The sequence below is a fragment of the Diceros bicornis genome, chromosome 8 (genome assembly GCF_020826845.1).
Source record: "Diceros bicornis minor isolate mBicDic1 chromosome 8, mDicBic1.mat.cur, whole genome shotgun sequence".
NCBI classification, from domain to species: domain Eukaryota; kingdom Metazoa; phylum Chordata; class Mammalia; order Perissodactyla; family Rhinocerotidae; genus Diceros; species Diceros bicornis.
Window position 1 is genome coordinate 42,186,192 of NC_080747.1, and position 71,746 is coordinate 42,257,937.

The 71,746-nt window shown below is 44.8% G+C and overlaps 1 protein-coding gene across 2 annotated transcripts; it reads left to right on the top strand.

Annotated features, from left to right (window-relative positions):
* Positions 1-3,793: 3,793 nt before the first annotated feature.
* PDGFRA (platelet derived growth factor receptor alpha) lies at positions 3,794-46,739 on the top strand. 2 transcript variants are annotated; one of them, XM_058547053.1, is made up of 23 exons: positions 3,794-3,975; positions 13,410-13,470; positions 15,001-15,318; positions 18,419-18,679; positions 19,940-20,070; positions 22,120-22,291; positions 22,384-22,573; positions 25,521-25,636; positions 26,583-26,709; positions 27,814-28,007; positions 28,741-28,835; positions 29,035-29,167; positions 31,114-31,218; positions 31,610-31,720; positions 31,989-32,142; positions 33,342-33,508; positions 35,418-35,533; positions 35,893-36,015; positions 37,367-37,478; positions 38,661-38,760; positions 38,874-38,979; positions 40,261-40,502; positions 45,295-46,739. In XM_058547053.1, exons 2-23 carry the CDS (start codon positions 13,422-13,424, stop codon positions 45,440-45,442), a joined length of 3,270 nt encoding a protein of 1,089 aa, XP_058403036.1. In that variant the 5' UTR covers positions 3,794-3,975; positions 13,410-13,421; the 3' UTR covers positions 45,443-46,739. The 2 variants fall into 2 exon arrangements, with proteins under 2 accessions (XP_058403036.1, XP_058403037.1); XM_058547054.1 differs by lacking the exon at positions 3,794-3,975 and adding an exon at positions 6,676-6,815.
* The last annotated feature ends 25,007 nt before the right edge of the window (positions 46,740-71,746 follow it).

Genomic DNA, 71,746 nt, shown 5'->3' on the forward strand with positions numbered 1-71,746 from the left:
CAATCTCTGGTCCTCTGTTGGGTCAGGAAGCAGTCTGTGATGTTAGGAACCCTTGGAGAGGGTGCAGCTGGTCACCAGCCAGAGGGGACTGCTTTCTGCTTCTCTCGGGAGACACATCTCTGGAGAGGAAGCCCCAAGGAACCCAGAGGAGACGCTGCGCCCTTAGATCCATCCAGCAACGGGGAAGAAGGGGAGGTGTGCCAGGAGTCCTGGAGAGAGGAGAACTGTCACCCCAAGTTACAGGCCGGTCCCGACCCTTTTGGAGAACTCTTCCTCCTCCTTTTCCAAGACTTGGGACTCTCTGCATTCTCAGAGTGCAAAGAGGCTCCAGCAAGCTTGGAAGCCTCAGCTGGGGCAGACCAGAGGCAAGGGCGGGGTCCTCGCCGGTCTCCCCGCGGGGCCCCCACGTTTGTGTGCCACATCCACAAGCCTCCTCTGAGCCTTTCCGACGCAGGTCCCTTTGCGGGGCCCAGGGAGGCGGCTCCTCCAGGGGCGGTCAAGAACTGACAGGGGTGGGGGAGGGGGGTAGTAGCGACGTTTTCTTTTGCAAACCACCAAAGGGCCCTTCAAATCAGAAGCTAGAAATGTGCCCCCACCCCATGAACTTCATTTGGAAAAAAAAAAATCGCAAGTTTGTTTACATGGGATTTTCACAACTAACGGCTTTGATTACTGCTACAGCCATAAGTCTTCTAAAGCAAAAGACCTTGTGAATTTCCCGAAGAAAGTAGAATTGGGGGTTGGTGCTGGAGAGCAGGGGAGGAGTAGAGAAGAAACAAAAAGCCAGCTCAGCGGCAAACGCCCACCGAAGCCGAAGGTGTGATGCCCGGAGCAGCAGCAGCGGTTATGGAGGAGTGGGGGCCCAAAGAGCCAGCCCGCGAGACGGCGCGGGGGCAGATTTTGTTTGTTTCAGACCATGTTTATCTGGTCGTAACAAGTTCGCGGGGCCCTCTTTTTGATGGCTGGCTCTACTACATCCCTTTATACCCTTGGACCCAATTTCATGTCGCCTGTGGGCCCAGACAGGAGAGGCCACGCCAGAACCGCCGCTGTCCCCAGACGGCCCGGCCCAGCTCAACTCCGGAGTTGGGCCTCCTTCCCAGGGGGTCGCAGCCGCTCAGACTCCCAGTTTGGGGAGAAAAGCCTCATTCTTAACCCCATGATGATGCCTCAAGGAAAAAACACAAGAGGTTGACAATCAAAATCCGGGTGCGGGCTGGGATTCTCGCACCGCCTCCCAGGCCGGTGAAGGTCACTCCCCGGGGCGCACAGGGCGGCCTGGTCCCCCGCGGTGCCCCGGGCAGAAGCCGAGGAAGAGGGGAAAAGACCAGGCGGCTTGCCTGCTGCGTCTCTGGGACCACCCAGGACCCCGGGTGTCGGGGGAGCAATCTGGCAGGATCTTAGAACAACATGGGGAGAGCGCAGCTCCGCTCGGCCCACCTCCCCCCAACGCCCAGGCTGACCGACGCGCGCAGACCCGACTCCCTGGAAGCCTCGGACCGGCGGCGGAGGGCGGACAGCACGATTCAAACCCGCCTATGAGCAGTGGGAGGTGCGGGTGGGAGGGGGCGGCGGGGCTGGACTCGTTTTCAGGAACGAACCGCCTCTTTTCCAGGGCCTCCAGCCCTCGAGGTTGCTCCTGAACACTGGGTTTATTTTGCTTTTGCAGGCGAGGCAGATGTTGACCTCTCTCCATCTCAGATGGAGTCTGGGCCCCCACTGCCCAGACTCGGAGAAATCTTCCCCAACCATTTGCTTCCCTGTGCCACCCCCCACCGGTGCGCTATCCCGGGAGTCAGCTCCCCAGGCCTTTAAACCTTCTGGAATGTCACACATGGAAACCTTTAGCAAATGTTTGTTAATGATCATAACAAAGGCATCATTCAAATTAGGCAGGTAATTACTACCAGAAGGACAACTGGGTGCTCACTTGCTCATCCATTCCCTCTGCTTTAAACTCGCGAGGAGTTACGGCCCGAAGACACCCCCGCCCAGCCCGCTTTTCGGGCCCCTTTAAGCGTCTCTGAAATGGACTGTGAAGGTACCATTTGTGGGCGGGGAGCGCGGGGCCCTGCGTTCGGGAGACCCCGGCGCGACCCGGCTGGCATTTTCCGGCAGCAAAGCAGGCCTTTCCTGGGTAGGCTCCCTGCCTCGCCTCCTACCCTCTTGGGTACTTGGTATAAAAACTTAGATGTCACTTGTCTTTATTAATAGCATGAAAGCTAGCACCCGCTTTTTCCTATTATTCCGCACTGTTTTTTTGGGGGGTCTTTAGTTCGCGTCCATTATCTACAAACATTACGGTATCCTGTTAGCATTCCGAACAAGGGGCTGTTCATATATCTGCCTTCAATGATTTCCTGAAGGAACATGTGGAAGTAATAGTGAGGAGTGCAGTCACCCGAACTGAAGATGCACGAGAGGCGGGCGCGCAGAAGGGCTGGGGGAACGGGGCCCCTGGCCCAGCCGCAGGCGTCTTCCCGAGGCTGACACCCAAGGAGCCCGTCCCAGTTAAGTACAGCATCCCTCGGAGTACTTCTCTGTGACCCTCCCCTGCCGGCCGTCCCGTGTCCACCCTCCCGATGAGGGAGAAGGTGATGGCTGTCCGACGTTCAAGTCTCAACCTGGCCGCCCTGGCCATTCTGAGACTGTGGGGGGTGGGGGTAGGGATAGAGGACGCCTCTCTCCACCCCACGAGAGAATTCAAAATTAGAGAAGGCGGGGAAGGAGAACGCGCTCCCCTCCCCCGCCCTCGCTCAGAAGCCCCACTCCGCCCAGGTCTGGTTCCTGGAGCATCAGCGCCCCCTTTCCTTCGCGGGCAGGATCGTTCTCTCCCGGCGCTGTCGAGCGCCTCGCGCCTTGGACATAGGGTTTGGAACTCCGCTCTCAACCCCAGGGCACTGGTAGGGTCTGACCCACGGGGCGGGGAGGGTCGACATGCACCCTCCCCCGAACGCGGAGGTGGCAGCCTTGCTGTAGACGATTCCCCAAACGCTCAAGCCTGAGCCTTTTTGTGTGCGTGATAGAAGCCAGGCAACGTCGCCCAGATAACCCCGAAAACAAAGACACGACAAGATAAGTGGCTCCAAGGGAGTAAAGGTCGTTATGTCGGAGAATGTTCCAAAGCTACGCAGATCCTCGATTCTTTGTACTCTCTTTCAAATCCCCCTTTTAAAACAAAACAAAACAAAACACCCCATCATCTTCATATTGGACTCAACAGTTTGCCTAATCCCATTAAAGGATTAGCAACTACACGGCACTTTCCCTAAAAGACCTCAGGTTCAAAACGACGCAACCGCTTGGAGACCTCTCCGGAAGGCCCTGTTTCTAGTTAGGCTAGGCATTTCTACAGAAGGGACACTTTTCAATTCCATATTTATATTGTTTCTCGGCATTAACTGCAATTTTATGGGTTCTTTTTCTTCCTTTCAAAGAGAATGCAAAGCAATATAGCAGCGTAGGAAAAGATCCTTCAAATCAGGAGGCAAACTCATTCTGGAAATGATGGGCAGCTTGTATTTTCACGAACCTCTTTCCCGGCAGAGCATCAACACCTCCCCTTTCCACCACCCCCACCCCATCTGGTCTGCTTCTTCCCGCCCCCCAGTTGTTGTCGAAGTCTGGGGCTTGGGGCTGGACCCCCTGATTGCGTAAGAGCAAAAGCGAAGGCGCAATCTGGAGGCTGGGAGATTCAGAGCGCACGGAGTTCGAGGGAAACTTTTATTTTGAAGAGGCCAAGGGAGGGGGGGCTTCATTTCCTGACAGCTATTTACTTAGAGCAAATGATTAGTTTTAGAAGGATGGACTATAACATTGAATCAATTACAAAAAGCGGTTTTTGAGCCCATTACAGTTGGAGCTAGAGGGAGAGAAACAGAGGAGGGGACGACTACAGGAGAGGACTGGAGGCCGTGGATACACTTTTTACTCCATATGTAGGATTTTCATTGCGAATTGACAGAGGAGGAGAAGGTAAGGGAGGAGAAAAAATGATTTTTGCTTCTAAGAGAAGTCCCCGATCAGGCCCTTTGGGCTGAAAGTGAAGTAACTTCACTCAAACTTTGGGCGATGAGGAAAAAAAAGTGGAGTTGAATTCCAGTAGTGTGTCTAGAGAGTAATTTATTTTGAATAAACTTCACTTGGAGGGAAGATAACCATAGAGTTCGAAAGTCTAGGGATTTAAAAAAACACATTTTCCAGACCTATTTTTAAAAGCAGTGTTTTTCTAACAACTCTACGGCCTCCCCAAGAAATTGTTTAGGCTTACATTTTTGAGGTTTCTTTTAGGGTTGGGGGTGGTATTTGTATACTGGGACGAGGACCAAGAAATGCTGGGAGTGGGGGCAGAGGTGTTTGCCCTCTTCTTGGCAGTGGATCCTGGAAGGCGACAGGTTTTTAATGAGTATTTTCATTCCTGGCCCGCGGTTTGGTGGGACAGCGCTGCAGCCGGTGGCGTGGAGCGCGGCTGGAGGACCGGGGGAGGGGGGAGAGAAGAGCGCCGAGTGGGGCGCGGAAAGGGTTGCGGGGAAAGGAGGCGTGAAGGGCTCGGCTGGAGAGGGCTGGACCTTGGTACCCGCCGGGTTCACATGGCGCCGGCCGAGCGCGCGGAATTACTGGACGGCGCTGCGCCGGGTGCGAGCTGGGGCCAGACTCAGCACAACCGTGGCGGCTGCAAGATAAGCCGAGGGGGCGCGGACTTGGGGAGCTCCCCAGTGGTTTGTGGGATCAGTGAAGTGTGAGGGAGAGCGGGCGCCAGCCCCGCAGTGCGCTCGGGTTGCGCGTCCTAGCGCGGGGGCGACGGCGGCGCGGGCGGGCGGGCGGGCAGGCAGGCAGGCGGTCTGGAGTAATGACAAACACATTTGGCCCCGAGTAAAGAAGTCATCGTCGCCTCGCATTCCAGCAACTGGGATTTGAGGAATTTCGAACTGCGCTCCAAGGGGCCCTCATTGTGCGCTGTGGTCCCCACCCCCACCCGTCTCTGAGCGCCCCCTTTCTCGGTGGAATCGTTTCTGCAAAACCCGGGGTTCTGCTGCTGCCCAGTGCTGGCCTCAGGGAGGAAGGAAGGAAGGTCGCCAGAAAAGTGCCGAACTTCTTGTGGGGAAGTTAGGGACGACTCGAAACGGAGAAACTTGGTTCCCAGGTAAGACAGAAAGGTGGGAGGCGAACCGCCCACACTACCTCCCTCCGGGCACCGGAGCCCTGGATCCCCCTCGCGTGCCCCTTTCCGCGCGGGGATGCGTGGCCCTCGCCCCCTGCACTCGCCCTGCCTGCTTCATCCTCTCCAGTGCCCCCTCTCTCCATTCCACTCCCTGCGCCGGCCTCCCTGCCCACTTCCGAGTTGTCTCCTCGAGCCCCTCCTTCCTCAGCCGTCTATCCCCATGGAAATCGGCGTTTACACGTGAGATTAACTTCTCCCGGCAGCGCCAGGGGATGGGGCGGTGTCCACTTGGCTCGGAAACTACTGGGATCAGCGGTTCTGTTCGGAAAGGGTCGCGGCCAGCTTAAAGCGAGAGGGAGTGTGGCCCGACACGAGTACCGCTGCCCGAGGGGGCCAGGAGCCCTGGCCGCCTGGCCAGGTGTGCGGGAGCTGCCAGTGGCCTGGCCTCGCGTCTCTGCCGGGAAGGAAGTGCTGGGCTGTCTGTCCGCTGTGGGTCTCTCCCGAAACCAGAGCGCCGGTCCCGCCCTTTGCTCCACCAGCCCTGCTAAGACCTCAGGATGTGCAGACAGTGTGCCTGGAAGAACTTGCCACTCATTCCATCTCGGAGGGTGAGAGGCAGACCTGGGCTGGAGAAGTAGCGTGGATGGCCCTTTTCGGATCCGGGCTGCCCCGCGCCGGCCGAGCTGCCTGGAAAAGCCCGGGGCTGGGCGGTGTGGGAAATGGCTTTTTGGCTTCGCAGCCGAATTGCTCAACGTTTTGGACCGACTCGCCTCACTTCGGTCGCTCCGACCAGAACTAGGCAGCCTCTCAGAGCAGAGAGAGCCATCCAGAGCAAATGGGGCACGACGATCAGCCGCACAGGTCACCAGACTAACACCCTAGAGCCCAGCGGGACCCCGGGGAGCTGGAGGGGAGGAACCGGCGCCCCAGGCGTGCGCACCCCATCCGCTGCCGCACTGGCTCTGGTTTTTACGTCCTTCACGCCCCTCCAACGCCCATATGACCCACCTGGACCCTACGGTCCCTTTCCCCTTTTCCTTCACCCTCGGCTTCCTTCTTTCCACGATCCTCACGATACAAGAGGCCCTTCCTCTGTCCCCCGACAGGCGAGGGCCTGACAAGCCTCGCTTTGACGCCCTGGTCAGTCCCTGCTTCGGGGCTCTTGCACAGTCTTGCTTTTGGTTTGACCCAAGTGTGGCTGGGCTCCAGGACTGGAGTCCTGAAAGCGAAGGGGGAGGCAGAAAGAGGAGGTGGGGGGAGGCACAGGGAGGGAACCCGTAGCTGCCCCTCGGCCCTTGCACAGCCTTTAGATAGACCACGAGGGACCTGAAGCAGAGCCCTGGCTCCCTGGGGCCACTTTCCTCCCGGGGCGCGGCCTGGGGCGGGGTGGAGGGGGAGGGGCATCGGGCCGGGCTTTCCAGCTGCAAACGCGTCTGGCGCCGAGGCGGGCGGGTTTTGTGCCTCCTGGGGACCGGCCGTGGGCGGCGCGCAGCGCCGAGACGCGTTCTGGGGACGTGGTGGCCAGCGCCTTCCTGCAGATCCCAGCGGGTGGGACTCCCTCTGGCCTCCGGGGAGCTGCGACGGGTTTACATGTTGCTGATGGAAAAGTGGCAATTCTGGGGGAAAAGCTAAAAGCCTGCTCGGTAACCGAAAGGTGCGGCTCTCAGCCTCCCTCGCCTCTGGCCTCGCGAGGTCCGCGCGCAGCATCAGCCGTCGGGGTTCGAGTGGGGGGAGGTCTTGCGGGCTCGCCCCCCGCGTGGGATGCAGGGTTGGGGCAGATTGCTTTTCCACACCGCGCTCTAGTCCGGGCTCTGCCGGTGCTTGTCTTTTGCTGAAGTGGCTCGGCGGCATTTCCTTTTGTTTTAAACTGAACAGTGAGCCAGGGATCGGCTGAGAAAGTAGATTGGAGGGGATGAAGAGGACCTCGGACTTGGGGCGCTTCCTTCCCTGCCTATTGCAGCCTTCCGCATCCCCGTGACAGGGCAGCGAAGGGCGCAGGCGGGCGCGAGTGTGCGCTGATCAGCCGCGGCAGAGGCGAGCGCCGGGTGAGCGGGGGGCGCTAGGGGAAGCCCGGTTCTTAAAGCCGAGGGGGCGCAGTCTCGGCTCGCCCTGGCCTTCTCCGCGAGCAGCTGCCCCCGGCCGTGTCGCTTTCGGGCCCATAGGAGGCGCTGGCGCGCGACTGTAACCCTAAACCCCCCGGCCCCTCTCCCTCACCCTGCCCGGCCCCCTCCCTCCACCCCGTCCGGCCCCCTCTCAGGTCTCAGCTGAAAACAATGCAAACGCCGAGCGTCGCGCCTGGGGCGCAGCGGCCGCTGCAGCTCTGAGGCCAGGACCGCGGCGCGCAGGGGCGCGGAACCCGGGAGCGGGCGGTTGTCGCCACCAACCCAGAGGGGACCGAGCCGCCGAGGGCGTGGAGGCGGCCGGACGGGGAGCGGGCCGCGCCGTGTTCGTGGGGGTGTGGCGGGACGGGAGGCCGGACGGTGCCGGCGCGGACCCTCCCCGGCGAAGGTGGGCGAGCAGCGGTCCCGGCTGCGCTGTCGGGGACCCGGAGGCTGAGCGGCGGGCGGGCGAGCCGGCGAGCGAGCGGGGTAAGATTCGCGGGGCTGCCGCGCCCCCTAGCGGGCGCCCGGAGCGCGGCCCCCTCTCCGCCAGCCTCGGGCGGTCGGCGCGCCCAGGAGCGCAGCGCTGAGCCCAGGGGCCCCAGAGCCACTAACCTGGGTCACCTTGCCCGCTTCGGGAGGCCCGGAATAGACGCCTCGCAGACACTGTGTGGGCCCGCGGGGCGCTGGGTGGGCGAGAGGGGGCGGAGGCCCCCGGGTTTGGGATGAGGGAGTGGGCGTCATAACAATTAAATGCGGGAGAAGCGGAGGAAGGCGGCGGTTGGAGGGTCCCGGGCGCTCTCGGAGCAGCCGTGGCCGACTTTTGTTTTCAAGCCCCTCGCACGTTCTCCTGCCGCGCAGACGGCCTCTTGCTGTTTGTTTGTTTACGACTCTGCGTTATTGTGCAACGGGAACAGTCGTTTCCAATCAGCCCGCGGTTCCCGGGCTGCGCAGCCGTCGCGGCCCCCGCCGGGCGGGTTGAGGAGGGGTGACAATGGCCTGCGAACAGATTGGGCAGCGCGGCCCGGGCAACGGCGTCGCGGCCCCACCCCGCGCGGCCCAGGTGGTCCCCCTCCCCCGAGTGGGCGGAAGCTCCGAGGTGGGGAGACCATTGGCTAAACAGAACCCTGAGCCCCCCGACCTCCTCTCGAGTGGCTTTTCCTGCTGAACTTCTGCGGCCTGGGGTGGCAGCGTCGCTTTCCTGGCTCCCGAGGCCCCGCTTCCCCGGGCGGACCCGTTCCCAGTGAAAATGGTGATGGTGATGCTGCCTGTCCGTCACCGCATTCTCCTGGGGCCCGGGGACAGAGTTAAGCATTTTCCCTATTCCTGCTTCCATTCTGCGGGCTTTGAACTGAGGTCACCACGAAACCTAAAAGTACAATCCAAGAAAGGAAGAGTTTAGAAGTTAAGATTTGGGACATTTTAGCACAGAGCTTGCTGCGACGTCTGTGTCCCCACAAACCCTGGGACCCGGGTCCTTGGACCAACACTGCCATCTGCTGGTCACACTGGAGAACTGCAACGACCCTCTGCGAGGAATGGGCTTCGCGGAGATTCTAAAAAGTCTGGCTTCCGGAAGATGCATTTGTCGCCGGGTAGGACCAAGTGAAAGAAGATGACTAGTTTTCTTTTCCCACGAAGCTGCAAGCATCGTTGGGCTGACAACATTTATTTTGTAGACCTTTGTGTAGTTTTTCGCCTCAGTTGTTAATCCTTTGCCCTTATGTAATAAGCAGGGCGCTGACATCTGGTTATTTCTGAAGGTGCTTGCATTTCCCTTTATGAGTGAAGTCCCAGTGTCGGGGGTTTGGTGATCTCGAACTTGAGTGTACTACAAGCTGCTACACCTAAGGTTGTCCCATTAGGAGTCACACCAGTTTGGTGACAATCAAAAGGAAGTGTCGTTTTAGTCTCCTGTTAAATCTGGTGCAGGGAGAACAGAAAGGTTTATGAGCTCAGATCGCCCCATAAAATGCTCCCGTAAAAATACTCCAGCCCCCACCCATCACTGGAACGTCTAATGGAGCTCAGGGAGATCAAAACAACAAAACAGGCTCTGGTGGGCTGCAGATCCTGGTAAACACAGCCTCTGTGAGGTTGCCACCAGTGTAGACCAGCATTTGGATTGCCTGGGCTGAAGTTACAAGCCTGAGTAGAACATTTGTCACAGGGAAAAAACAGGATATGTAATTTTCACAGTTAGAATTAACTTAGGAGAGCTGAAATTAACTGAACCTCGGAAATCTGAATCTTGAAGTCGGCAGTGGCTTTGGGAGGGTGAGAGAGTCTCCTGTGGCCTTTAATCAGGCCAGGGTGGGGTGAAATTCAATCTCCAGTGGCTGTGCATCAGGCTGCATTGTGCAGCTGGTGATCCGGACGCTAGCTCTCTGGCTCGATGAGAAGCATGCCGTGCTCTTATGTCTGGAAATTGCTCCGGCATTGCTGGCTCTCTGGTGACTCTCCGGTTTAGCACGTTGTCATTGGTTATAGAGTCTCGCTTAATGGCTCTTCACTTGTTTGCAAGGACAGAGATGGCAACCTGTTAGTGGCTGCAAACAGATTTGTTTCTCTGTTGATGTGACTGTATCTATTGGTTCAACTTAAAATAGTCTTGATAGCTACACCAGGCCATCACTGGATCTGAGCTCATATCTGCTTCCGTACTACACAGGTGACACAGGGCAAGTCGAACGGCTTCTGGGGCCTGACTTTCTCAGCAGGTAGAAGTTGAAGTAGCCACTCTGAGGTCCCTCTCATCTAAAACATCTGAGGAGTCTGCAGAAAAAGAGTCAGTATGAAAACCAGTAGCTGCAGTTTCTGAAGCAATTTCAGTTAAGCTCTGTAATTTAGTCTTTACAATATTGCAGTGAGGCGGGCCATGAAGTCAGGTATTATTGGTCCCGGTTTACAGAAGAAGAGACTGAGGTTCAGAGCGATGAACTTGTCAGATATGGGATCAGAGCCTAATCCGTTGTGATTTCCATCATATCTTTTGAAAGAAGGAATGAGAAGGACAAGAGAATAGTGGGACAGAACCACAAGTCATTTGCCTGAGAATGGACGTGGCAGAGGTCTCTTCCCCATCTGTTTCTCTAACTTGTGGCAATGCTTTTTGAGTTGTGATTATAGGGTATTGAGACTGAAGTCCAACATATAGTTGGCATGAGAAAAATGATGACGGTTTTTTAAAAAAAGCTTTGGATGAAGTCCATTGTTCCCCTTTGCAAAGTGGTTTGTTCTTGTTGACTCATGACATGCCATGTTTCTCTGAATTTGTAACCTCGATTATTTATATTTGCGCATCTGACTTTTGGATAAGCTCCAGGATTCGGGTGACTGATTAAGGATGAGCGTTTACTCCCAGAGTAGAAAAGAGTGGGCAATAGCAAGATGGACTGCTAAGAGGCTCACTACAGGGCCAGGAGGCAGAGAAGCCCCCATGCTCTCCCGTTGTTTTCCATCACGTCTCTGTAGGACAGACGCTGCGATTATTCAAGAGTAAATTGTCTGAGTTACAGATGAGTAATGACATGAAACTTCACAAATGTGCCTGGATTTCTAGCCAGGGAACCACTCTTATCAGAGAAGGGAGTTTGAAATCTTAAGCAAACACATGTTGATACTCAGGGTTCGCATCATTATCGCTCGCTCTGAGGCCCTGTTTTCATTGCCCACTTTGAATGTCAGTAAATAATCCTCCCTGGCAGCGGGTCCACCCTATCTGGATGCACAGAAGGAAATCTGGTGGGGCCTGGCCAGAGCAGAACGCTCCTCAGAGCCTGCCCTCGAAGAGCAGCGAACCCCTCTCTCAAGCTTGAGAACGCTTTAAAGATGCATCGTTGGCAAGCCCTGCTGGAGAAATAAGGGATATAAATGTGATAAAACCCAAGACATCAAGCTGGCTCTGGAGGGCTCCTTTGAAGTTTGCTAAGTGGATTATCGGTGGGAGGCTGATATTTATATGTACAAACACACAGGCTGTTACCGCTAATTGTGGTAAATCAGCCTGGCCAGCCTGGCTCTGGGGCCCGCTGTGCCCGTCACCACAGCAGTGGGGAAACCTTGCATCCCGGGCACATGCCAGGACCCGCAGACCCTGTCAGCCAGCCCTCATTGTGCAAATTGCATTTGAGTTCACAGCACTGCAATTGTGCTTCTCACTATGGTGAGCAGAGAAGGAAGGCAGGGCCCCAATTTGCATTAGGAAATAGTTCTGGGTGGGGGAGAGGGGGACACACACACAAGGCTGAAACACCAACCTTCCCTTGAGAGAGACCATATGGTGGATTGGAGAGAGCCTGGCTTTTGCATCACACAGACTTCGTGTTAGAATCCTGTCTTAACCACCAGCTGTGTGACTTCGGATTGTTTGCTAAACCTTTCTGAGCCTCAACCGGCATGTCTTAAAATCAAATATGTCACAGGTTTATCATGAACAAACACGGCATACCCATGAAAACTTTGGCTTAGTAAATATTGCTTTCTCATTCCTGCCTTGGAGAAAACAAAATTCTCCTTTTGTCCTGTCCAACCCATCCCGCTCCCTGTTACCAGCACTCCCGTCTTTCACTCCACCTTTCTTCCTCCTCCATTTCCTGGTAGAATTCAATGAAGCAGAAATCTGATTTCCACAAGTAAGCCACCTTGCTGCCTTAAAGCAAAATTACATGATTAGGCTCCACCAAAACTAGGAGGCTACTATCTACTGGATCTTCTCCAACCAAAAAAAAAAAAGGGAAAAAAACGAGGGTTAAACGCAGGCATACATTGAATTTCTCCTTTTTTGTTTTGTTTTTTAGACAGTTTACTCAAGAGTCATGTACACACATCTTAGTTTCCAAAGTCAGAGGTGGAACAAATTAAGACATTAGCTCACTCCGTTGCATGAGTTGGGCTTTTGAACAATGCAGTTCATCTAGGCTGACGCCTAGGTGACTTTTTATGGGTTATCTTAAAAGCTTGCGTCCCTGCCAGGCCCCTCAGTGGGGCCTCTTCTATTGAAACTTAGCGCTCAGTGGCCCCAACACCCGCATTTACAGTTCCTTTTCATTGACTTCAGTGAGATGACCTTATCAGTGACCTCATGTGAGCCTGTCGAGGGTTGACCAGAATGGACTCTTCAGTGGTTTTTCTGCAGGGCAAGATGGGCCCCTCTTTAGTTTTTCCCTCCTTTAATTTTCCTTATCCTCCCTTCCCTTCTTCTTGCCCTCTGTGTTCCCTGTTTGTGTCTTATAGACATTCATTTTCAATCTCTCTCTCTACTTCTCTTCCATTCCTCAGATTTTGTTGCAGGAAATCAGAGTCGAGCACGTGGTTTCTGCAGTACCGTTAACCTTAACGTGAAAACGAGTCGTCAGTCTCCATCACGTTGTATCCTGTGGTCTACTGTGTCCCTTGAGACACAGGAATGTAGCCACACTTTCCTCTCCCATTTCGCCTCCCTTCACTTTCTCTGCTGCCCCTCCTTCCAGGCCTGTGCCCTGGGCTTTCCAGCCTCCTTTAGCGTGACTGTGAGTGCAGCAGGTCCTAGGAGAACATGGGCTGGGAGCCCAGGCCTGAGACTGAGACGGGCCTGTGTATCACGGAGTGACATCCTTTAAGTGACATTTGTCAGTGGGACTTTCACAAACTCCAGATTAAAATGACTCTTAAATATTAAGATATTTGTTGGAGCCAAGTATCTTTTCCAAAGGTTGTAGAAGATGTGACCTTCATGTACTTTCTGTAGTGAAACACGAAGCAAATGACAACCCATTTTGAGCAAAAACAGCTCAAAGTTTGAAAGTTGAGTGAATACGTATGTTTATTTGTTTTTCACATTCTTAATTTAAATGGTTTAAAAGGAACAGTCCTTCTGTACTCTTGGACACATTCCAAGACAGTAAAGTGAGACTTTTTGGAATTTGAAAGCTGCATGCAATCAAAAAGGGTTTCAGCTTCAGATGGCTCCTGTCATGATCTTGGGGTCCATCCAGGCCATCTGATTCTTTCTTCTTAGGCATCTTACTGTTTTAACCATGAATCTTAAACTGGATGTTTTTGACTACAGTGATGCTATTAACATTTCCATAGCGCAAGCACACAGAGAACTAGGCTCATGGTTGTTTTACTGGCTAACACTATTTCTGTTTGACTTTTTACTTTTCCAGTTTTCCAGAACTATGGGGACTTCCCATTGGGCCCTCCTGGTCTTAGGCTGTCTCCTCACAGGTATGGATCCCAGTCCTCTCTGAGTTCATTGTCCTGGGGGAAGCCTGGTTTTCTAAGTTCTGTGTTCTGGGGGTGTATTTCCTGTACTCTGCACACACCTTCCAAAAGAGTGAAAAGAAGTAGAAAATTATAGGATGTTATCCAGTGGGACCACAAACCTTCAGTTCCCTTTGCACTAATTCCATTTCAAAAAGAATGCTCTCCAGTGGCAATGTTGGAATGTATATAATCCTGACATTAGAATGTTGTTAGGAATAATAGTCTAAATTCGCCCTCTACCCTCTTCTACTTCCAGGGATGTAGATTTCCAGTAGAGGTGGATCAGAGAAATTCAAGAATGTCCAAAGGAAATAAATAATGGAAAATTCTTTTCTTGGAAATCATACCTGTCTTAAGTCATACCTGTCTTAAGTGGAAGATGCTTAAATTGCTGGAAAATCTTAGAGCCACCTTTTCCCTTGGAATCTGATTGATAGAATATTTGACTCTTGAAGAATCTTACTCTCGTCCACCAGGAGGATGCTGCTGGGGCCATTTGTGGAAATATTTATTGGACTGGCTTAGTTTTCCTCTAGATATTTATGCATTGCAGATGTTCACCATGAAACCAATGTTTTTCTAGTCTGAGGAGTTAACTTAAACCTATTAGCGACTTTAGTCTTATCTCCATGGATATGGTAGAATTGAGCAAGGTCAATGATTTAGTAGTTTTAAACCCCTCTAAATATACCCCATCTACAGCATGATAGTGGTGCAGATACATTCGAAGCTTCTCTCTTAACAAGCTGCAGGAAGCATAGCAAGCACATATTGGAGTTGGGTGGGATTCCCAAATCGGGCTCCGGGGGAGATAAGAGACCATGAATTAATAATTAACTAAGTTCTAATATCTGTTCTATCAGTTTTATAGACAGGGGAAGCTAGACTGAAATTTTAGGTTCTAAGATGAAGTTAGAGTTTTCACTCTAGGGCTTGACTTATTCTTATTTTTGAATGAAAATCCACATCGTCCTGCCTTGGTTTCTGGAAGTCACTAGAGAGGATGCATGCCAGGATGTTGTAAGAAAGGGAAGACGCGTAATTCTTGAGCACAAATCTGCTTTGTACTCTGTTCGGTCCGTCTCCCTTCCCCTGCTCTCATCCCGTTCTTACTGAGAGAAACCTCTGCAGGGAATGTGGACGATAAAGAACCCATATGTATCAGAGCCTATGCCATCTTGGGATAGTTTATGGTCACACATAAGAGTCTAAAATATGGAATTGGAATCAGACGTCCTCTATCCATCTGAGTGTTTGGAGGAGTGACTCTGGGGGGACTAAGGGGGCTATTCAGGCTCTTGGAGCATTTGCTGCTCTCAGCAGATGCGGTGGCTGTTATAATGGGGGGCCTTTCATGGGCTTCTAGGCTAACGGATTTTTGCGTAGAAATGGCCGTTGTTCATATAAGCTGCTACTGTCGCTTCTCTCAGTTCTCTGGGTGAGACCGTCCCTTCTGGTGGCATCCTATTCAGAGCATGTTTCCTTTTACAGGGCCGAGCCTGAGCCTCTGCCAGCTTTCATTACCCTCTATCCTCCCCAATGAAAATGAAAAGGTTGTGCAGCTGAACGCATCCTTTTCTCTGAGATGCTTCGGGGAGAGTGAAGTGAGCTGGCAGTACCCCATGTCTGAAGAAGAGAACCCTAACGTGGAAATCAGAAATGAGGAAAACAACAGTGGCCTTTTTGTGACGGTCCTGGAAGTGGTCAGCGCCTCAGCGGCCCACACAGGATTGTACACTTGCTATTACAACCACACGCAGACAGAAGAAAGCGAGATTGAAGGCAGACGTATTTACATCTATGTGCCAGGTGAGCTGGAGGGGTCCCCTGGACCACGCTCGTCGTCGTCCTCTGTCTCCCGTTAATTTTATTAAAGCTTTTTTAAAATATAAAAATAATAAGTATTTATTGGAGAAAAACCTGAAAAATTCAGAAGATACAAAATTAAATCAAGATTATTTGTAATGTCATTATCAAGAAATGTTCACTGTTAACATTTTGGAACTGTATTAAGTTTTGAAAATCATTTTTATTATGGCGTGTCTTTTATTGGCATTGTGCGAAAAATCTGAAATGTACTCATTTGTATTCAGTTCAATCAAGTTCAGCAAATATTTACTGTGCATTGACTGTGTGTCAGGCACAGTGCTAAGTGTTGGGGACACAAAAGTTAATTAGGTAGGCCCTATCTTGGAGTTGCTTATAGTTCATTATAATAGCTTCTCAAGAACCATGCTGTTTTTCAGATTTCAATAAAACATATATTTACTCTTGATGAATTGGAAGGGATTTTTTTCTTTTTAATTAAAAGTTCAGGGCAAATCCTGTACTAATGATGTTGTCTCCTTTCCTCTGAGAAGCAGATGCCAAGATAGGAGTAAGATGGGATTAGCTGTGCAAGGGTTTTATTAGGGGACAGGCCTATGAGAGAAAATGGGGAGGGATCCAGCAGAGGCTGGGAGAGCCATCTGAGTGTTTGGTGAGTGTAATCCTGAGTGAAGGAGAGAGGGAAGGAAGGTGGGTTGATAAGGCCTAGACCTCTGTGTAAAGAAGGTCTGGGAATCCTCCAGCCTAAGGAACCCCAGTTCCACACTGTCATTGGCTGGAAGCATCCCTGGAGGGCGTGGCCTTGGGTTGTGATGGATTTCAGAGCCGCCCCTGTAGCTGGAGGAATGTGTGGTGCTTTCTCATAGCAGCCACCCTGATTGACTAGGCTTAGCCCTGAACTTGAGATGCATTTGGTCTACCACCCACCTAGCATTCCCTGTGCACTGCTTTGTAATGATCTGCGTCTATATCTGTACCTGTATCTATATCTGTATCTGTATATATTGGCTTCTACTGAGGGCAGTTGTTAAAAGGCCCATGATGTTGTTTAAACATTGCATAGCTGGTACATGATGGTAGGGAAGACTTGCATTTTAAAGGAAGCCCTGGCTGATGTGTTATATATATCAAACTGCATATTTTAACCTGAAATGAACTTGCAGCTTTATTTACTGGAAGCTTTGCTGACAGAGTTCAAGAATTTGGAACTTTAAACACAAATTCAAGTAATGACAATTTTATTATGCAGATGGAGCAATTGAAGCGAGCCACAGCTAGAGGACTTATGCAAACCATTCACAACTCTCGCCATCCTTGTTGTTTTGGCCGAGATAGAGTAAGGGGGTTTCTTAAGTATATCTTTCTGCCTTTCTGCCTTTTCTTTTTAAGTTTTTCTTTTTTGTGAGGAAGATCAGTCCTGAGCTAACATCCAAGCCAATCCTCCTCTTTTTTTTTTTTTTTTGCTGAGGGAGACTGGCCCTGAGCTAACATCCATTGCCAATCCTCCTCCTTTTTTTCCCTTTTTCTCTCCAAGCCCCAGTAGATAGTTGTATGTCATAGTTGCACATCCTTCTAGTTGCTGTCTGTGGGATGCCGCCTCAGCATGGCCAGATAAGCGATGCGTGGGTGCCCGCCTGGGATCTGAACCCGGGCCGCCAGTAGTGGAGTGCGAGCACTTAACCGCTAAGCCATGGGACCTGCCCCTTAAGGTTTTCTAATTGACTCCTTGTCCTGCCCTCTGTACCTATGGGTGTCCACGAATCTAGACCCTCCTCACTTCTTTCATGACACTCTGATCTGGATGAACCTTACTTCCTAACAATAAAACGTTTTGTTTCAAAAGGGTAGATATTTAAAATGTCACCTCCACTTCATTCACACATAAGTGCCCCCCTGCTGTGCAGAGAATGGTAGGAATGTAGGTTTGTTAAGGTACATGATTCCTGGAGTTTTGATCTGCCTGAGATTGTCCAAAAATTCTTGTTCCTCTGACCCCCAGCACAAACACCATCCAAGACAGGCCCTGTACGCTTGCCAGACAGTTAGTCTTTTTATTTGCAATAGTGGAGAGTAAGGGGCCCCTTCTGAAACCAATGCTTGAGACAATCAGTACTTCTTACCAGAGTAGCTTAAGTAGCCAGTTCTCTTTTGAAAAGGAAGTTCTCAGACTATAGAATTAAAAATTTTATTTATTACTTGAGAGATTATTCTTTAATAGGTTTCTGTACTACTTTTCAGTAATACTGACTGTAGGCCATAGGAATTTTTTTCTGTTTTTTTGTGAGGAAGATCAGCCCTGAGCTAACATCTGATGCCAATCCTCCTCTTTTTTTGCTGAGGAAGATTGGCCCCGGGCTAACATCCACAGCATGGCTCGAAAAGTGGTGCATTGGGATCCGAACTTGCGAACCCCAGGCCGCCAAAGTGGATCGTGCACACCCAACCGCTGCACCACCAGGGGCCATAGGAATTTTTAAAAGAAGCATTTCATAATTTAAAAATTATGAATTTTTCTCGTTTTGAACAGAGTTGATTATTTTATTGTCCATTTTTTGTTTTTAGTAGTTGTTTATTTATTTATTTTTTTGGTGAGCAAGATCAGCCCTGAGCTAACATCCATTGCCAATCCTCCTCTTTTTTGCCAAGGAAGATTGGCCCTGGGCTAACATCCGTGCCCAACTTCCTCTACTTTATATGGGATGCCACCACAGCATGGCTTGACAAGCGGTGCGTTGGTGCGAGATCCGGGCCTCTGAAGTGGAGCACGCGCACTTAACTGCTTGCGGCACCAGGCTGGCCCCTAGTAGTTGTTTAAATGTTGATTTCAATTCCTATATTCCCAATATAAATATTTATATTTATCATCAGTATTTTTTTTATTAGGGTGCAGGCAATTTGGTATTGTTCTTGCTTTAAAATTACCTTCTAGCTGTTATGATGACTAATGTCAATGGGGTGATGCTTCTGGATGTATGTGTGAAGGTAAAACTCACACCTGATGTCATCAGTGCCAATGGGATAATAATGTGTGTAAAGGTGAAATTAATGCCTAATACGTTTTTCTTTCTTTTTCAAACCACAGACCCAGATGTAGCCTTTGTACCTCTAGGAATGACAGATTATTTGGTCATCGTGGAGGACGATGATTCTGCCATCATACCCTGTCGCACCACTGATCCTGAGACTCCGGTGACCTTACTTAGCAGTGACGGGGTGGTCCTCGCCTCCTATGACAGCAGACAGGGCTTTAACGGAACCTTCAGCGTCGGGCCCTATATCTGCGAGGCTACCGTCAGAGGGAAGAAGTTCCAGACCATCCCATTCAACGTTTATGCTTTAAAAGGTACTTGTACTCTCCCCCTCCTTCCTTAAATGAGAGTCATAAGCAAAATATTCAGATGCGTGTAGGATGTTTTCTTTTATCAGAGTCCCTGGTGATGGAGACCCTGAATCTTTGGGGATTCAGGACTCCCCCTTTACCGTACAATGTTGGGCTGACCTCTGTGGCTGTAATCATATGAAGCTTAGCATTATGGAAGGCAAAAGCTTTCTCACCCCTGTAAGATTTCGTGTTTCACCAGTTAACTTCAAAATACTGTAAGGAATTCTTTTTTTGCATAAGCCTCTTATTGTTTTACTCACATTCCTGACTACAGAGGCCCTAAAAACAAAAACACACCTGTGGAGGTTGGATGCCTAGATTAACTTTATAACTTAAGAAAAGTGATTTCGATTTTAAGAAAAGCTTGTAGTTGTAGACTTCATCCCTTTGATGTGAGTGGCTAATGTGAATGGGAAAATATAATCCATGTTCAGGTCAACAGACTTATTGAACAGTTCCATGTAGGTGTGGCAGCAGCCATGTGTGCCATTAACTCTCATGAGGGGCTTATTTTATGCCAGGCACTGTGCTAGATTCTAGAAAGTACTGAGAATAAGTGGGGAGCAGAGTGGGAGAGAGGAGGAGAATAAGTGATGAGAGAGGAGCAAAGTACTTGGAGGAGAGCAGGTGAGGAAATGTTGGTTGATTGAATGAATAAATATGTCAGTAAAGGTGATTGCAGAAGAAGACAGCCACAATTAACCCAAGTGCTCAGGAATGTAGTGTTCTATTTTTTTTTTTTTATAATTTTTTATTTACTTATTTTTTTTCCCCCAAAGCCCCGGTAGACAGTTGTATGTCATAGCTGCACATGCTTCTAGTTGCTGTATGTGGGACGCGGCCTCAGCATGGCCGGAGAAGTGGTGCGTCGGTGTACGCCCGGGATCCGAACCCGGGCCGCCAGCAGCAGAGCGCGCGCACCCAACCGCTAAGCCAGCGGGCCAGCCCCTGTAGTATTCTATTTAATTGGAATTTATTTTTACTGTTGTTATTATTTTGTGTGTGTGTGTGTATGGTATTTTGTGTTATAACTACATGAAAAATTATGTATGCCAACACAAAATCAAGGCTTCTGAGATTTTCAAAATTTTATCTTGATCAAAGTGATTTGCCAATTATTTTTCAGGATTTTCTTAAAAAACAAAAACAAAAACCCAAACCTATAAGATCCTAACTCTACTATGGATATTTAGGTCCTTGTGCTTGTTCTTTTTTTAATAGCAACATCAGAACTTGATCTAGAAATGGACGCTCTTAAAACTGTATATAAGTCAGGGGAAACGATTGTGGTCACCTGCGCCGTCTTTAACAACGAGGTGGTTGACCTTCAGTGGACTTACCCCGGAGAAGTGGTAGGTACCCTTGAGGCTCTTGGTGGAGTAGAGTGGAGCACAGCAGGGCTCAAAAGACCTGCCACTGGTGGGGCATGTCACCAAGATTCCCATCTCTACAATGAGCACATTTGACTAGATGACTTTATGGCTCTTAAAGCAATGGGAGAGTTTGAGATGACCATAGCTGGACCAGGACCTTCAGAATGTGTAAACACTGTACACCGAGGCTTCTTTTTCATAAGTCACAAAGAAATAGGAAGGCTCTATGGCTACAAGATAACAACCCCAAAATTAGAAAAGCAAATAGCGAATGGACTTTAAAATTTGCTAATTGCTGAGAGAGTCAAAATTCTCATTTTCTTGGCTCCCATGCCTTTGGGTTTTGAGGCATTTGATAATGTGATTGCCTGCCCCCCATTCTGTTTCTGCTTTACTGCCACCCCGGACACCATTCTGCCTCCTCCCTGCCTGATCTTTCTTTGCATGGCTCACGTTCAGTGAACAGGCCTAACGTGAATCCTTCAGCAAAGACTGAGTGATGTTGCTAAATCCCAAGCACTCTGCTAGAAGCTGGCCCGTGCACAGAGGAGGGAGAAGGGAGGAGTGGAGATGGAACTGAGGAAAGGGGGCCACGTGCCGTCTCTGGTTGCTGGGGATTTACACACCAGGTCTCATTCATTCTAATGCATTATGGTGAGCGTGTAAGAGTACCGGGTGTGAAAGGCTGTGATGGTCCAATGCAGAAATGATTGACAGTGCTTAATACAGCGGCCTCAGGGAGAACAAAAACCATGTATATATTTTTCCCTTCACTCTTGATTTGCAAATTTCTGCTCCCTTCTCTTTCTGGCATTTGATGGCTTCTCTCCTTTTATGTGTTTCTCTCCAGCATACTTTCACAGCCGCTCTTCCTTTCTCTCTGGGAGCATCTAACTGCAAGTTGGGCATTTTCATATATTGCCTTATGAGCCTCATTCATAGTCTAATACATGTATGTTTCCCTGAAATATGAAGCTCTTTGATCTTTATGTTCCTACTCCACTGCTTTTAATCCTTAAAATATAAACATTTCATTTATTGAAGATCGATTTTTTTCCCCTCAAACTGGAGTACATGCTATTTGGCCCAAAAATATATAATCAAAGTATTGTTTTATAAAACACATTTTTTTGTCTGATAATAAAAGTAAAGGAGGTTTATTGTTGTAACTTTATAAAGTTTAGAGAAACAGAGGAAAAGCCATTTCCCAGAGCATCACTGTTAATATTTTAGGGAGATAAATCCTTTAAATACTTTGTATACATAGATAAATGTAATAATTAATAGGTATTATACTGTAAATAGTACTTTGTTATATCCTTTTTCCTTTGGCAGTATTGCACAAACCCCTTACTATGTCATTAAATATCCTTTTAAAACATTTTCTAAGGAGCTGGATTTTTTTTTTTTTATTGATATTTTAATGGTTTCTAACATTGTGAAATTTTGGGTTGTACATTTTTGTTTGTCCATCACCCCATATATGACTCCCTTCACCCCTTGTGCCCACCCCCCACCCCCACTTCCCAGGTAACCACAGTCCAGTTTTCTCTGTCCATGTGTTGGTTTATATTCCACATATGAGTGAGATCATACAGTGTTTGTCTTTCTCTTTCTGGCTTATTTCACTTAACATAATACACTCCAGGCCCATCCATGTTGTTGCAAATGGGACGATTTTGTCTTTTTTTATGGCTGAGTAGTATTCCATTGTATATATATACCACATTTTCTTAATCCAATTGCTAAGGAGCTGGATTTTTAAAAAATTTTCTTTTATTAGACTTGATTTTTTAGAGCAGTTTTAAGTTCATAGCAAAATTGAGGGGAAGGTACGGAGATTTCCCATGTAGCCCCTGCCCTCACGCATGCACAGCCTCTCTGTTATCAACATCCCCACAGGTGGTACGTTTGTTACAATGAGGAACCTACACTGGTGCATCATCATCACCCACAGTCTGTAGTTTACATGAGGGTCACTCCTAGGAGCCAGCTTTTTAAAGTCACTTTTCCTCCCTTCTGCCGTAGAAAGGCAAAGGCGTCACAATGCTGGAGGAAATCAAGGTCCCGTTCATCAAACTCGTGTACACCCTGACGGTCCCCGAGGCCACGGTGAAAGATAGTGGAGATTATGAATGTGCTGCCCGCCAGGCCACCAGGGAGGTCAAAGAAATGAAGAAAGTCACCATTTCTGTCCATGGTACATTCTACTTTCTAAAATATCCGTCGTCCACGCTGCTCGGGATCCACTGTGCGGTAATCACAATTTAATGGAAACTCTTCCCTGTACAGAGAAAGGGTTCATTGAAATCAAACCCAACTTCAGCCGGCTGGAAGCTGTTGACCTGCATGAAGTCAAACATTTTGTGGTGGATGTGCAGGCCTACCCACCTCCCAGGATATCCTGGCTGAAGGACAACCTGACTCTGATTGAAAATCTCACCGAGATCACCACCGACGTAGAAAAGATTCAGGAAATAAGGTAAAGAAACACCCTTCCCAAGTATGCCTTTTCTTTTTATCGTGTATCCCTAGATAGACTGAGGTTTGTGTGTGTCTTACAAGCCAACCCAAGAGTCAGTCTAGAAAACTGAGCATCTGAGATAGGAGGAGATACTTGAAATCAAGTACCTTTAACGATAACATTGCAATATGGTGATAGTATGTTGGTAAGTATTTAGTGATAAAATAAGAAAAAAGAAGTGAAAAGCTCTGCTCCCAATGAAAAACAGGTTCCTGGGGCCGGCCCTGTGGCTTAGTGGTTAAGTGCGTGCACTCCACTGCTGGCGGCCTGGGTTCGGATCCCCGGCGTGCACCGACGCACTGCTTCTCCGGCCATGCTGAGGCCGCGTCCCACGTACAGCAACTAGAAGGATGTGCAGCTATGACATACAACTATCTACTGGGGCTTTGGGGGAAAAAATAAATAAATAAAATTATAAAAAAAGGAAAAAAAAAGAAAGACAGGTTCCTGGATCCAGCCGGGGTGGAAGAAAGAAAGTAAAATTGGATCCACTTGGATTGAACATATTCCTTGATATCCATCCTCCATGTTGCAAGTAGACGTGTACGTGATTCCAGTTGCAAAGCATTTGTCATATAAACCTATAAGAAACAAAACTTCATTGGCTTTGAAACATTTGCCTCCACAAATGAGGCCTCCACAGGAAATGAGTAGTTTCTGATTAAATTTGGTTAGGAGAGAACCAGTGAATAGTTTGGATCCCTGCCCTCTGATGAGACGGTAGACTGCTCTCATCTCTTAACCAGCGGTAGAGTTTTGGGTAATTCACCCCTCAGCCTCAGTTTCCTCATGTATAATGTAGGATTCATAATACCTTATGTCCTTCAAGGCAAGGATTTGGGTCAAATGATATTTTAAGGACTCTTGCAGTTTTGAGCTCTGATTAGAATCCAAGAGCAGAAGGTACATTTTGAAGGGCTGAGCTAATCCAGCTCTGCGTCCTTGACAGACCAACCCAGAGAGACAAAAATCAGTCCTCCATTTCAAGCCTTCAGGGAAGAGGAGACAGAACCTCTCTCATCAGTTCACTTAACCTCAGGATTTGCTGTCTTCTTTCTGAACTAAATTCCTCGTGTAATTGAGAAGTGGTGTCTGAGAAAATGGCATTTTACGACTTCCGTAGAACAGTGACAGAAAAAGAAGTGGAATACTGAATCTGGAGGGCTCTCTGAGGACATGAAATGAAGGTGCACAAAGACGTGGGCAGTGCCGGGCCCTCCACCAGGCTGTGAGGCCAGAGAGGAGTGGGGTAATCCTGGCACAGCCCACCCTTCAAACACTTTGTGAGCACTATCTGCAAGCTGTAATCATTAGTCAGGACAAGACAAGGCTCCTCAAATGAGTGGTTAGGAAAGCCGCCTCTTACCGTGATTTGAGAGTTCCTCCTGCGTGTATTCTTCGAGTTCTCATTATGGCCAGGGAACATAAGAATGAACACGGTGGAAGGGGTATCTGGCTTCCTGGAGTTTAGAAGTAGTGGCTCCACCGGCTTTCTTGGCTGAACAGGTGTAGAAAATGAACCACAGAAGATCGTGTGGTAATCAGCACCAGGTGTGGGGCAGCTGCGGGAAACCAGCCCAGCGTGCTCTCAACCCACGTCCTAGTGCCTGACATCTGGGGCTAGAAGCCTACATCTGCAGGGTACTTCTGAGCCTACAAAATGCTTTCACATAGATAATTTCATTGAATTAATTCTCAGAATGACTCTATGCTCTACATACAGTTAGCCCATGCTACAAGTAAGGAAACTGAGGCATGGAGAATTTCAATGGTGCCCCAGGTCCTCTCTGCATGACCAGGGCTCCCTGTCTCCGCGCCAGTTGCTTTTCCACACTGTGATGTTTTATAAAGAAGGACAGTGGAATGGGCAAATCCTTTGTTGACGTGCGTACGCACACACAGACACACACACACACGTGCGTGGCCAAACGTCATTGTTAATGTGTGAGAAATCTTTTGGGGAAACTTCCCTTTAATAAAGTATGAAGAAATATATTTTTCTAATTTATTTTTTTCACTAGCTTATGGAATCCTGTGCTTTAAAAACATTCAAACATAGAGAAGGTGCATTGTAAGAAGCCTTACTCCACACCTGTCCCCATGTGCCCAGATCCCTCGTCCTCCCCACCCACAGGGAAATACTTTTATTACTTTCATTAGGTTCTTATGAAACCTTCCAGAGTTTCTTTAAGCAAATACAAGCAGATAGGAATGTTGTATCCTGGTGACCTCTCCGTATCAATACATAGTGTTCTCATTCTTTCTTCCAATGGTGTTCCATCGTTTGGCCGAACCATCTAAATGATGGATATTTAGGGGAAGGAAGTATTTTTTTAAAGGTAAAAATTAAAGGTTTAAAAAAAAAAAGGAAAGTTGGGATGTGTTTATTCCCATTCAGAAGTCAGGCCTGACCACAGCTGATTGTTCCTGTAGCCACATAAGTCATTGCTCATCTGAAAACGTCTGGTCTTCTGTTTAAGAATTAAGTGTCTACAACTCAGACCTTCAACATGTAGAAAGTGACATATTGAAAATCCCAGAAAAGTGATGATACCGACAAGAAAAAAAGATATTTTTACTTTTTACAAAAATATATATATTTTTTATAATTTTATTTATTTATTTATTTTCCCTCCAAAGCCCCAGTAGATAGTTGCATGTCATAGTTGCACATCCTTCTAGTTGCTGTATGTGGGACGTGGCCTCAGCATGGCCGGAGAAGCGGTGCATCGGTGCGCACCCGGGATCCGAACCTGGGCCGCCAGCAGCGGAGCGCGCGTACTCAACGGCTGAGCCAGGGGGCCGGCCCCTACAAAAATAAAGTTTAAATTGAGCATGGTAGTTGCTTAAACAATTGAAATTTATTTGGCTACTACTTACTGAAACAAAGTCCTTTTCTTTTCAGGTACCGAAGCAAATTAAAGCTGATCCGTGCAAAGGAAGAAGACAGTGGCCATTATACCATTGTAGTTCAAAATGAAGATGATGTGAAGAGCTATACTTTTGAACTCTTAACTCAAGGTATGTGAGGGCAGTATAAAGATCTGACTAGCTCAGTGAATGACTGTCTCCCAAGAAGAGCCTGGCACTTTTCTCCCAGGTCATTGGCGGGAAAAGCAATGCTTTTGGGGAGAAGCAGGGACTGGAGATGTCACATGTCAGGGATAGCTTTGTTGGACTTGTGAATTCACATAATTCTGGGAGGTTCCAGGCTACTCTAGAACAGTCTGGGACTTCCTAGGCTCCGACAGCTTCCTTACCATCTGTTTTCTCAATCTGGCACCTCTATTTCTGGGAAGAGTGGGATGGTACTTTGGTCCAGATGACCTTAGGTTGTTCCAGAGAGTTTTGGCCTTTTTGCTTAGTTTCCCTTGTAGACATTGCACAGTGGCCTTACCAGAAAGGAGTGCCCAAGTCTATTCACACTCGGAGTTGGCACCTATTCACTGAGTACTTATCACGTGCTAAGTACTGTCTCGGGGGGGGCCTCATTTGACCCTCACAGTAAATCTGTGATAAAGGTATTAGTATATTTCTAACTTATTTGATCATAGATTTAAAAAAATCTTTAAAACCTACTAATATCCCACAGAAGCACAGTGGTAAATGATGCGGTAGATTACACTTTAGCTGAATCCATTAGTTGAATCCCAAGCTATGATGTAATTGTGAGAGCCTCCTCGCCTTTCAAGCCAAATAACCACAGGGGCTTTTTGCTTTCCTACTCCAGATTTAAAACACCACAAATCTCAAAACACTGAAACTGAAAATGCTCTTAACCAAGTGGGTCTGTCCAAACTGGAGTGTGATTATGCGCACAACTGGTTTCAGCCCCCTCTCGGGTGGTTACTTGATCTGTGGGTTTGAATGCCACGTGGACCAGTTCTGAACTCATATTCCAGTTGGTAGTTCTGGGAAGTTCTGGGACAGGAACCCCTCAATTCTGAGTTCTTACTGCCTCTTGCAGTTCCCTCATCTATTCTGGACTTGGTTGACGACCACCATGGCTCTACTGGGGGACAGACTGTGAGATGCACAGCGGAAGGGACACCTCTCCCCGACATTGAGTGGATGATTTGCAAGGATATTAAGAAGTATGGAAACCAGATGTTCCTTTTTCATTTGTGGTCAGAATGTTTCTTCCTTGACGCAAAGCACTTCAAATGCATTTTATTTCTTTTGCTGGCCTTTTTTTTGTATTTGATTCTTGTTTGGCCTAAGTCTCATAAACTTATCAGAACAAGATAGGGTTCTGAACAGGGACCTTGTGTGTGTGTGTGCACGTGTGCGCGCATGTGTTCTTGTGTGTTCGTGTGTGGCTGTAAGGGGAAAGTCCCCGGCTTTCATCAGATTCTCAAAGTGTCTTTAATCCGAAAAGAAGATGAACCTAAAGAACTACTGCTATAAGAGGATTTTTATTACCCTGGCCCACATTTTCACCTCATGTTTCTTACATGGTGAACTGTATTTGGTGGCTAGACTGGCGTGTGAATATAAATGGAAACACTGCCCATGTGACTGCTCACTGCCTCATTTGCCTCCCTGTTTTTGGGTGAGAGTTAACTCACCAGTTCCTCCCTCATCCCCCATTCCTCAGCCTTCTCAAATGGGCACATGAGTGGCATGTTCGCACTTCCACCCATGGCGACTGGCTGTGTTCAGAAGCCTTGATTGTTTCTCCCAAAGCCTGACACTCCTAGACCTACCCCCTCCTAGGGCTAAGAGACTGGGACTGGATCTTGACTGGAGCTGAAATCTAGGTCTCATAACAGCCGGGGAATCTCTCCAACCCTAGTGACACCTTAGGGGCTCTTCACAGTGTGAGTGGAGAAGAAGCGGGGGGGCACCAAGCCTTTTTGAAGGGGTGGGAAATGGGGATAGTTAAATACTCTTGAAATTGAACTTTTCAGTTTGCTTATGGGTTCAAAGCTTGAGTTTGGCAGTTATTAGATTGAATGTGTTTATCTCTGTCTTGCCTTCAGAAACAGTTAATTTTCAATTATCCACATGTAGGTTGTTCTCTTGGGTGTGTGCAAACAAGTTTTAATGTTAATTTGCGCATAAAATAAGAAAATCAACCTGGAGCACCCCCAAGTGTAGGCAAGGTCAGAACTGCTCACCGTCGTAGATAATTCTCACTGCCCCACTCGCCTCCATTACTCCCGATAATTGGCTCTGTATGTCCTTTTTCTCTCCAGATGTAATAATGAAACTTCGTGGACGATTTTGGCCAACAACATCTCCAACATCGTCACGGAGGTCCACCCCCGAGACAGGAGTACCGTGGAGGGCCGAGTGACATTCGCCAAAGTGGAGGAGACCATTGCGGTTCGATGTCTGGCTAAGAATCTCCTTGGGGTTGAGAACCGAGAGCTGAAGCTGGTGGCTCCCAGTGAGTTGCTCTTCAGTCATCAGCTGAATCCTCTCTCCCTCAGGCGAAACTTTGAATCCCAGAGGAGTTCCTATAGGAATGAAGGTCCCAAGGCAGAAATTCAGCTCTGAATGCTCTTGAAGGGCCTTCTCTGGGCACCTGTGTGGGAGCCCTTTCTTTCCGATTCAGATCCAAAACTGCATCTGGCAGAGGCCCATCTGCATTTTGCTTGTCTAGCAGTAGAGCTACCCAGTAGAGCTACAGTCTGAGTGTGGAGATGGGGGAGAGGGAAGGAGGATCTTCTTGCTGCTCCTTACAGCAGTTGAGACAGATTGAATTCTTAAAAAAAAAAAAGAAACCAATGAAGCCAAAAGCAATATAAACAAAATGCAACCTTTCAAACTAAACTGAACATAAGTTTCTAAACTTACAGTAGCTCACAATCTCATTTATCAGTCTTTATTTTCCGGCTCACCTTCTGTCCAGAAGGTTAATGTTGGAGTACCTTTGGAGAAAGTATTGTGTTCCCAATTGAATTTTGTCCCTTTCTCATCTAAGGGAAGAGTTGGAGTGGTTTCATGTGTGTAGATAATTGAGAGATGGTATTGCGCATTCCAAAAATGCGCCAGCAGCCCTCATGCTTCCCCCTAGTCGTGAGAGATTTCTGTCCCAGAAACAACTACCCTGCCTTGCTGCCCTCCTGCATGTGCATGCAAATTCTCCACCGTGCCCCTCTCTCTCTCTTGTCCTCTAGCTCTGCGTTCTGAACTCACGGTGGCGGCTGCAGTCCTGGTGCTGTTGGTGATTGTGATCATCTCACTTATTGTCCTGGTTGTCATTTGGAAACAGGTAGATATTTTCTCAAAGAGCTAAGAATCTTTGAAACCAATAAGAACCAATAGTTCAGTGCTTGGCACAGAGAAGAAGCTCAGTAATTGTGTGTTGAGTGAGCACTGTTGATTCCTACTGTGTCCAGTCACTGCTGCAGTAAAGCTCTGGTGTATTCGGACCTTGGTAATTCATCAATTCCCTGTCTGGCCATTTATAGAAACCAAGGTATGAAATTCGTTGGAGAGTCATTGAATCAATCAGCCCCGATGGACATGAATATATTTATGTGGACCCGATGCAGCTGCCTTATGACTCGAGATGGGAGTTTCCAAGAGATGGACTGGTGCTTGGTAAGCTCCTCCCAGGGTGGTCTCCCAAGGCTCCCCTTTTTGATTTGTACACGACTTTACTCTTTACAGGCCTGTGGAGGATAAGGGATCTGAGCTGGTGCTTAGTAAGAGTGAGGGAATAGAAATTGGCTTTCAGAAATATTTTTCTCTCTTGAAAATGAGTTCATTGGATCACTGCAATGAATGATTTTTTTTTATCTCATTCCATAGCAAATTATAGTTAAAGAAAATTTTACAAAGGAAGAAGGGAATATGAGGAGGCCTGCCACTTCCGATTTGCTTTGGAAATGACACAAATAGAAAATGAGATGAATTTCTGTGACTAAAAAGAGCAGATGAGAAATGAATGAGGATAACCACAAAATATATTTTGAACATTTTATTTATTTATTTTTTTTCCCCCCAAAGCCCCAGTAGATAGTTGTATGTCATAGCTGTACATCCTTCTAGTTGCTGTATGTGGGACGCGGCCTCAGCATGGCTGGAGAAGCGGTGCGTCGGTGCACGCCCGGGATCCGAACCCGGGCCGCCAGCAGCGGAGCGTGCGCACTTAACCGCTAAGCCACGGGGCCGGCCCTCAAAATATGTTTTGATCCAGTACATTCTGAGGCTGTATTAGATACTTCTTTAGAATATATATATATATTTAGAATATAGAATATAAAAATATAGGTACATTTTAAAGCAAAACGTGTAAAAATAATCACGCCAACTTATGACACACTTTTCAAATATTTCAATCTTGAGCTGAGACCAAGTACATGAAACTTTAGTCTAAGGGATTTTTTTTTTTGATCATGTTTGAATGAGTGAAAACAGGACAAAGACAAATGAAAGTTAGAGCTAGAGGTTTTGTCACCATGAGTATTTTAACAGTATGTACTTTGGAGGATGCCAAAGGCAGTTTTTAATTATCCACTTGTCTCATTCCAAAATACAGCAAGGTTAGGTCTTCTTAGATAGTTACTTAAATTGAAATCAAACAAGACACCCTAGCAACTTCCAATTTCAAATACTTATACCTGGGAACTTCTTTATTATATTTTCCCTCTTGTTTTACAAAAAAGGAGTGAGGCGCTTAGGGAAGTTAAAAAGTAATAAAATATGAGGGAAAAGGGCAACATCCGTAATATGCCAAGAGGCATTTCTGTGTTTCGCTGCTCCTTTGTATTCCCAAGTTGCTGTGGAAGCAGCACCTTTCCAGGTACAATTTCCAGCAGTGCAGACACGCAGTCAGAGGTAGCGTTGGCTGTTACTGTCCCCTGTGAGCTGAGTCTTCCCCAGGCTTGGCTGTACGTGATGAGACTGACCACACTGGGAAACATCCCTTTTAGACCATGAGCTTTTTAAGAATGGTGACAACAGCTTCCATTTCTTTTTGTATCTCCCAACATGTAGCAAAGGGCTGTGCTTCCAGGGCCTGTTTAGTCTTTGCCGTTTCTGGTCTTCCTGATAAAAAGACAGCAAGGAGACCAGCTGGCAGTTTATCTCATCACTCCTTGGATTCAGTGATATCTTGAATACTGAAGTATTTCCAGTGGATAAGGATTTATTGATGCAAAAGATGTCCCTGTTTGCATGTGGAAAACAGAAGGGTAGAGACCCAGGGGGTTTGGGCAGGAGCCACAGAAAGCAAGTGCAACGGAGCCCATGGTCTAGCCCAGCATTTGAGCTGGTAGACAGAGAGCTCACACCTGGAAGGGCTGCACCCTTCTTTCCCCCATCTGTGTTTTCCTTTCCTTTGCAAATGTTATTTGACAAAAGCAATTATACTAATTTCCTTCCCTGTGGGCTCAATTCTGGTTTTGACATGATGTCTTGGAGGAATCATTATGCTTACTCCATACAGGAAAAACACCACGCAGCTGTACACCCACGAGTGCTGGTAAATAAAGCTGATGAGACACGTGACTTTTGCGTGTGTTAATGGTTCTGGTTGCCCACAGGTCGTATCCTGGGATCTGGTGCATTTGGGAAAGTGGTGGAAGGAACCGCCTATGGATTAAGCCGGTCCCAACCTGTAATGAAAGTAGCCGTGAAGATGCTAAAACGTAAGTGCTCCTTCCTGGGGATTTTTTGAACATGGAGATAATAAATGAATTGCTCAAAATCACAAAGCCAGTAAATCCCAAATTTCACTAGATCTTGCTTCTTTTGACTCTAGGTTTTATGTGTATTTAGACTCTTTTGTCAATTAGGTTTATTTAGCTTGTTCTTGTTGCCTGTATGTTGGAAAATCAAGAGTTGTTATTTTAAGTGACTTCCTTTTACCCTAAAGACTACGGATTAGTTATGAGATTCTAGACTGAGTCACTCTCTGTTTCTCTTTTAGATCCTTGGTAAACAGAATGATAATCATACCACAGGATTAGCTACATTTTTGGCTTTTTCTGGGAAGTAGGTAGCTCAGCTGAACTGATATGTGATTTATTTCTTCAACAGCCACAGCCAGATCCAGTGAAAAACAAGCTCTCATGTCTGAACTGAAGATAATGACTCACCTGGGGCCACATTTAAACATTGTGAACTTGCTGGGCGCCTGTACCAAGTCAGGTAGGCTTACTGACCCCGGAGTGAGGATTTTCATAGAACACCTGTGGTTGTGAAAACTGTCCAACCAGGCTTTTTAATCCACTACTCTCTACCTCCACATCTACCAGCGAATATAAGTCCCTTGAATGGAAGTTGACTGGATTCCATTGAATTGATGGAAGCTCATTGTTTTTGTGCAACATCTCTTGCCAGTGCAAACATAAGGATTCATGGCCTTTCTCTTCTTCATTTTCATACTCATCTCCTAACGGAGTTTTGGTCTCCACAGGCCCCATTTACATCATCACTGAGTACTGCTTCTATGGGGACTTGGTCAACTATTTGCATAAGAATAGGGATAGCTTCCTGAGCCGCCACCCAGAGAAGCCAAAGAAAGAGCTGGACATTTTTGGATTGAACCCTGCGGATGAAAGCACACGGAGGTGGGTGCAGAGGGACGATGCTGTGAATCATTGTCATGTGAGCCTCACCGATGGAGAGAACCCATGTCCTGAGAGAGTCCACACCTGCAGATTCAGTGCCAGGAGGTAGCAAGACTTAGAGTCCAGTTACCCTGCCCCATCATTCCATAGACACATGGCGTCTGCAGGTGTTTGAGTGGGGTATCACTCGGGGAGCCTTGCTGATAGGTTTGAATGAGAACAAGAGTTAGAATCATTCTGGGGGCCATTGTGCTATTTATATGTGGTTCACTTAGGGCCTATAAAATGCAGCTCTGACCAGGGATGCCTCAGTGCTTGTGTCTTGTGAGAAACTGTCTGAGGGTCTCCACGCTTGACACACTGGTCCTTGCTGAACCTGAGCTTATAAATTAAGCCAATGATAGTGATCCCTGCTGTAGAAACTTACAAGTGACTATAAAGATCTCTGTAGATAGGAAGTTCTGTAAGATCAGAAAGTACAGTGAGTTCACTTCATATTAAATTACCTGAGGGACACCAAGTTGGTGCTAAATTTATTGAGTAGCAGGAATTGTCTGTCCAGGCTACATGTCATGTTGCACAGGTTCATGGCCTGTGAATTGAAAAACAGAAAGAATAAAGACAGACGTAATGAAAATTTCAAACTTTAAATGTAATAGACTTATAAAATTTTACAAGCCTATGGGAGCCTCTGGGAGCCCCACTGTCTTAGATGTGGCTCTTCAGGATGTCTGTGCTCCTGCTGAAGATGTGTAGGGCACTGACACTGAAAACAAACAGGAAAATAAATAAACAATAATAATGTTAGGCAGCTAACGTTTGTGGAGCCCTTTATTTGTGCCAGGTATCATTCCAAATATCCCCTGAGTCTTGCCCATCTTTGTAAATGGGATTCATTCTGTGTCCTTAGAGATGTGCTTCCTTGGCCCCCAGAGTGGGTCATTTTCCTCATCTGCTGTCAAAACCTTCCTTCCTTCGCAGCACACCTGCATTGAGATGATTATTGACTAATGCTCGTCTCCCTGACAAGACCACCCCACAGGAAGGGTGTGGGTTGGTTTTGCTTTTGCTCACCCCGGTCGCCCCGATGTGCACCACACTACCTTGCACACTGTAGGCACCTGGTCATCACCTGCTGAATGTTGAATGACCACTCCAGAGGGCCACCCTGGGTAAGGTTTCTTTTTCTGTTTTTACAGTTACGTTATTTTATCTTTTGAAAACAATGGTGACTACATGGACATGAAGCAAGCTGATACCACACAGTATGTCCCCATGCTGCAAAGGAAAGAGGCTTCTAAATATTCGGACATCCAGAGGTCGCTGTATGATCGCCCAGCCTCGTATAAGAAGAAATCTATGTTAGGTAAAAGTGTCTGTGCTCACTCTTTGGGTGTTGTGATCTTCCTTCCTTCTTATGTTTGATACAATACGTAAGATACTCAGAAGAAAGTGAGAAGCATGGTAAATAGAACTGCCAGGCTACGTGGTCCCTAAATGCAGATCTGCACAACCAGGTCTGTGACATGTTTTCACAGGTTTGTAGCCTGTGAATTGAAAAGAAGAAAAAGAATAAAGAGACTTACTGTAATGAATTTTTCAGACTATATTGTAGTCATTTTAAAGAATTATTTATTCTGTTATAATGATCTTTCTTTTTTTGGTGTTAACATATCTTTTTTTTAATGAAAGTGTGGTGATAATTGGTGTTTTTTTTCTCATTGTCCTTGGCAAAATTAAAAGTGGGCAATCTTAATTGGTTCTTAATATTATTATTTTAATTTAGTTATATGTCTCTGATATCTATGAGTTCAATAGCTCTTGCTTTTGGCTTTGCTAATATCCAATTTGTGATAGAAACTGGAAAGCAGACAATTTGAGGTTATATTATCTGACAGGGGCATTGAGTGTTTCTATTGAGTGTTGTTTGAAGGAGGATCCGTCTGTTTTCAAAGCAGATGAGCGTGTGGCAGGGTTGAATTGATTTATAAACTCCAGGGAGCCTAGCTGATGCCCATACCAGATGGACTCCCCCGCATCTGCTGGGAGGTGTTCCCTCCAGGGTTCTAGTCTCATCACAGGCTTGGAGGGGAACAGGAGGGTGGCTACTAATGAGTCTGATGTTGACTTGTCCCTGATCTTGTATTATTGGGTCCGAGCCCTCCTACTGATCACTGCAAAAGAAGTGTTGAGCTGCTATAGACATTGTTTTGAAAATCACTAATGCGCTCTGAATGCTTTCAGAGTTCTTAAGGGAAAGGTACAATCCATAAAAGAAAAGAATGTGCTTGTTTTGCAAAGCTCAGTACACATGAATATTTTCCATTGCTGCAGTTCCAAGTTCCACGCACTTCCCATTGCCAAGTGGGTAAACTTCCAAGCCCTTTATAACGATTAGCCAATGGGGGTTGTCGGAACCAGCGCTTCCTCTGCCCTCCCGTGTTGTTAAAAATAGTTTACATTGCTTCCCAGGCTGGACCTGGCTCCAGACGTCAGGGGAACCTGATTCACGCTCAGCCCAGGCCCTGTTGGCAGGCAGGCCGCTGCTCTCTGGCCTTCCCCTTGCTGGCTGGAAAAATGTGAATGGCGGCAGCTACTCTTCACTTGCCTGAAAATTTTCAAAAAGAACTGAGAGCTGCTGGCCTCGAGTGCCTCCTTCCTCGAAAACCCTGGGACCCTTCCAGATGGGACTAACTGGGGAAAGTGGACACGTTACAAACAAAGGGAACTAAACACCAGGTCATTGGCACCGATCTGTAAGATTGCTACCTCTAGTCTGACTGGTGGTTGATTTTATTCAAAAATAAGCCGGGTACTATGAAGGTGACTTTAAAAAGAAAAAAGACAATTCCTGGAAGCTACTTTTTCAAAAGGCCCTCATGTAATATTCATCATGGAAGATTTTAGTGTGTGTGTGTTTTAAGGTGGCTAAAGTGATTTGCTAACTAAAGTTGGAAAAAATTTGGGAGGCAAACAATGAAATATGTGTGAGAACCCATTAGATTGGTTCTTATGGAGAGATACATATATCAGATATATGTTTTTTAACCAGGTATATGTTTCTGCCGATATATATATATATATTTTAAGATAGAGTCTTTGCATAATTAGATGCCCACCTATGAAGTCTAGAAACTCTAAGAAAATAATTTAGATATATGTTTTTTGAACAAGCTTCTACAGCCTGACAAGTGGCCCAGCCCTGTGGGGTGTCACAGCGGGTGGATGTTTCACATGGTCCCCTGGGACCAACACACTTAATTCTTTTTCTGCAGACTCAGAAGTCAAAAACCTCCTTTCGGATGATAACTCAGAAGGCCTTACTTTGTTGGATTTGTTGAGCTTCACTTATCAAGTTGCCCGAGGAATGGAGTTTTTGGCTTCAAAGAATGTAAGTGTGTTCAAGGAAAAGTGACGTCTTTAGACCCAGGCCACAGATTTCAGAGTGAGGTTAGCACAGAAGATACATCTTGGAAGGCCAGTAGCAATGGCTGCTTCTCTCTTTTCTCTTCCCCAAAGCAGAGTGGCAAGTCTGGCATCATCAGTGTCTACTTTTCTCCAGAGCTTTCTCCCTCTTGGGAGTGGTTGGGATGAGAGCCTGGGGCAGGTGATCTCTTTGTGCCAGGACAGCCTCCCTGAGGTGTGCCAGGCAGCTCCACGTGCCACTGTGAAGTGGCCAGTCTGGCAGGGGTGACACTGTCTAGAGGCAGAGAGATTGACCCTGTCATCGTTTCTTCTCTTTCTGGGCAGTGTGTCCACCGAGACCTGGCCGCTCGCAACGTCCTCCTGGCGCAAGGGAAGATTGTGAAGATCTGTGACTTTGGCCTGGCCAGAGACATCATGCACGACTCCAACTACGTGTCCAAAGGCAGCGTACGTGCTCTCTCCCCTCATTTGGCATTGTCACCCTCCCTCACTTGAATCTCTCAAGTCAGGTGTTGCTTCTACCCGTTTGGTGCCCGTAATTTTAACATGGAGTCCGTGAGACTCATGAATGGGCTCCAGGGGGTCAGTGTGAGGCACAGGCTCTGTAGCCAGGCCACCTGAGTTTGAACACCAGCTCCCGCACTTTCTAGCGTGGGATTTGGGGCAAGTTACTTGACCATTCTGTACCTTGGTTTCCCTATCTGTAGCAGGGAAGTGATAATAGTACCCATCTCCTGGGTTGCCGTGGGGGATTAAATCAGTGAATTCATGTAAAATGCTTAGGACAGTGCCTGGGACATACAAGCACCCAATAAGTTTTAGCTATTACTATGTAAATTGTGTGTACATGCATGCATTTCCTAGGGAAGGGTATATAACTTTTATCAAATTTTCATCCATCATCTCTAAAATTAACTATTTGAGTTAATATCTTAGAGGCATGATTTCCTTAAAGATAGTCATTCTACCTTATACTTGAACCTTTCTCCCCACCCCTTCCACCTCTAATCAGATAAAGTCGTTTGGGATACATCTGCCACCTGTAGGTACAATTCTAACCACCCACTGCACTGGTCATGAGACAGCTACGGGGTTGTTGCATCCACCCAGAGAAGGACGCTGGCCTGCGTCCGTGCTCTGTGTGTTTCATGTACTGTCTGGCCATGACCTGTAGCTTTAGGCACTATGAACAAACCAGTGGACTTTGGTGGGGCTAATTTCTCACCTGTTCCTAAAGGTTATGAGTCTCCGTTATCTCCTCAGCAATCTTAGAGGACAGAAGGATGCTAATGCGGCTACTTTATTTCTCTGCCTCAGTTTAGTATTTCCACTGAAGGTTGGACCAGCATCACAAAAGAGGCTGCAGAATTATCATCATGTCAGACTCTTTGTAGTGGTAGGAAATGACTATTTCGTGAAGGTCAAAAATGTAATTGGCTCTCAGATCACTGGATCTCTTCTTAATTTTATTCTTAGGAGCACCTGAAAATAGGGGAAAGGTCTATTCAGGGCTCACACAAAATTCAGGATTAAATATTTTTGGATGTTATTCCTTTGGAGGACATAGAGGCAACACTGCCCATTCATCATTCATCAGATATTTATTGCACACCCACTAGGTGCCAGGCACTCCTCTGAGTGCTGAGAGTATGGCAGTGAACAGAACACACAGGAGACACCTCTGTGGGGCAAGGTTATCAGTGCATTATTATTAGCCCCGAGAGAACCCCTTCCCACTGCTGCTGCTGTGGATCATAGGTGTGTACCCTGGGTCTAATTTCCTCCCTCCCTCCTGCAGACCTTTCTCCCTGTGAAGTGGATGGCTCCTGAGAGTATCTTCGACAACCTGTACACCACGCTGAGCGACGTCTGGTCTTACGGCATTCTGCTCTGGGAGATCTTTTCCCTTGGTACGAGTCTGGCATCTCTGCTTGCCTGGGTTGTTCTGGAACAACACTGGCAGGGAAACACTGTGTTTTTCCCAGCTCCAGGATGTAAACGATGTTAAGATCCCCGTGTGAGTCAAGCATGCTGCAGCCGATTTATATCACACGTTGTGTACTTATGATGTCTGGTGTGTGCCCATGCAGACTGAGATGGGGTCTTGGGGGGCTATGCCCTCACCCCTAGCCTTTGCCCCTCCTCTCCTTTGGGCTACCCCAGAGTGACTGTCTCCGACTGGAAATGCTCCTGAGGGCATCCACTCTCTGGCTGCTCTTTCACCTTGGACTTGGGGTTAAGTGGGTTCATCAGTGGCAAGCTGCCCCTTCCTCACCTCATGGTGATCCTGCTCACGTGAAAGTAGTGTGGAGAGGAAAAGGGCATGACTCTCGTTCCTGGTCAAACCTCCCATTCATTCATTCATTCAGTCAGTCAGTCACCAAATACTGAACAACACAGATGCCCCATGCTGCCAGGTGAGGGCCCCAAGAGAGGGGTCATTCAGGACCCTAACCTGTACACAGTTCATCTGGGGAGATGAGACTTACAAACTTGACTCGGCCTTGGACGTAAAAATGTGAAATATTTCATGAATTTCCTGTTATCCTATGTGATAGTAAAGGTCTTCCTTGCCTGGTCTCCTTTTTCCATCCTAGTTCTCCCTCCATGGATGTCACTGTAGGTCATTCCAGTGTGCGGCTCAACCGAGTCTCAAACTCCCTTAAAAGCAGAGAATTATCTTGACATTTCAGGCCCCGACTTTGACTTCTGCTTTAATTATTTGAGCATTTCTGGTGAAAATGACTTTTTTGGCCTCAATGATTCAGAATTTCTCTTGCTTTTCTTTTTTGGTTTGTCTAGGTAGATCCAGTAGTCAGAAACATTGAAAAATGCTTTCATACTTTTTCTAAAGATGTAGAATTTTTGCCTAGGGTCCCTGAACTTGACCAACTTAGAAGTCGTGGTTAGATTTAAGATTTGGGCAGGCCTGTGTAGTCAAGGAGATAACACTTAATTTCCCGGAAAAACACAGTACTTCAAGGTGGGGATCCCCAAACGTTTTCTAAAGGTGCTGTATGACCCCAAGTGTTTCAATGGTGCCAACACCCATGCACGTGTTAATCCTGGTTGTTTTCTTCTTTGGCTGTCAGGTGGCACACCCTACCCTGGCATGATGGTGGATTCTACTTTCTACAATAAGATCAAGAGTGGGTACCGGATGGCCAAGCCTGACCATGCCACCAGTGAAGTGTGAGCACCCTCCCCATCCCGTGGGCCTTGTGTTCATGCCCAGGGGGTCTGTGGGGACGGGGGGTGCCCTGACGCTCCTCCCTGTGCCCACTCTGAGTTCTGTTCTTCTCCAGCTATGAGATCATGGTGAAGTGCTGGAACAGCGAGCCGGAGAAGAGACCCTCCTTTTACCACCTCAGTGAGATTGTGGAGAATCTGCTGCCTGGACAATATAAAAAGGTTTGTCTGGGCCTCTTAAGGTGGGCGGAAAGGAATGGACCAAGAGGGAAGATAATAGCTGGTAGTCATGCCAGTGAGCAGCACTGTTCAACACTGTTTTAAAAGAACATTTTCAAAGGAGGATAAAGATTGTGTGATCCAGCGGCTGAGGCTTCATGGAGTGCTCCACGGGGCCCTGGTGGCAAGGATGAATGAAAACTCTCCCTTCCCGCAGGGCTTTCATCTGAAGTGTGCGACACCTGTAAGCACTTTATTCTCCAGATGTTTGCGTATCTGAAGCTACTGTGCAGTTAGAAGTCTCAGGGCATCCACAGCCATTAAATCGCTAATTTGACTGCACTTAAATCCATGCAAAATTGGCTTTTACCAGCTGACTGGAAGGAACAACCTCAGCTGTTATCTGTGGCTCCAGCTGGGTTTTTGGGGAATAGGAAGCATTGTTCAAAAAAAATAAATGTAATTTCATGGAGCCAAGCAGGATGTGTTAATGAATGAAACAACTTTCTGTTGAGATGCTGAGAAGGAAACCCACATGCACTTGTATAATCAACTCAATTTCTTAGATTCAGATTAGTCAATATATCGACTTTTCACACTTATTGCTTCTTTCTCTTCTTCTCAAGGAGGAGCAGTGTTAGGAGGCTGCACGCTGAACTGGAAGTTAAATACTTTTGTCTACTGATTATCTCACTGCCCATTTCAACTCCCATAAGTGAGGCAGTGAGGAGGCAGAAGGAAATTAACTGTAGGTCAGTCAAAGACACTCGGGTTGGTGAAGATGTGTTGGTGGGAAGAGATGAACTATTGTTGAAAACGGGAACCTTTTTAGATCAAAGGTCCCTAAGTTTTGAGTTAGATTTCTCCAACAGTTAAGGATCAGGAAGGCTTCAGGTATGGTGCTCTCAGTGAAAGTCTTCGTCATCTCTTATCAGGACCCATCCAAGTCCTGGAGAGATCATATGATGGGGACCAGCGGGTCCACGCTAGTCCCAGAGGAGGGAGTGTGTGTGTACGGGCTCACAGTTGTAGCTACTGACTCGGAGAAGGGGCTCTTAGTATTTTAATATTTACCAGGAGGAGATCTCTGCCATTGGTGACCCTTTCTTCATGTTCCACATCTCTGGGGACAGTTGACACCCAACTCACCTTCAGTTGTCTAAATCCCTTATCGGTGAGGTATTTTGGAAACACAGTTACAAAATATAAGTTCTGAGCGTCTGTATTCTTTTTTGCGGTTTGGTCAATAACACTTGATTAACTATGTGACGTGAATGTTTGTAGAGTTATGAAAAGATTCACCTGGACTTCTTGAAGAGCGACCATCCCGCCGTGGCACGCATGCGCGTGGACTCGGACAACGCTTACATTGGCGTCACCTACAAAAACGAGGAAGACAAGCTGAAGGACTGGGAGGGTGGCCTTGATGAGCAGAGGCTGAGCGCAGACAGTGGCTACATCATCCCTCTGCCTGACATCGACCCCGTTCCTGAGGAGGAAGACCTGGGCAAGAGGAACAGACACAGGTACATGGGCGCGACCTCAGTCTCCAGCAGTGCTCACCTGTCCCTCTCCAGCACCTGTGAAGGAGAGGCGCCCTGGCCGTGGATAATGAGGCTCTCCAGGTGGTAGATCTGTTCTAGGGCAGTGGGCGGCCCAATCCCCAAGGGGTCAGTGTGGTTTTGAAAATGCTTCCCAGATCATTCTATTGTGTGCCCCCTGCAGCTGGGGGAGATGGAGGGCAGGGAGGGACGTGCTTCCCTGGTGGAGAATCTTAGACCTAAGCCCTCAGGTAATTTGATCTCACTGACACAGCAACTGTGATTATTGAGATCATAGAAGCCTCTCTTGCTGTTTTCTTAATTGATATGGAGCTGAGGAGAAAGTTGAGAGAGAGACTGGACTGGGCTATTCGACGCTACATCAGTGGTTCCTAACCTTAGCTCCAAGTTGGAATCACCTGGGGAGATTTAAAAACTGATACACAAAGCTCACCCAGGCCCGCAAATTAGAATCTCAGGGAGTGGGGCCCAAGCGCTCCCTGGCTGATTTGTTCTTTCTTTCTTTTTGACTTTGTGTTATGAAAGATTTCTAACATGTACAATTCAAGAAGTGTAGTGAACTGCCAGGTAATGTGTCACCCAGCTTCTGTGTTTATGAACTCATGGCCAGTCTGCATGCATAGCCATATCTACTCATCCTCCCCTGTCCACTCTGGATTATTTCGAAGCAGATCCTAGACATCGTATCATTTCATCCACAAACATTCCATTATGTATCCCTAAAAGATAAAGGCTCTACTTTAAGAAATAACTACATTTAAAAAGTTATTAAAAATAACTGCAGTACCATTGTCTCACCCCAAAAATTGACAATAAATTGTTAAGAGCATCAGATATCCAGTGTTCAAGTTTCCCTGATTCTCTCACAAATGTTATTTTACATTTGGTTTGTTCTATTCAAGACCCAAATAAGAGTCACACATTGCATTTGCTTGATATTCTCTCTAAGTTCATCCTGCCTCTTTTTACCCCTTTGCGTATTATTTGTGAAGAAACTAGAGTGTTTGCCTCTAGAGTTCCCACATTCAGAATTTTGCTGATTGCATCCTGTAGTGTGCTTTATCATGTGCTTCTGTCTCCTGTATTTGTTGTAAACTGATAGTTGGTCTGGAGGCTTGATCTGACTCAGGTTAGATATTTGGCAAGTGTGCTTCAGAGATGGCGCTGTGCACTTCCATCAGAGGTACCTAATCTCCAGTTGTCTGTCTTTCTGTGACATGAGCAGCCACTGATGATCACTACCTAGATCCATTAATTTATTACCAAGGTGATGCTAATGTACAGCCAGGACTAGAACCACTGGTTTACATGGTCCAGATGGAGGGGACTGTGCCCCCATTCCCTGCTGTCTTTGCGTAGCCCTTGAACAGAGGCAAGAGAAGGTTATGATAATGGCCCCTGGTTCAAGGTCCAAGTTGCTTATGAGTCACTTTTTTTTCTCCTTTGTTCAAGATGTTGTTTTCCCATCTTCAGTGGTTCAGTTGACTACATACAATTATTTAGGCACATGCCATTATTACTTTGGAGGCTTATAGCTGTGACCTCTCTCAACCAATTTAGGTAGAAGATATAGACAGCCCTTGTTTATTTGTATGCGCCACGTAATTTTGAAAGTACAAGGTTTTTTTGTTGTTTTTGCGGGGGGATGTGTTATGAGATTTGGAGATGGGGCAAAGTGGCCTGTCTGACTGACTTATCTAATTATCCTTTGCTCAGGACAATTTATAAAATGTATTTATATTCTTTATGCAAACAGTGTTTCTCCAAGTTTTGGGGATCTATGGTAGAACTTCATGGGGGTGAGGGAAGGCTGAGCAGTGGGTCTCCGAGTGCTCTAGCCCAGATCTGTCATCCATCTGGTTACTTTGTATTTGGGGGCTCTGAATAATATTTCAATTGTAAAAAAGGGTTCTGCTTCTAAATAAAGTTAGAAAGTCACATTGGGTTAAATAACATAAGAAAGGGCTTCAGAACTTTTCTAGGGGTACACAAGGCTGGAGTGCAGAATTTGATACGTATTCCACAGAGAGAACAGTTTTAGTTGACAGGTAGTTGTTGTATTAGATAATTAGAACTCCTGAAAGGTTAGTATGTTTGATCTTCTTCAAATCACACAAAGTATGTCCCAAATGACTACACCAGGTCAGGGGAGACTGTGGCCCTGACAGGTGTGCTGAGCGTGGTGGTGTAGCTCAGGCTGCCACAGCACAGTACCACAGACTGGGGGCTTAAACAATAGAAATTTATTTTCTCACAGTTCTGGAGGCTGGAAGTCCAGGATCAAAGTGTCGGCAGGTTTGGTTTCTCCTAAAGCCAATGTCCTTGGCCTGCAGATGGAGACTTCTTGCTGTGTCCTCACATGGCCTTTTTCTGTGTGCATGTCACTGGTGTCTCATCCTCTTCGTATGAGGACACCAGCCCTATGGGATTAGGGACCCATTTTAATGACCTCATTCAACATTAATTACCTCCTTAATGGCCCTATCTCCAAATATAGTCATGTTGGAGTTTAGGGCTTCAACATATGAATTTTAGGGGACACAATTCAGCCCATAAAAGTGAGGGGGAGTCCCAGAGCTGGGCTGCTCTGGGTCTAGGCAGGCTGGAAGGAGTCAGCATGGTGGTCCTGTGGAACTCTTTCCTCAGGCTCAGGATGCTTGGTCTTGGGAGAGGAGTAGGCAGGAGGAAGGTGGGGCGTTGCTGTAGAGGGCTTGGTGGTGCTAGGTCAGAACCTATTGGGAGCTGGGCTCTAGGCTACAAGGTGGGCACGGTGGCTCAGGAACCAGAAGTAAGCCCTGTCATCAGCTGTAGGACCCACTATGAATCCTGAGAAGCAGCAAGGATGATCTGGTGCTGAGCTTGGTAGAAGTTAGCTTCTTCTGTACCCATACCCCTGCCCTTTCTCTGTGAGATGGGCCGACAGAGAGAGGAGTATGCCAGGCCCAGGAGGGCCAGTGCCAGGGGGACTGACTCCACTGTAGGACTCAGCTGTAGAACTTGCCCCCAAGGAGAGGGCCATCAGTCCAAATCACAGCATCCAAGGAAGTGTCATAAAATGCAGGTCCTAGTTGGGTTGGGGTCAATATCCAAGGGTTGACTCAGGCCTCCAGCTATTGGGCAGGACCCCAGAAACCTGGCCTCCCGGGGAGAGGGGCTGTCAGGACTAGACAGTGATTATCAAGAAGATCCAAGGACCGAGGTTCACGAGGCAGCTCCAGGGTAAGTGGGGGGTGGAGTGGAATACAAACTGGGAACTGAGGCAAAATCTCTGTCATAGGGAAGGGCCCAGTCTGTGGGGTTGTGAAGGGAAACCTCAGTTCAGTAGCCCCACAGGTTCTAAGAGCTCTCTGAGCCACAGAGACCTTGGGGTGGATGGCAGCAGGCTGTTTCCTGTAGGCTTCTACTTGGCCAGGCTCAGTCCTCTGCTTGGAAACTGAATGGAGAGGAGAGGAGAGAGGCTGAGGAATCAGGCCTGGCCCGATAGGCAAGATGTGGCTGAAAGTGTTGAGAGCCCCTGTTTGATATGTGAGTGCGAGACTCCTTCCTCTGGCTGGCCAGCCAATAGTATGGTTTATGTGCTTTGTGTATAGCACAGCGCTGCAGCCTCACAGTGAGGAGGAGAAACCAGGGTCCTGCCTGTCAGCAGATGATAGTCTGCTTGGAGCAAAAAGACTTACATAAAAATGTAGCAATACAGGGCAGGGTAACAATAAGACAGTAGGAGTTCAGAGAAGGGAGGAGAGACAGGGAGTTGTAACAGGCTACAGACTTTAGGGAAGATTATTTTCCAAAAATTTTTGTAAAACATTATATGCCCAGAAAAATTGAGAGAATACATCTATCACTTAGATTGGGCCATTGTCACATTTGCTGTATGTATATAATAGGTGTTGTGTGTATCACACACACACACGCTCTCAGACTTTTTTCCTTGCTAAATCATTTGAAACTAAATCACTTGAAACTCCAGCACACATCTTGTCAGAATAAGGATATTCTGTTCCATAACCATAATAGCATGATCACGCCTAAGAAAATGAAGAACTATTTCCTGATATCATCTAATATCCAGGCCCTGTTTAAATTCAAGGAAGAGTTTGAATGATAACAATAGTAATAGCTAACATTTATTGAGCTCTTATTATGTTCTAGGCACTGTGCTCAGTGCTTTGTGGTGATTCCCTTATTTAATCACCCTGACAGACAGGAAAATTGTCAAGCATTATTGTCATCCCATTTTATAGGAAAAGGAACAAGTTCAGAGGGTTCAGTGACTTGTGTGATGTCTCACAGCTAGTAAGTGATGGACCATTCCAGACCTAAGACTTTCTTACTCTAGAACTCTCCTTTGCAGCCACTAGTCTAGTAAGTAAAGAGCCTTTACCTGGGTCTTCAGATGCCCTTTTGATCAGGCATTGCTGATTTTCTCTTCCATTAGGATTGAGTAGGGTAAGTAGAGATTGTTGAAGCCTGTTAGCAACTTGAATGAAAGATTTGGCAGAAGAGAAGGAAAGCTGAAGTATGGAGGTGTCCTGTGGATCTGGGTTTTCCATGTGGCTCACTGCAGTGCAATAGATGATGAGTAGCTGTCTGATCTGGTGGCAGAATTTTGCCCAACTAAGTAGATTGAGTTTGAAAGCTAAAGGCTCTTGCGGGAAGATCTCCTTTGCCTTTGGGGGGCCACCTTAGAAACACCACCATGGTCTAGTTAGTCTGTATGTGAGCGGTAACCTTTCCTATTCTCTGCCTCCTCCAGCTCGCAAACCTCTGAAGAGAGTGCCATTGAGACAGGTTCCAGCAGTTCTACCTTCATTAAGAGAGAGGACGAGACCATTGAGGACATCGACATGATGGACGACATTGGCATAGACTCCTCAGACCTGGTGGAGGACAGCTTCCTGTAACTGGCAGATTCAGGGGGTACCTTCCACTCCTGGAGCCACCTTGGATCCTTTTAAGAAAACCACTTTATTGCAATGCAAAGTTTCAGAGAAGGACTTGGATGATGTGTAAAGAGAAGTTCTCAGCCGAGGGCCTCAGGGAGCCTTCTAAATATGAATGAATGAGATATTTTGAAATGAACTTTTTCAGCATTGCCTCTTGCAATGCTTCAGTAGCATCTCAGCAGTGTATGAAGTTTGGAAGTAGATGGACAAGGAAATAATAGGCCACGGAAGATGAACTTTGTGTTTCAAGGGCATTGGTGATATTCCAACGTACACATTTTTTACTGCAACAAAACTCCAGCGTTGTAATTATGTAAATAACTCTAACCAAGGACGTGTTTAGATTTGTATTAACTATCTTCTCTGGACTTCTGAAGAGACCACTCAACCCATCCATGTACTTCCTGCTTGAAACCTGGTGTCACTTGCTGTTGAACTTTTTTATGAAGTACATGCAAAACCACTTTTGAACCTTAAAAGGTACTGGTACTATAGCATTTTACTTTTTTTAGCGTTAAAGGATAAAGGATAATAATTAACCAAACTTGTTTAATAGATTTGGGTCATTTAGAAGCCCAGCAACTCATTTTTATACTATAATCTATGTTTATAATAATACTACTGTTATCAGTAATGTTAAATGTGTAATATGTAACATGTTTTCCCTACAGAGAAAGCACAATTTAAAAGAATCCTTACTAAGTAGGTGACAAGTTTGACAGTTTTTGACATTTATATTAAATAACATATGTTTCTCTATAAAATATGGTAATAGCTGTAGTGGATTAAATTTAGTTGAACATAGAGAACAAAGTGAAAGTAGTGTCTTCCAGGAAGTCAAAGTTTTTAACTGTGTACTGAATAGGTTCCCTAATCCCTTGTACTAAAAACAATTAACTGCCCTCTGACGTAATGGGATTCGAAAAACAAACAAAACCCCTAAATCCCAAACGTTCTCAGTATAAAGGCAGGAGCCTATGCTTAACATGACTTCTCATGTTATTACCCAATGGATTTGCAGAGATTTTTTCATGCCTGGTAATCAGTTTGGTGGATCCCAAAATATATAGTTTTTAAATTCTACAAGCCCTAAAAGAGTCAGAAGGATGCCCTGAACATCAGCCTCCTTCCTTCATCTCTTACCCCAAAGAGAGAGTTTAAAACTCTGAGACCATAAAGGCATTGTTTAGTGAAGGCTGTGTGTGCATTAGCCTGGATCCTTGGTTCCTAAATGTAACTGGCAGCTAAAATCACCAGAATCCCAGAGATTCTGAGTTATTAGGTCTGGCAGGGAGCAGAAACCTATATTTTTATAAACTCCCTGGCTGTTCTGATCAACTAGGTTTGGGAAACACCAGCTTAGGTTACAGGAAGTTGCTATGGGAAAAAAATAATTTGAAATGTGGAACTGGGCTAGAAGTCAACCATGCAGGAAGCCTACTATTTAAATCCTTGGCTTGGGGTCAGTGACATTTAATGCCGTATATCTAGCAATTGCTACCTTTAATTTAACTTTCCAGTCTTAGCTGAGGCTGAGAAAGCTAAATCTTGGTTTGGCAGGTCTTCTAAAAGTAAAGACACTGCTTCCCACTGCATGGGGGAACTGATCTTGCCCTCTTCCCCCCGAAAAGGCATGTACAAAAATGATGCAATTCAGTGTGCCAAGTCTCTGTGTAACCAGGTCAATATTTGAGTGAAAAAAATTTAAAAGTTTTACTGAAATTTTAGTGTTAGATGGGAGGACAAATTGTCACATCCATCCAAACTGTCATGCTGGTTGGTGTGGGTTCATTGGCATTCTTTGCAATACAGCTTAATTGCTGACACCATATGAATGAAACATGGGCTGTGATTACTGCAATCACTGTAGGTGCTTCTGGCAGGTGATGCTCGGGAAGGTGGAGAAGCACTAACAAGGTACTTGACTACCTACTGGTATAATCTCAATGCAAGCCCCAACTTTCTCATCCACCTTTTCCATAGTAAGTGTGAAGACTGAGCCAGATTGGCCAATTAAAAAAGAAAACCTGACTAGGTTCTGTAGAGCCAATTAGACTTGAAATACATTTGTGTTTCTAGAATCACAGCTCGAGCATTCTGTTTACCACTCACTCTCCCATGTACAGCCTTCCTTTCTTGGTGCTTTGCATTTTGATTTTCCTTTGAGTCTTGCATGACGTCATGAGGCTGGATGAAAATTCTCAGACCAACAGGTTCCAGTCCTAATGAATGCCCCCACCTGAGTTTGTGTGTGCCTGCATTCTTTTTTTTTTAACAGTGTTTTCAGTGTATCACAGATTTGTTTCCCTTTTGGCCTCCTACAAAGTCCGGGATAAAAATTTGCCAATCCTTCCTGCTTTCTATTTTTATGAAGACAATCAAAGCTGGCCTGAGAAACACAATTTGTAACTTTTTAAATGATCAATCATGTCCTTAAAAATGTGGTCTGCCAATCTGTACAAAATGGTCCTATTTTTGTGAAGAGGGACGTAAGATAAAATGATGTTATACATCAATATGTATATATGTATTTCTATATAGACTTGGAGAATACTGCCAAAACATTTATGACAAGCTGTGTCACTGCCTTTGTTTATATTTTTCTAACTGTGATATTCCCCACAGGCACATTAACTGTTGCACTTTTGAATGTCCAAAATTTATATTTTAGAAATAATAAAGAGAAAAATACATAAGTGTTCTCAAAACAGTGGTGTGGTGAATGTGTGAGAAGAACTAACTCGATAGGAAGGGTCTACCGATACAAAATGTATGACAAATGCCCCTGTTCATGTTTTTGTTTTAAAACGTGTAAATGAAGATCTTTATATTTCAATAAATGATATATATATATATAATTTAAAGTTATGCTCAAGTTCCAGCATTTTTGTTTTTTAGTTGAATCATATGAATGAAAACCATCCTGTTCAAATTACTTTCTTAGCAACATTCCAGTAGGACTCTGTGTTACAGTTTTGATGAAACCAATGGAAAATTTAAGATTTAAACATTATTTGAGCTAGTTAGTTCTCAGACCCAGCGTTTGACTTAAAGATGACTGGCACTTGGCCCATCTTTGATCCTATGTTATTTTTGTTATAGCAGCATTTTATTGCGTAGTGGTTTTCTCCCCTACGTGAGACATACAGGACTGCATTTCCTCTGGACAGCACTCAAACATCGGAGAAGTGTGTAAAGTAAAAGGTTCAAGTCCTTTTTCACCATATCTTCTTCCCTGACCCTGTCCCATATCCCAGAGGCAGAACTGCATCATTTGGTGTGTTTTTATCCTTTCAACCGCCTCTCTGTGCATCTGCTTATACACATATATACACATCTCTGTTTTTACTTCATATTTTATCTAAATGGGATTGTACTTTATGTAATGCTTTGTAATGTACTTTTTCTTTTCTGTTTTTAAATAGACTTTATTTTTTAGAGCAGTTTTAGGTTCACAGCATAATTGAGCAGAAGGTGCAGAGATTTCCCATCTACCCCCTGCCCCCCCACATGCACAGCCTCCCCCATTATCGCCATCCCCCGCAGAGTGGTATATTTGTTATAATTGATGAAACTACACAGACACATCATTATCACCAGAGTCCACAGTGCTCTTTTCTTTTAATGCTATGTTTCAGAGATCTCTGGGAGAAGTATACAGGGATAGACTTCCCTCAGTTTTCATCAGCTGCATGGTATATCCTTATGAAAATATACCATAATTTATGCAATCACATTCCTGTAGATTCATTTATAGTTTCCAATTCTTTGCCATTAAAGGACTTCATGAACATCCTTGCATACATATCCTTGTGTACACATAGTAGTGTTTTGTTAGGATAAATTCCTAGAAATAAAATGGCTAGGCCAAAGGGTGTGCAGAAATAAACTGATATTGAGCCCAAGTCTGCAGATCTGATTGTCACAGTAAATTCTTGAACGTCTGTGCGTGAATCGCCTGCTTTGCAGGTTATCTGCAGTTGTCTAGGGTTTCCTCTGCCTCCCTTGCTCGCTGTGATGTGATATGTGTGGGAGGATGTGGGTTTTGTGTTCTGAAGCTTGCTGAATCCAATGACTTTAGGAATTAAAAAGAAAATTATACAACTTGCCTTATTATCAACCCACAGATAATGGAAATTCGTTATGTTGTTAATAATTGAATAATTGGAATATGGTACCCTATTCCAACATAACTCCTATTACCCAAATTTAAATGCCTGCATATCAAAGCACACCTCACCTCCTTGGAGTCAAGCTGGAAGTAGCTCCTGTAGGTTGGGTATTGGCTCTGCCTCTGTTCCAGCCCCAGGAAGGAGACAGATCATCTTGAACAATAATCCTGCTGATTAAACAATAGCTGCTTAATCTAGCATCAAATCAGAGCTCCAAGCCTGTGAGAGACCTCTTTGTTCTCCTTTTAATGTAACTGCCACCTCTTAATATAATGTGGACAATTCTGCCTACTTTATTTCATCATGATAATAAAAAACGGCTTATACTATTGGAAGGTTTTAAAATTTTTCAAAGATCCCTTTCACATTACAATTATTTTGATTCTTTTTATTTTTTTATAATGTTTTATTTATTTTTGTGTGTGAGGCAGATCAGCCCTGAGCTAACATCCATTGCCAATCCTCCTCTTTTTGTGCTGAGGAAGACCCGCCCTGGGTTAACCTCCGTGCATGTCTTCCTCCTCTTTATATGGGCCACCGCCTCAGCATGGCCTGACAAGCGGTGCATGGGTGCGCACCCTGGATCCAGGCCCAGACCGCCAGCAGCGGAGCATGCGCACTTAACCGCTAAGCCACCGGGCCAGCCCCTTATTTTGATTCGAACGATAGCACTTTGAGACAGAGAAGGCATTTTATAGGTGAGGAAACCAAGTGACTTCTAAAAAGCATAGGACTGAGTAATGAGAGCACTGGGATGAGAAATTCCAAATATACTAATTGCAGTGCCGTTTGCACTACAACAGAGTGTGGAAGAGCGGGAGGGACAGGAAATGTCATTGTTCAGACGTCGCCGTTCTGCTTCTCGAGATGTTTCAAAAGACGAGTGACGGACCAGTGGGCCTGTAGAACTATTTTATGCATTTGTAATAAGAACGATTTCTTTTCATGCTGTACTACAATAGTTCTAATAATGGATATTATGATTTTAATAGCTGTGTGCTTCATAAAATGCAGCTCAGGAAAACGGCTTAGAATATATAAATCATAAACGAGCAATTTTCCCTGGGGTAACAGGGCGATAGAAATGCTTCATTATCTCTGACTCCAATATAACATCCAACATCCAATTTAATCCAACATATAAGGATTAAACCCAACCACATTGTTATAGAAAAATTAATATACTGTGTTGATAACAGACACAATTTTTTCACTCCTACAATTAAAATATATATGAAAATACGTACGTGGGCTTAATTAGCACATTCTGTTCCACCCAATTACGTAAATAACACCCATGTCCTAAAGAATAATGAATGCATCCTCTGAAATATATTCATACATGGGTAATGTTTCTATCACCCACATTTTTTTTAGTCCGCATATAAAGCGATGGAGACATCAAGGGCACATGGTCTCACATGGCAGGGGGGGCATATTTGTTCACTGTTTCTGGTTTATAGGCTAATTAGAATTTTAAAAAGATTTGCCACATTATCCTGGCAGATGGTATTTTGCTTTATTATTATTCATGGGTATTAATGACTTCCCTCTGGAGCATGTGTATCCTGTCTATTTTGAATATCATTGCATTTCATGCTGACTGCTCCAAACGGAATTGGATCCAATATTTTCTGTGTTGTGCTTGAGCTGCAGATCCTTCGGGTGGTCAAAGTTTTAGACTTGAGTTAAGGAATAAAGTAACTCTTTGAAATGAAGAAATCCTTTTTCTTCTCTCTCCTGAATATTCCATTACACTTCTCATTTTGATCAGCTTGCTACCCCACAGGGTTGTGTGTAATATCTGGTGTGTATGCAGACAATTCCAGAGTGGATGCCTCTTTCGTAAGCCTGAGATTATTCAACATCCTTTTTTTCTTTCTAGAAAGGTTGGGGTTTGGTTTTCCTAAATGGAGAAAATGCATAAGAACATGAGGCAATGACCCTGTCACAGAAAATCATTTTTTAATTAATTCCTTCAACAAATATTCCATAGAGAACAGCCTCGTCTTTGTTGAGTTGATCTCTAGAATGCTTAAGCCTAAATGAGGCAGCTGGCAGAGTTGATTCTAACCAGCTAATTACCTGAGGGGAACATTATGTCACAGAGCAGAGCAGCACAGAGCAGAAAATTGTGGTAGGTGGAGGCCACAGTCCTTACTTGGGAGTCACCAAAAGCCAGAGGAGTAGGATATAGAGCATAGCTTACTGGAGCCTTCTGATAAAACAAAGCTTTTCTGCACCAGAGGACACAAAGTGTCGGAACATTTGAGAATGGGGAGAAATGGGTGGGATAGCCAGAGCTGGTGGCCTTGCTTCCTGCAGTCCCCATTCTTGCTCGATTCTAGACACTTCCATGGCCACCTTCACATCTATCCCCCCAAACTTTTATTCCTCTATTCTTCAATGTTATTGTGCAAGGCACTGTTTTAGGCCCTGAGATTCAGAAATTAATCCAGCAGACGAGATCTCTACATCATAGAAGATATAGTTTCTCTCTAGAGCAGAGGGAAGATTTGTTTTAAGTCCAGTATAATAAAGTCAATGTCTCTTTCTGGGACAAAGTTTGGTCTGATTTGCTTGCAGCCTAATATGAAAGATTAGCATTTCCTAAGCTTAGGATTCTTCAGCTGTAACACAAACCATTGCCTGTGTAGCATCTACCCAGGCCACTTTGCATTGCCCCCATAGGGCTTGGGGGACAAGGAGAACAAATGTAAATATCAAGTTCATGCAGTTTACTGTACCATGAGTAGTAAAGTCCCTTGTTTCTGACCCAGGAGTCTTGGCAGCATCCATGAAACTAGCAGGCTAACTTGTTAGCTTGTAAGGAGGACAAAATCTGAGACCCTTCACAGTTCTTGACACTAGCTCAGCATAGTACCAGTCAAGTAAGATCTCTCTTGTCTCTTATTTCTTCCCCACAGGATACCTTCCTTAACCCTGGAGAGACCAGAGGCAGCAAAGTGAGTAGAGAAGGAATGATAAAGCTCTGGTTGGGGAAAATAGAGGAGAAATTGACCGTGTTCATCTCTTTACCACTGCAGCCTTTCCATCTTCAGTATGTCCAAGGTGAGGAAAGAGAAATAAAAACTGCACATCTTGTTCAGAGTTTATGGTTACTATACTGGAGGAAATAGAGAACATTTTATTATTTAAGCATGACAAGAAATATCAATGGGTTGATTCTAAATTTCATCCAAAAGGAGAGGAAGAATGAACTCTATAGAATAGGTATGTAGTTATGGAACAATAATTAATTGAGATTATCTTCTATTGTTATACATGTTCAATCCAACCATTACATCTCAACTCTATAGAAAACAGGAGGGAAAAAATGGCAATTTCCCACTCCTAGCAAGAATAAAGTGAGTATTTTGGTGCTGCCATTCAGCTCCTATCATAAGTCCTTTTGCAACCAGAGTAGGACTATAGTGATTGTAGAATCTCAGGGATGTGGAGCGTGAGGTAACATCGTCACCACAGGGTAAGGTTGTTACACTCCAGTTATGATTTTGGAAACAAGAATTCTTCCCAACTGAAACATAAAGTGATAGCTTGGCACACTTTTATAAAAAGATATTTATTTAGTCATCATTCAACAACCATTTCCCATGGATTACGTTAAGTCCTAGGGATACTCATATCACTAATGTTCAGTGACCATTGTGGTAAGTTGAATTATACCTCAGAACTATCTTCCTCCTCCTCACTTTCACAGGAGGAGTAGACGTGCTCGCTTCACTGATGTTGGACTTGGCCATGTGACTCTCTTGGATTACTGGGATGTTAACAGACATGATACAGTAGATACTTGAAATTCGCTTGTGTTGAAGGACTTACGCTCTTGATACCTTAACAGTATGAGTCTTCCAATCTGTGAACATGGTATATCTCTCCATTTACTTAGGTCTTCTTTATTTTATCTCAGTAATATTTTGTAGATTTTAGTGTACTTACATATATTTTGTTAGTTTATTTCTAAACATTTCATTTTTTTGATGCTATTTTTTTTTTTTTTTTTTAGATTTTATTTATTTTATTTTTTTCCCCCCAAAGCCCCAGTAGATAGTTGTATGTCACAGCTGCACATCCTTCCAGTTGCTGCATGTGGGACTCAGCCCCAGGATGGACGGAGAACTGGTGCCTCGATGCGCAACCGGGATCCGAACCGGGGCCACCAGCATCGCAGCGCGCGCACTTAACCACCAAGCCACAGGGCCGGCCCATTTTTGATGCTATTTTAAATGGCACATTGCTGGTATATATAACTGCAATTCACCTTATATTCTGCAACCCTGTAGATTCCTTAGAATTTTTTTTACATAGACAATGATGTTATCTGTAAGTTACGACAATTTTGCTTCTTCCTTCCCAATTTGGATGACTTTCATTTCTTTTACTTATCTTATCACACTGGCCAGGAATTCCAGTACAAAGTTGAGTGGAAATGGTGCAAGCTGCATCGTGACATTGTTCCTGACCTTAGGGAGAAAGTATTCAGTCTTTAACCATGAAGTATGATGTTAGCTGTAGGTTTTCGTAGATAACCTTCATCAGGTTAAGGAAGTTTCTCTCTGTTCCTACTTTGGTGAGGGTTTTTATCTGGAATGGATGTTGGGTATTGTAAAACGTTTTTTCTGCATCTTTTGAGATTATCGTATAATTTTTCTTTTTCATTTTTTAATATGGTGAATTATATTGACTGATTTCCAAATGCTAAGCAATCTTACATTCCTGGGCTAAAATCATCTTAGATAATATTATTTATTATCATTTTTATATATTGCTGGATTCAATTTGCTAGTGTTTTGTTAAGGATTTTAAAATCTATGTTCATGATGGATATTGACCTGTAGTTTCCTATTCTTGTCATATCTTTGCCTAGGTTTAGTATCAAGGTAATAATGGCCTCAGAGTGAGTTGGGATGTGTTTCCCCCTCCTCTGTTTTCTGGAACAGTTTGTGTAGAGTTGATATTATTTCTTCCTTAAATGTTTGATATAATTCACCATTGAAGCCACCTGGGCCTGGAAATTTCTTTGGAAGGTTATAAATTATGAATTCAATTTTCTTAATAGATATAGGGCTATTCAGGTTATCTATTTATTCTTGAATGAGTTGAGTAGTTTGTGTTTTTGAAGCAATTTGTCCATATCAACTACAAATTTGTTAGCATAAAGTTACTGACTTTATTAGCACAAAGATGTTAACATTCCTTATTATTCTTTAATATTGTGAGATCTGTAGTGTTGTCTCCTTGTTCATTCATGATATTAATGATTTTTGTATTCTCTCTTTTTTTATTGAGGATATTGACTAGAGGTCTATCAATTTTAGTGATGGTTTCAAAGAATCAGCTTTTGGTTTCATTGTCTACTCTCTACTTTTTTCCTATTTCTATTTCATTGATTTCTACTCTTATCTCCATTATTTCTTTTCTTCTGCTTATTTTAGGTTTAATTTGTTCTTTCTTTTCTAGTTTCCCAAGGTACAGTTTAGAAAATTATTACTTTGTATCTTAATACTTTGCAATAAAAGGATTTAATGCTATAAATTTCTCTCTAAGCATTATTTTAGATGCATCCTATGATTTTTGATAAAAAGCAGTATGATATATAATTCAAAGTATTATAAGAGTACAGAGACAATAGCCTTTAATCAGGCTTGTGGATGTTGCAAAGAAGCATTTGAGCTGGGCTTTGAAGGATTTTTTTTGTTGTTGTTGTTGAGGCGGAGAGGAAGGTAGGAGCATTCTAAGCCAAAAGAACAATAAGCCAGGATTCGTGAATTGACCTTTTCTTTATAAAGTGTGCTCGTGAATATTTAACAGAACATCTCTTTGAAAGACAGGGACAGAGCCAATCATTCCCATAAACCAAGAGTGATGATGGGGCTGAAAGGTTGTTTGGCTCTTGAAGTCATCCTTTTAGCTGGTACCATTTCAAAGGAAAATAGTATTGGTCCAGTGTAGAGTCTAAAAAGGACTGTCACGTCTGAAATTCTTGGATATTGATCAGAATAAAGGCAAAATGGGGTTCAAATGGAAGCAATATGGCAGTGGTCTGGTTACAACTCTTAGATATGGGTACAAAGTCATTAAGATGCATTCATTTATCAGACAGAGAGAATTTATTATCAATTCTTTATTACCTTAGAGGCTCCAACTTCTCACTACTTCAATAGCTGTGAGATCTTGGTCTCTGCATAATTTGTTACCCTCTGCAGCAGATGTTATAGATTGGCTCACTCAATCTAAATATCATTTTTATGGCTTTTTTTCTAAATCAAATGTTGGAAAGCAAAATACTTAAACTCCCTTGCAGCTGGAATTTGGCCATGTGACAGGATTCTAGCCAGTAAGATGTAGATGCAAGTTCTGGGGAGGACTTTCCTATTGCATTAAAAAAGCAAAGCCTTGAGAAAAAGTTTTTATCTTTCTCACTTTGTCCTTCCTATTTCTTCCTACCTGGAACATGAAGACACTGCCTGGAGTTGTATCAGCCATCTTTTGACCATGAAATTAAAAGCCAAACACTAAAAATGGCTGGCAGAAAAACAGGCACACAGGTCAATGGAACAGAACCGAGAGCCCAGAAATAAACCCACACATATACGGACAGCTAATTTTTGACAAGAGAGCCAAGAATATACAATGGAGAAAGGAAAGTCTCTTCAATAAATGGTGTTGGGAAAACTGGACAGCCACATGGAAAAAAATGAAAGTAGACCATTATCTTACACTGTACACAAAAATTAGCTCAAAATGAATTAAAGACTTGAATTTAAGACCTGAAACCATGAAACTTCTGGAAGAAAATACAGGCAGTATGCTCTTCAACATTGGTTTTAGCAACATATTTTCAAGTACCATGTCTGACCGGGCAAGGGAAACAATAGAAAAAATAAACAAATGGGAACTTAAAAGCTTCTACACAGCAAAGGAAACCATCAACAAAACGAAAAGACAACCTAACAATTGGGAGAAGATATTTGCAAACCATAGATCCAATAAGAGGTTAATATCTAAAATATATAAAGAACTCATACATCTCAACAACAAAAAAACTAACAACCTAGTTAAAAAATGGGCAAAAGACCTGAACAGACATTTCTCCAAAGAAGATATACAGATGGCCAACAGACACATGAAAAGATGTTCGACATCATTAACTATCAGGGAAATGCAAATCAAAACTACAATGAGATATCACCTCACGCCCATCAAAATGGCTATAATTAACAAGACAGAAAACAGCAAATGTTGGATAGAAGGGAACTCATATACCCTGCTTGTGGGAGTGCAAACTGGTGCAGCCACTATGGAAAACAGTATAGAGATTCCTCAAAAAATTAAGAATAGAACTACCATAGGATCCAGCTATTCCCCTGCTGGGTGTTTATCCAAAGAAGATGAAAACACACATGTGTAAAGATACACGCACCCCTGTGTTCATTGCAGCATTATTCACAAAGCCAAGACTTGGAAGCAACCTAAGTTCCCATCAAGGGATGAATGGATAAAGAAGATGTGGTATATGTACACAATGGACTGCTACTCAGCCACAAGAAATGATGAAATCCAGCCATTTGTGACAACATGGATGGACATTGAGGGTATTACGCTAAGCGAAATAAGTCAGAGGGAGAAGGTCAAATACCATATTATCTCACTGATAAGTAGAAGATAAAAACAACAACAAACAAACACTTAGAGACAGATTGGATTGGTGGTTACTAGAGGGGAAGGGGGTAGGGAGGGGGACGAAAGGGATGATTAGGCACATGTGTGTGAGAATGGATTGTAATTAGTGTTTGGGTGGTGAAAATGATGTAATCTATGCAGAAATAGAAGTATAATGATGTACACCCGAAATTTATATAATGTTATAAACCAATGTTACCGCAATAAAAAAAATGGCAGTCCAGGAGACAAAGACAAGCTCCTTGATGACATTCTTACACAGGTGCATTAGCCCTGACCTATCTACCTTCAGGTTCGTTTTCTGTCACTTGCAAGAAATGCATTCATAAGTGATGCAACCTTTTTGTAACAAATTAAAAGTTGTCTGGGGATATCTGTGATTCCAATCTTTCGTATACTTTCTTCACTGGGCTTCCAAGACATCAACCTCTCTTGGTTTTCCTCCTGCACTACTGGTTGCTTTTTCTCAATCTCTTTGCTGATCCTTCTCTTCTCGTGGCCTCTTTTTATGTTTCAGTGCCCCAGGGCTGAGTCTTTGAACCTCATTTTTTTTGGAGTCTCGTCTAACCTCATGGCTTTAAATACTGTCTATAGCCTGGCAAATCCTAAATGTATATTTCCAACCTGATCTTCTCTCCTAAACTGCAGATTCATGTGTCTAGTTGCCTACTCATCTTCATTTGGATGTCAAATACTTGGCCTCTTAACTTCAAACCTTGGCTCTCTCAAGCTTGATCCACCCTCAGTCTCCCTCATCTCAGTTGATGGCAACTCTCATCTTCCAATTGCTTATGCCCCAAATCTTGGAGTCATCCTTGACAACTCTCTTTCTCTTTCTTTTTCTCACACTCTGCATTTGATCTGTCAAGACTTTGGTTCTACCTTAAGCATATACAAAATGTATTTAGAATCTGACCACTTCTCACTACCTCCATTGCTACCACCCTGGGCCAAGCCACCATCACCTTTCACCTGGATTACTGCAGTAGCTTCCTAAAAAGTCTACCTTGCTTTGTTATTTCCCCTCCCCACAACAGACTATTTTCAATACAGCAGCCAGAGTGATCCTTTTAAAATGAAGTCAAACCATGGTCCCTCCTTTGCTCAAAACTCTACAGTGGCTCTCCATTTGAGTAAAACAAAGTGTGTAAAATAGCTGTCAAGGCCATTCAAGATCTGGCTTCTGTCATGTCTCCAACTTCTTCTCCTGTTCTCTCCTTTGCTTACTCCCTTCCAACCTCACTGGTCTCATTGCTGTTTCTAGAACACAACAAAGACACACCCATATTATGGCCTTTGAACTGGCTGTTCCCTTTGCCTGGAATGCCCTTTCTCTAGCTATGTTGGATAATTCCCTCAGGTCCTTCACATGTCTGCTCAGTTTCACCTTTTCCATGAGGCCGATCCTGACTGTCCTATTTAGCATTGACATTGGCACCATCCACCACCCCACTCCATTCTGCACCTGCTCCCAGCACTTCCTATCCCACTTGCTCTGCTCTACTTTCTCTTTTTTCCCCACTTTTAACCTTCTGAGTTTATCAGTGTGCTCATTGTTATTTTCTGTCTCCTCTGCTAAAATGTAAGCCACACGATGACAGGATTTATCTGTTTCCTTCACTGATATATCCCTGCTGCCTAGAACAGTGCCTGGTCCAGAGTAGTGCTCAGTAAATATTTGTTGCAGGATTGAATGAATTACCCATCCACAGAAGGAGGAGTTATAGGGGCTTCCTGGCAGCAGACTAATTGAGAAAGCAACAGTCAAGTCTCTGGCCACTCTGGAGGCCAAACTCAGCGTTGACCCCAAGCTCCTGCCCACATCCATCAATCCAAAATCCTTCCTACGTAATGGTTGTGCTCTTCTTTAGTGAAAAAAAGGACAACAGTCAGGATAGTGAATGTATGAGGGGTTTTTCACAGGGATACGTCTGAAAAGTACTGAAAAGTGTTTAAATAGAGCGTCTCTTGAATCCAGAAAAATCACTGTGTTGAATGCACTCATTTACCATCATAACATCCCTTTCAGACTTGTGGGAAGAATTACATTCCTTATTTTAAGTAAAACCCAGAGTTTTGCTGGTGACACGTCCAAGCCTGGAGTGAGGCAAAAGGAAGAAGAGCTCGAGGCAGAGGAATTTCTGATCCTGAGCGCTACTGGAATTTAGTACACGGGTGGTCTTGGGTGGTGGTTATTTTCATAAGATATACACATGTGTATTTGGAGAACTTGAGGTGAATTTCTCAGAAACACTGAATTTTACCTCACTAAGATTGAGAATTTGTTCCACTTCTGGTATGAATCAGCCAACATTGTTTAGTCTCAATTCCTCTTCAAATTCAGGACTCTGGTTAGATTTTGATGGGGGCTGCTTGGCAAAGAACCCAGTCTACCCATAGAGGCATGCTTCAGCGTGGAGTACAGCGCACAATCGTCTGCATTATGATTATGCTACAGCTGAGGGCTAGCCACTCGATAGAGCTCTTCTATGTTAATGATGCTAGGATGTAAATTCTTTATCCTTATAGCTGCACTGTAGGGTGGGGACCAGGGGGCACTCAAAGCGTGAGAAGCCCAAAGGCCTCCTTAAATTTTGTGCCCTAGGCATCTCGCTTGCCTCATCCTGTTCGTGGTCCTGCTGTAATCTGGTCTCATTGTGAACCAAGTGGAGTTAGCCTTAAATGCTCCAGGAAATCTAGCATTCCCTCATGCTGAGTTCCTTTAAATGGAGTCACTATCTTGATTCTGATACTCTCTGACTAGTCTTGGACAAGCGTTTCCTTGTTAGCATCTTCAAACTATGGAGGGCTCTCTGTGTTTGCAACACCAGTTTTTGTGTACCTGAGAAAGCTGGATTACAGGGAAACTGTTATTTCTTGAAATGGCAATAATACTGTTTTGCTGCTGGAAAAGGCTATTTTCTGTCTATTTCCTCCCTTTCCCCCCCACAGATTGTCTTCCTTTTCTTCCCCAAATATCATTTATTCCATTTTTGTTGCCAAATCATGTGTTTAGAACAATGATAATTAGGAATCTGGTGGGAAGTTTTTATAAACTAGCCGTTAGGTTTAAACAAAGGCCTAATGGTCAACTTCTGTTTAGCTGGACTCCTGAAAAGTTCTAACTAGAATGATCGTAAATCCAGTCATTTTTCATACATTAGAGGAGTCCTTTTAACTGATTTTTATTTTTATATGCAGAGTTATATATATAATGTTGCATTAGGGAAGACCAACCAATCCAGCTCCTTGTAGCTCCATATCTGTAGCTTTGGTCGGGTCACATGAACTTACCCAGGTTATGATAAGAAACCTTGCACCTGCACAGGGATGATGCTCCAGAAATGTGATTCATTGACTAACTATATTGTCAGGAAAAAAAATCATATGTTGATTTTGCTGGGGAAAGGCACTAGCAGATCAGATTCTTGAGGGCTTATAATAAAAATATATATGCTTATAATGTGCAAAGACTGTTATCACATATCATAAATAAGCCTATGATAATCTTGTTGTTATTATTCCTATATTTTAGATGAATCAAAGAAAGTTCAAAGAAACTAGTAACAATTCGAGAATTACAAAGGAAGTGGTGTGATTTGTGACCAGGTCTTGCTTTATAAAGGGGACTGAGTGATGACACAGAGAGGTTAATGCCATTGAAAGGAGATTTTTATTACTTACATTTCTGCAGAGGAGAGGGCATACCATGCCATGCAGGGCCATATGGGGAAGCACCAGTGTCAGTCAGGAGGTAGAAGGAAAAGGGAAAATTGTGGGCATAGCCTTTTTGGGTTTTCTGCCAGAAAGTCAAGGCAGGCAGGGTAAACAGTTTAGGACTGGCTAGTTTGAACAATTCTAGCAGGCTTTGAGGTTTAGGGGCTGTCCCTAGTGTCTGGTATCTGGCCCTGGGATAATTTAGGGTAGGGGAAACATTGACTTGGTGTGTGAGAGTTAGATAAAGGAGGTGGTTGGGGGTAAGGGCTTGGGAATGGTTGCAGAGTTTGTAATATGATTTTTGTGTACCTGAGAAAGCTGGATTGCAGGGAGATGTAGACAACTTTGGTTATTAGTTTGGCCCTGTGATTAATGGATGCCAAACAGACAAAAATAGAATCTTAGAAAACACAATTAGGACAAAATGAGGTCAGGGTAGGAGCCTGACTCCAGATGCGAAGCTCTTTCCATGAAACCATCTAAACCACTCATCACATTCTCTGTCTTCCAGTCTCCACATCCCTTAGCACTCCAAACCTCCTAAGTTTGCAATACCAGTTTTTGACACTACCAGCCACTCTGTTGCTTTAGTTAGAAACCTAACCCATCTGCTACGTCCTTCAATTCCACTCCCAAATATTTCTTCAATTTGTCCTCTTCTCTCTTCATGCCTACTACACTTGCCTTCCGTCAGACCGTCTTGACTTCTCAGTTTCCTGATCCTATACCTGCACCCCACCCAGCTTCATCCTGTTTCCAGAATGTTCTTTTGTAAATGATAGATTTGATTACATCACCTCCTTGTTTACATTCGACATGCCTCCCTGTCTCCTTCAAATTTCTCAGCAGAATATAAAGAGTCTTTCATGATTTGACCCTTGTCCATCTCCTAGCTGAATGTCCTATAAAACTAATGATATTGCATCTATCTACTTACCCAAGCCACAGTCATAGGGTTGGTACATAGTAGGATCTTATTAAATGTTTGGAGAATGAAGAGAGAGAGATGAGTTAGAGACAAGAGATGGAGAGGAAGGGAGGGAGGGAGGCAGAGAGAGAGAGAGGGAAAGAGGGACAGATCGAGCTTCTTAATCAAATTGGTTCTCTTAAAGAATTGAATTTCATTGATGTGTAGGAAATGGACTCATTGCTAGTTTTATTTTGGTTACTGTTGACTTTTTCTTACAAGCTCTACAAGATTCTTGTGCCTAGGACAGGGATTCTAACGCATCCAAGGTATCAGTTACAGTTCCAATCTCTTACAACTAAGAGCGGGGCTGGAATAGAGGCACTGGACTGCAGATTGTTTCAAGTACCACAAGGGGTTGCTAGAGAGCAACAGAACCTCTAAAGAAACTTCTTTAAGAATTTCCCCTTTTGGCCGCATCCTCATTTCCTTAGTCTTGGTAAGAAGTAAGATGTTTTCTTCCATTCGGGGTTATATTTACTTAGTGTTTACAGCCCTGCCGTGGGTTACCTATATTCGTCCGCTTATAGTAATTTTCTTTATACCAATCCCTCAAAGTGCTTCATCTGTCTTCTTTGCTGTTTGGAGGGACTCCTACTATGGTTTCCTATTCCTCAACTTCTTGAATGCAATTGAAATCAATGTGGTTTTCAGAGGAAAGGAATGAAGTGGGCTCATGTATCTACCAGGGAGTCAGCTAGCACATCAAGCACCTCCGTTGTTAAAGGATGCCTCTTTGCATGAACAAAAGTGCTACCACTTCCAGACTGACCTGGCCTGGGCTCCCAGGGTAGTCTTTAGGAGGTAAGCTCATGCTGGATTTCAGCCCTCACTTGGTCAGGTAACCTGGAGACAGAATTCTAGAAGAATTAGTGTGCTAAAGGGAACTGAAAATAACATGAAGTTTACATATATATTTTTAGAAATTCTTTTCTGGGAATTTTATGAGGGAACTTTGTACAGAATGCGTGTGCACTCCATACAGCTTAGACACTTGTGCTTTCTAAATTGTCTGGAAATAGTCTAAACTTTGCAATTATTCAATTATAGTTGTTAGATCTTAATCACAATGAGCACTATTTTTGTATTTCTTTTCTGTAGGTGGAATTAGCATTCTCTTGTAATTCAAAGATGCTCAATTGCTAATAGACTCCCAAGAGGAGGTATCTGAGATGATCTTCTTTGGCTGTTGCACTGCCAGTTCAAGATATTGCAAGAAATGTGGAAATTGTCCCTGATGGTATATGAAAGGGCATTTTGTTCCTTCCTGCACCAGCCTAACTTGTGTTATTCTTTCCTGTGCATCCCTACACCATCTCTTTCTTGAATTCTTGCCTGATTATCACATGAGTGATCTATCAGTTACATTACATTTGACTGCATAAATCACAAAATCCAAATATCAGTAGCTTATGGAGTTTCAATATAGAGGTTCATTTTTTATTTCACATCAAAGAAGCCTAGAGGCCCCCTAGGCTAGGATGGTAGCTCCACATTCATCAGAGACCCAGAAACTATCTTTCTGTCCATTCTCCCACTCTTTGTGTGGGGTTTCTATCTTCAAGATTACCTCATGGTCTAAGATGGCCACTGGAGCCCCAGCCATCAGGCTGAAGTTCCAGGGAGAAAATAAAGGAAGATGAAAGAGCAAAAGAGTACATGACTCCTTGCTGAGTCAGCCCCCTTAGAATTTTCATTCAACAACTTCCATTTGTATCCCATTAGCCATCTGTATCTGCAAGCATGCTGAGAAATGTAGTTTTCTAGCTGGGCACGCTGAGACTCTTGACAATACAGGAATCTGTTATTAAGGAAGAAGGGAGAATGGAAATGCGGTAGGCAACTAGCAGCCTCTACCACATATGAGAATTTAATTCTTTGATGCCTAGGAGAATACAAAATGAGATTAGAAAACAAAATGCAAGAGGAGTTACCACACAGAGAGTTGCTGCATTGTCTTCATTCAGTCACTGAGTGCCTATCTATTCAGTGGCTGTTAGACGGAGTCCCTCAGCCTCTCTTATCTTGAACTCGCCCAGCTTCAGTTACCATCAATATGCTCCCTCTTCCAGTGCTGTGCTCTCTCCTGGGCTCCAGACTGGCATAGCTACTTACTGACTTGATATGTCCTCCTGGAGGGTGCCTAAGACCCTCAGATTCAAGAGGTTCCCAAATGAGCCCAGAGACATGCTCCTCCTCTAGTGTTCACGCACCAGCTGTTCCAGCCCCAGACCTGGAGGTCATCCCTGACTCCTTCCCCTGGCTCCTTATTATCTCCAAATTCTGCTTCCTAAGTCGTTTCTGAATCCTCCCCCGACTCCATCTCCATGACCATCACCAAGGTCAAGCCCCGATCACCTATCACCTGGACAGCCACCACAGCCTCTTGACTGGTCTAGCCTTGTCCACTCTTCCCTCTTTCCAATCCATGTTCCACACAGCAGCCAGAAAAATTATTATTTTTTAAAAAACACAAACCCGATTGCATCACTCCGTTGCTTCCTGCCAATCAACGGCTTCTTATTGCCCTTAGGGAAAAGTCCAATTCAATAACAAAGACTAACAGGCCCTGAGTGGTCAGCCCTGCCCACATCATTTTGTATCACTCTCCCCTTCGTTCTGGCCCAGTCATGATGCTCTTGCTAATGAGCTCAGTTCTTGCCAGTCTCAGGCCTTGGCACGCACAGTTCTTGCTGCCCGGAATACTCTGTCCTCGGATCCCCACCTCTTCGCTTGGTGAATTGCCGTGCATTCTTTGAGGTGTCAGATTCAGGCATCCCCGAACCACACCAGATTGCTGTCCCCAAACCACGCCAGATTGCTGTCGGTTCTTATAGCTCACTGCCCTTGTCCTTTGAAGCATTCATGAGCTTTCTAATTCTCACTCAGTTGTAAGTTTCCTGAAGGCAGGCCCCGTCTTGTTCCTTTCTGTATCCCTCGTGCCTGGCACAGTGCTTAGCACATATTCATTCAATGACACAATCCTTTATTCATTTACTCATTAACTCAAAAACATTTGTTGACATCCCTGTCCTCATTTGCTATTCAGGGGTGGGGAAAGACTTACTAAAATAAGTACCCAATAGTTACTTCATAAGAGTTCTGATCAGGGCTATAAGTAGAAAGATGGTGTTATGAATATACATAAAAGGGGGATCTGACCTTGTCTTGGGAGGATGAGGAGAAGAATGGAAAGTGAATTTTCTATCAAGGACACAAATAAGAATGTTTTTGCCATCTCAACTCTAGCCTTCATTTCCATCCCCACCCCTAGCCTTTCACTGGACTGACATATAAACCCAGTGTGAGACAGGCTCGGTCGAAACATTTTTTGACCCATTAGTTACCATAGTGCTGTCTTCTTGGAGCTTCTGATTTCAAAAAATAATCTAGGAATTTTTCTGCCGCTAATTTCTCTGTCTCGCCCTCCACAATTTTTCTGCCCATTTTCCTACCCTTAGACTCTCTCTGCTGTCTTAGGCTGGCTCTGCTCCTGTTAGAACCCGTGCAGAGCAAGGCTCCATATACCAAGCTGAACATGCCCCCTATTCACCATCTCCTAGGCTCCTGAATTGGGTCAACATGGGTAAGTGAGCTTGGCGCACTTATGGGCTTACAACCTGTGATGGCCCCAGGATAATGAACAAGAGGGGCTTAGAGATGGCAAGGGAGCCGGAAGGGGGTCCTAGGGGACTGATCTTATAAAAATAGAAGTTTCTAAAAATGCTTTTATTCAAGCTTATATAAAATTGAAGGATTATATACATAATGAAAGAATAAGAACACCAAGGAGGGCTTGAGGGCAGCTCTGATGAAGACTATGGGGTGGTTAACCACCAACTAACTCTCCTCCTCACCAGCCATCCTTTGACATCAGCCGTTGCTTACAACCTATTGACAACCTCAAGATGCGTTGAGCGTTTGCTGGTGGCCAAGCACTGCTGTGTCTTAGAGAGTCAGCCCATGAGCAACAATAAAGTTCCTGGCTGGAATTTGGAGGTCAGAGACTCCGTTTTGTGAGCCTTAATCTTTGGATACCCAGATTTCTCGTGGACAAACCTCCACCTCCGTTATCCACAGGTAAGGATTTCGTGTGAAATCTTTGGGCAGAGGGCTGGGCGGAGCCCAGCCAGTCATAGGTCCAGGCTTCTTACCTGAGTAGGTGGGTAATCCTCACATAAGGAAGACCTCTGGAGAATTCTTTCCTTCCTGGCCAAAGGAGCAAGTTGGCCACAAGGGGGAAGCATCACACAGAGATAGTGCTCCGGCCGGACCTGCTCTTTGTTCTGGCTTTCCTATTGTCGTCCACAAAGGAAGGCAGGTGAGGCCCACCGCAGGCGGCTGTTGTTCAGCTGTGACCATGTCCTCCTGTGGTCCGTGTCTGTGACCATGCATGGCCAGGCAGCCATGGGCACTCAATGAATAGTAATTAACGTTGATGAATAGCTAGGATTTAATTTATTAATGAAATTAAGCAAATCACTGAAAAAGATAAGTATAGATGGCAAATTCTTAGCTTCTAAAGATTCATCATATGCTGAAAACTGGGAATCAGAGAATCTGGTTCCCTTGCTGGCCCTGCGATGTACTCACTAGTCGTGTGCTTTTAAGGCAAGTCTCTTAGCCTCATCTTTCATATGGTCCCGTAGTCTCTTTCCGTCCATATTACAGGGCTGGTGTGAGGATGAAGCAAGAGAATATGGGCAAAAGTACTTAGAAAAATGGTAAAGCAGGATTGGAAATTCACTACTACTACAGTTTAGACAAGCAAAGAAAATGCAGCTCGTTACCGATGTGGTCCTTTCTGAGGTGGGTAGTGTGTGTGTGTGTGTGTGTGTGTGTGACTCAATTTGGTGCAACTTAGTTTAAATCTTAGCTCAATTTAATCATTTAAACCATCCCTTCAGACTAGGGTGCCAACCATCCTGGTTCACGAGTACTTTCTCAGTTTTAAAACTCAAAGTGTTGTGCCTGAGAATCCCCCTCAGTCCCAGGAAAACCAGGACTCAGGCTCAACCCAAGTCTTTTTGGGACCATTGCTCAGGATTTTCAATTCCCCTTGCTCCCCTCTCTTCTCCAAGAAGGCACTGGTGTAATGGGGGAAGGTTTGTCACCTGACTCAGATGAGGAGCCCGGGTCTTTGGATGCCTGTGGAATTCTGTGGATCCTGTCTGCCTCTCTTGAGAGTAGCAGGACTAGGCAGCTTCAGAGACTGCTTGGGCTCCCACTCTGGCTCTTGTTTGGAGCCTTTGACTTCGAAGTGTCCACGTACCCCATCCCCTTAGCTTTGCCCTCAGGCCAGGTCACCAGCACTTGATGCCCCTACAGGACCTCTCTCTAGGTTTGGGCACTTCTGAGTCACTTGCTCATCGTAGGGAGGACTTGAGGAACCAGAAAGGATGCCTTAGGCTTGTGTGATTATCCACCGCTACCACACGTCCATCACTGCCCTTGTTGTACTAGAAGTGGCAGCATCAAGTGAGGGATTTTGCCAGAGGCTTGAAGCCTCCCCCCAGAGTGCCAGGGAAAGTGTGCACTAGCCCTGCTGTTTTCAGTCTTTCTCATTCACATCTAGGTATTTATTACTGCCTGTGGTGGGCAGAACTCTTAGATGACCCCAGGATTCCCAGCCCTTGGTGTACTCACACCTTCTCCTAGTATTTAATGAAACACTAATCTAGGTTCTGCCACGAAGGAATTCTGCAGATCGGTTGACCTTAACAGAGGGAGATTACCCAGGTGGGCCAGACCTAATCTCATGAGCCCTTTAATCAGGCCTGGAGGTCTGAGACAGAGAAGTCAAAGAGATTGGAGGAGGATGCTGGGCAAGGAGCTGAGGGCAGCCTTTATTGCTGAGAGTCATCCCTGCATGACAGCTCGCAAGACAACGGGACCCCAGTCCTATCATTGCAAGGAAAGGTGTTCTGCTAAAACTTGAATAAGCTTTGAGACAGATCTTTCCCTAGTGGGTCCTCCAGATAGAAATATAGCCGTCCGACACCTTGACTTCTGCCTCGTGAGACCCTGAGCTGAGGACCCAGCTAAAATATGCCGGACTGCTGACCCAAGGAAACTGTTAGATAATAAATTTGTGTTGTTTTAAGCCATCAAGTTGGTGGTAATTTGTTACATGGCATAGAAAACAAACAAAATGTTCCTCCTTAGGATGAGGACCCCAAGATGGGCACCCTTATATCTTCCTTCCTTCCCAACCCTCTTCTCCCTTCTCCTTCCTATAGTTCTTCCAATGGGAAGGGGCAGACTTTTCTTCCCCTAGAATAGCCAGCTCTGTGGCCTTACTGCCGCTTGGGAAGGACTATCTTATCTGCAGGACTGTCATCTCTACGGTTCTACTTCTTTACAGTATCTTCTTCTACAGTTCTACAAATCTATAATCTGAAACTTCCAGATGTGAGATGACTTCTGCTCTGGAGGTTCTAGAACGATTTGGAACTTAAGACTACCAAGAATTAATATGGTGTTTACCATTCCCCAAATATTATCCCCATTATATGCTACAAAGATGGAAATATTACATATGACTAGAGTAAATGCTGAAAAGCTGGTGGCTTTTCTGAACAATGAGCAAAACAATTTTTGCTTCTTACCATTTTCTGAACAGTCTTCAACCCTGCTCCAAGTGGCTGGTTCTTTATTTTCTCTTCCAAATTAATTCATTTCACAAATATTGTCTCAACTTTCTGATATGGTCAGTGCTATCATGGCTTGAAATATCTGGTGGCAACACAGATTTAGGATTGGCAAATCATCTACCCATATTTTTAAAATTTGTGCGCATTGCTAGGAGCACTCAGCAATGTGTTAGGGTCTATTAGAAGTCGCAGAATCAAAGTAGTGCTTTATACTGGAGTGTCAATTTTATTTGGAGATTGAGAGAATAAGCTAAGTGCTTTTGAGATATAATTTGAAACTTATTTGTAACATTTAAAAGAAACAATGATCAGTTTTGGAGGAGAATGGAACATGTGCATGAATCTTCAAGATAAAACAAGTGATTTCAAAGAATTTATAGGCTTGTTTTAGGCCGTGATGCAGAACTCTGGGGCTCTGTAACCATTCTCTTCTACCACTGGCAACCCACTGGGAGATGGTTTTACAAGACCATTGCCCAACCATATAGAGAAAATGGAAAAGGGAGGGAGAAAGGAGGAGAAGGTGCCAGATGGGAATTTATGGGGAGAATGAAGGATTGGTGGTGGTGGGGTCCATGGGAGGAGCACTAAAGACCAGGGGCAGGTTGGGTTAAAGTCATAGAATCATAGAATATTTGAAGAGAAAGGTTTAATTATTGGCTAGTTTTCAGATGTGAAAATTGTACTAGGCATTTTTTTTTTTTAGGTTACATTATTATTTCTAAATATTCAACCAGAGGCACATTCCCTGAGGGAGGATCAGGATTTTCATGGTTGGAATGCAAAGAGAAATAAGGAGTCAAATTTGAGGTTTTGACGGCCAAAACAGACACTTGAAGCCCATTTCAACAATAGTAGCTGGGAAAGCCACACACTGAATTGCAAGAGCCAGGCGTTTCTGAGAAGAAAACAACATATTTTTCCAAATTCCAAAAGCTTTTCTTTATATATTCAGTACCAAAGCTTGGAGGGCTGAGCATAAATTTTTTCCTATAAACTAAAAAGTTGGAAGAATGTAGGATATGACAAATTCAATTTCCCACCACAAAAGAAGGCAATTTCAAACTTTTTGAACTAGGAGGAGGAGTTTTGGGGGCAAGGAGAGAATAGAGAAAGGCAAAGCAAAGGAACCTGGGAGAAAGTAGGCAGTGGACACTCCACAGGCAGGTTTGAGGGTGAGAAGACAGAAGAAGTTTCTACTACATATCCTGTGGGGAGGGAGCTCATCAAATACCATTGCCTATATAATGAAAGGATTTAATTAAATCTTTAAATTTTGTCAGATCTTCCAAGTCTGAAATTCTATGATTCTAAATCTTTTTATGCAGATTGGGTGGATATTTTAAAAATCCAGATTATCAGCTTTGCTGGAATTTTCTGAGTTTCTCCTGATTGTGAAACATTTGCCATATTGGGGTTATAGGAACTACAGAGAGGTGTGAGGTAGGGATCAGGATTCCTCTGCTCACAACTCCCATTTCTATCATGAATTGAGGTGTGGGTTGTCATCTTCGGAAGATAACCTCTGCGGACCTCTATGAGAACTCTGAGTCTCACCAGCCTTTGGATTTTCTTCTTAGTACTTAGAGAATAATAATAGGAAACAAAACAGTGACCAGTCCCAAAAGTCCCAGTGAGGAGACCCACAGGAACTGTTGATCAGCTCCTTATTTTATACTTCATCTTTTTAAAAGAGCTGAGGTATAGTTTACATACCATACAATCCACCCAATGAAAATGTACAATTCAATGGTTGTTAGTATATTCACAGATATATCCAGCCATCACCACAGTCAATTTTAGAACATTTTTATCACCCCAAAAAGAAGCCCCATATGCCTTACCGGTTATCCCCCTTTCTACCCAGAACTCTCTTACCTCAGCCTTGGCAACCACTGAATTGCTTTCTGTCTCTATAGATTTCCCTGTTCTGGACATTTTATATTCATAAAATCATACAATATGTGGTCTTTTGTGGTTAGCTTCTTTCACTTATCATAACATTTTCAAGTTTCATCCATGTTGTAGCATGTATCAAAACTTCCTTTTTATGACCAAATAATATTCCATTGTATTTATGTACCACATCTTGTTTATCCATTTGTCAGATGATGGGCATTTGGATTGTTTCAATCTATACTTCATTTGGTGTGTCCTACAGTGTCTGGGGTTATACTACTGGCACCTAACAATGAGACCTACTTCCCTTTCCTGAAAACATAGGTGGACTAAGAAAATCTAGTCTATCTGGGATTCAGACAAATTAGCTTCTATATGTGTTGAGGTGATGCCAAAGAGAGAGGCCTGTGGCTTGGAGAGGTCCTTGAAGTAGTGTGTCAAGATGGCGTCCAGGACAGAACTTGAGAGACGTCCAGGGTCTCATGTTCCCTCCTAGGTGATCAGGCTCAGGAGACCTGCCTCACATTTACCCAACTTACTAGAAACTCTAACCCAAACCACCAAACCACCTGATAAGTCAGGAAGCTAATTTATGAATTTAAAATGTCTCCAAACAGTCCTGGAGTCAGGAGTTGGCTGGTTTATACACATAGGAAAGTCTGCATGAGAAGTAAGATTGCTATCAGAAAGCTGCCTTGTGAGTACTACTGCAGGCATAGGGGACTGGATAACTTTAAGGAATTGACACTTAAGCCATAACAGCTGGACACACTTTGATATGTGTCTGAATAGCATTCCTCTGGTCAGGACACCCTGTTTCTCAATAGTCTTGGATGAACACTGACCAACTGTTATTTTCACCATCACCTTCTTATTCCAAATTGACCACTGGCTTTCTATGTACACTGAGATTCTATAATATAATTACTTAGAACAATAATATCCAAACTTTTTTTATTGTGCACTACTATGATGAAAACTTTTTGAGTGCTACCCTCACATATATTTATTTATTTATAAGTTATAAACACGTACTACACTATTATATATATGTACTATACAAATACATATGTATTTGTATATTAAAATGAAGATTTATTCATTTCTCTAAATTAAATTGAATATAAATTGAAATGTTAACATTTTTTCC

What these genes read in the sequence shown, in the direction of transcription:
- PDGFRA (XM_058547053.1), top strand. Translation starts at nt 13,422, where the DNA reads ATGGGGACTTCCCATTGGGCCCTCCTGGTCTTAGGCTGTCTCCTCACA. An exon ending in AGCCGTGAAGATGCTAAAAC is followed by an intron (nt 31,219 to 31,609) that starts GTAAGTGCTCCT and finishes TTTCTTCAACAG; the next exon opens with CCACAGCCAGATCCAGTGAA. An exon ending in GGCAAGAGGAACAGACACAG is followed by an intron (nt 40,503 to 45,294) that starts GTACATGGGCGC and finishes TGCCTCCTCCAG; the next exon opens with CTCGCAAACCTCTGAAGAGA.